This window comes from Pezoporus flaviventris, unplaced genomic scaffold (assembly GCF_033815535.1).
Source record: "Pezoporus flaviventris isolate CSIRO_AGI_PZ_B2104156 unplaced genomic scaffold, CSIRO_AGI_Pfla_v1 ptg000116l, whole genome shotgun sequence".
Lineage (NCBI taxonomy): Eukaryota > Metazoa > Chordata > Aves > Psittaciformes > Psittacidae > Pezoporus > Pezoporus flaviventris.
In genome coordinates this window covers 1140727-1202764 of record NW_026892664.1, presented here as the reverse complement: position 1 = coordinate 1202764, position 62038 = coordinate 1140727, and the positions used below count along the sequence as shown (strand labels likewise).

The following is a 62038-nucleotide window of genomic DNA, read 5'->3' as shown; positions in this document are numbered from 1 at the left end:
ATTCACTGTCCCCTTCAGCAGTTTCTGCCCCTTGTTGCTGGGGACTCCATACAGCTGCCTTCCATCTCTGATGCTTCCAAAACACTGGAGGGGCCTAGTTTACTAGATACTTGCCCATACTGTCCCACACATCCTGCCACTCATGACTGTACAGCCTTGAGGAAAATCTCTTGGTCCTCCAATATCAACCATAGACAAGACCCAAACTCGACTCTGCTTAACTTTTGAGATCACACAAAATGGTGGTGGGTAAAACACAGTCTGTGTGTCTGCCAGCATGCTGATCCCCACCACAATCAGCAGGAAGGTCCCAAGGGTACCCAAAGGCCATTCAAAACCTTCAGACCTCTCAAACGATGCTGCTGTACTTGTCACTGGGGCTGGGGTAGCTGCTGTGCTTGCTGGCACTCCCACCACCAGCTTCCCTTTTCCTGAGTCCAGCTCTTCCTCCTCTGCCTTGCTGGGAAATGCTGCGTGGTCTCCTGCATCCTCCTGGGGCTCGCCTGGCGGCTTCCAGGGAATGCTCTCGGCCGTCGTGGGGCTGGGCTCGGTCACGGGTCTCGGCTCCTCCACCGCCTTCTCCCACTGCTCTGCAGCCACCTCCTTCTACCCCTCAACAGCCCTGACATCCCCCACCAGTAGCCGCTGCCTGCCGGCCTCCAGCCCCGCTCCCCCCACCTCTTGGTCCCGGGGCTGCTCTCCCGGGCCAGTTGGGCAGCTGCTGGCTCCCTCGCCCGCTCCCCCTCGGCTCCCCGCAGCCTCTTGAAGATGGAGGTGAGGACTAGGGCCACGACGGGGCAGAGCGGCGTACAGGTACAGGTACAAGTCCACGGCCACGTCCGTCCTGCGCTGCTGCTGGAGCCTCCCCGTATTACAAGTTATTGCACAAGGGGGAATGGCTTTAAGCTGAAAAAAGGGGATATTTAGCTTGACTTTAGGAGGAAGTTGTTCCCTTTAAGGGTGGTGGGACACTGGCACAGGGTGCCCAGAGAAGCTGTGGCTGCCCCATCCCTGGCAATGTTCAAGACTGGATTGGATGGGAGTCACCTTTGCTCTGAAGCAGTGAAGTCCAGCTCTGCTTTGCACAACGCATGTCAGATGAAATCCAACGTGGTTGTAAAGTTTTCTACACGTACTCATGATTTGGATGTGTGTGGGCTGCACAACTGAAGCTCAGCATGGCCTTAGAATCATTTTGTCTGTTATATATTTACTGGCATAACATTGCTGAGGTTGTTTTGGGGGGTATAAAACATTATTTCTTTGAAAGAAAATCAGAAGAGTATTGAAACAGGGAGAAGTTCTCAGCTCTTTGAAGCTTAGTGCAGAGCCAGGGGAGCTGCAGCATCCATCAGTCCTTTCCATTTCCCCTGTGCTCAAACTTGCACTGCCTGTAAGATGCCTTCACACATAAACTGATCTGAAGAACCCCCACAAACATCTGTCGTGTGTGGAGAGCAGGGCAGCACGGTTTCAAAGGGCAGGTCACAAAGCTCTCATGGGCAGAAGCAGAGGACTGCGTGCAGCAGAGCATGGCCAGCAGCCACCTCCAGTGCCAGACCCCAAGAGAGCTGCCTGAATGCGCCCTCCCCTTTAGATCAGCTTGCTGAGGGATGTTCAATGCATCTCTTGAATTGACACTATAGTAGCAGCCTACAACTACTTGAAATGTGGCTTCAGAGATGATGTAGTTTTTCTTGCTAGCAGGAAGAGAAGGAAACCTCTACAAAGTGCAGCTTGGAAGGTTCAGACTCAAAGTTAGGAAAGAGAAATGTCTCTCAAAAGGTGGACTTGTGGTGCAAGAGGTCACCCAGAGGAAGTCTGGCTCAGCCCATGGCTTTGTGTTTCAAGGAACAGACAGCGATGGGTGCAGAGATGGGACTGAAGGTACAGAAATGCCAGGTGAGAGCTAGGTGGGAAAGCAAGATGGGGGTCACCAGATGAAGGGAAAGAAGTGCAGGCATGGGCCAGTGAAGGACAGCCTGAAGCAGAGATGACAGGGTTCTGGCATGGCTGAAAGGCCCGAAAGAACAAATGGCCTCTGTGCCCTGGGCTATGGCAGTTGCCTCTTTCATCAAGGCCTATGAGGAGAACTTCCATTCTCAGTATTTCAGGCTCTGCTTCTCCATGGCCTGTGGTCAGGGCTTGGCTTTTCTGCATCATCAAACAAACCAAGGGTTTTCTCACCATCAGACACCTGCACTTTGCCTTTGTCTCCCTGTAATCACAGCCTGCAGTTACTTGCTTTAACGAGTCCCTGGGGAGGCTTTGTCAGCAGCAGCCCTCAGTGGGGCCCATTAATGCTGAAGGCACTTGGGGCTTTGTTTCTGACTTGGACTTCTTGAGAGGTTTCCTCAGTCTCCTCTCAGCCCCTGAGGTTCACGGACTCACCCCAAATACACCGTGGGGCTCATTAAACCCTGATGAGCCATGTCTCACTGTGTAGTTTTTGTCAAGTCTTCCAGATTGTCTTCCAGGGAACTGGGGAGGTTTCCAAGTGCAGGAAGATTACAAAGGGCATCTGATAGAAGTTATTTGAAAGGGTTATTTGAAACGAAAATCTATGAAAGATGAGAGGAATGAAGGACGTGGTGTAACAGGCAGGACAGTGGCAGTGCAGTTGCAGGGGAAGATCGGCATTCCTTTGGGATCCCCCTTGTGAAAGGTCATTGGATTGGCAGAGGTCTCTTGGGAGAGAGGACAAGGCCATGTTGCAGTTACCTTTGATAAAGGTGCCAAGGGCAACCCAGGGGAGCCCAGGCTGTACAAGCTGCCTTTGGTGAGGCGTGTGCCAGCATCAGAGTCCTCTTGGGGGACATCTCTGGGCACCTAAAAGCCATCCGAAGGGTAACTGCTGCCTGGCCAAGCTGAGAGCCTGCAGTTGTGTGTGAGGAGGCAAAGAGTGGATGTGGTTTCCCTCAGCTTCAGCACAGCTCTTGGCACCATCTCCCTCAACGCTGCTGTACCCAAGGGAAGCCATTGCAGCCTGGGTGGGTGGACAAAGAGGAGGGTGAATCACTTGTGTCAGCAGAGCCAGCTCCAACAGTTGAGGAGCCACCAGGGACATCCCAGGAACCAGGAGATGCAGGTGCCTGCTCCCAGGCTGTCACTTCCACAGCCACCACGACTCCACAAGGAGCAGCATCAGCCAGGGCCCTTCTTCTGCCCCAGTACCCGCAGAGCCAGCAGTGCCGCCATGAGTCAGGAATGTTGGGCACTGGGTCCCCAGGTGAGGGCAGACCAGGTCGACAACACCGCAGCGGCAGCAGGAGGCCAGAGAGACGCTGCTGCTGCACTGCACGGCTCTGCGTGTGCAAGGTGATCTCAGAGAAAACTCCAGGAACAAACTCACCACCAAAGTTTTCAAGCTGACAAGCAGGTATTCTTTATTGCGGCGCCGGCAGACACGGGGGATAGCTCCTCCTAATGTGTGTCCCCCAGTTGCCACACAAGCCGTCCTTTCATAGTCCCTGGGCATGCATACATATTCATGAGGCTACGTATGGATTACATCATTTTCCAGAAAGTTCCCCGCATGCGTACAGAATTGTGGGGGTGGTCTCTGAGGGTTGTTTACTTCCTCCAACGATCTTCATCACTTCTGGCAGCTTTGAAGCACACACAGTAGATGCTCATACCAACTTCTTTGGTTTGTTTACACCACAGACATAACAATCCTCCTGTCCTTCTACTTATCAATTAGTTTAACTGCAGCCCATCCTGGACACCTGCCATTCCCAGATACCCCTTATCCCTGTCTCCTGTTCTTCTAGCCTGTTTTTCTTACACTCATTTTGTACTAAGGTCATAAGGGCCTAAAACTACGTCAGCTATAATGGTTTATCTTACATGAGAAAGAATTCTCAGCCTGTTCTCTAGCCGCGGTCTGGTTTTTTTTATGTGTATCATGCACCTCAGTAATTTTCCATTGCTACTGTTACAAAGCCATCAAACAACATTACTTAAAACTGATTCTAAAGGTATATATATTTCATTTTGTAATGTTTTGCCTCCCCCCTTGTCTCAAATTCCCCCTTTTTCTGTCCTTTTGCAAATTCTTTTGCAACATTTTTTATATTACCATTACCATCTAAAGACTTTTTGAAATAATTTCCCATTTCTACTTGGTGCTTAATTTCGTTCCTTTGCCAATCGTCATAACTGATCATAGACCATTTACAACAGCAGAGGGAACATTGGATCATACCACAAGTAATCAATATTAAAACAAATAACATCAATATTCCTCAACCAGGAGAGGTTCAGGTAACCATGAAGTTATTTTTTTCCATATTTCTTCAAAACCCCAGGAGGTGTCATCCATGGCCATTTCATGAAATATCTTAGTTTGTTTCCAAATTTCCTCCAGATCTGTTTCGATTCTGCCACTTCAGTCTGTATAGGAACAACAACTTTCATTGATTATGGAAGAAAACCCTCCTTGTCATGCCAATAACATGTCTAGAGCTATTCAGTTTTGTAATACCACTTTAGACGGGCTGGTTATCTCTTGTTGTTCTGCCTGAATTATATCAATGGTTTTACTTTCCATTTCCTCTATGTTTGCTGAGATATTTACAATTGCCTTCTCTAATTCACTTACTCCCAAAGATGGAATTAGCTCTCTTACAAAACTATGAAATGCAGTGTGCCATTCAATAATAGGGTTAAACCCTCTCTTAATCCGTTTAGCAAAACTTCTAATCCAGGTCCCAGAAGGATACCTGTTGATAATAGTAAAATTGGGTATTACAGCACCTAAGGTGCATGCCTCCTTCCAGCTGGGGGGCAGAGTCCTATAAGCATTTTCTCCACATAACCAGTACCTTTAGGAACAGGCCATCACTGAACTACAATACCATCTATATTAATAAGCACGATCGCAATTTGAATGGTGACCTACATCTGTGGCATTGAAACAAGCATGATCTCCTACCCTGGTTCCTGGTGTAATACATCTTTGTGCACAGGTGTAATGTTTATTACCTGGATTAGGATTAACTATTCCAAAGTTTAACCTTTCCTTCGAATACAGATTGCTAGTGTTCACCCACAAATTTGTCCATGAGGCAGTGTTTGGAATTGGAACTCCAATTAATGGGAGATCCAGGCTTTCTCCTGATTTAGGCAACTGTGCACACACCCAATAGTCAGTACGATTAAAAACATTAGTAATATTCTGCACTAACTTCAGGTGTAAGTTCTGGTCCCAAGCTTGTGCTCCAGTTATCATATGAGTCCAAATTATGACCGACGCAATTTCATACGTAAGGGTCCTGAAGGTTCGATCCGCCATGTCTTCTCTGGCTCTGGTGCTTTCTTAATTCTTGAATGATGTATCCAAGCAGGTTGTTCCTTTATCTTCACTGCTGTAAAGGTGGTCAGTAATATTGTAGGGGAGTCGTAGAAGAGTCATAGTGTGGTAGAGGAGGCATAGAGGAGTCAGATGGCTAACAGACGGCTCATAGAGCAATCTTAGGAGTCATAGTAGAGTCACAATGGGGGTCATAGAGGGGTCATAGAGGCATCATAGTGGCATCATAGAGGAGTCATAGAGGTGTCTTAGGGGAGTCATAGAGGAGTCATAGAGGTGTCATAGAGGAGTCCTAGAGAAGTCATACAGGAGTCCTGGATGAGTCATAGAGAGGTCATAGAGCAGTCGTAGAGGAGTCATGGAGGGGTCATAGAGGACTCATAGATGGGTCATTGAGTGGTCATAGAGGAGTCACAGAGGGGTCATGGAGAAGTCATAGAGGAGTCATAGAGGTGTCATGGAGGATTCATGGAGGAGTCATAGAGGAGTCATGAAGGAGTCATACAGCAGTCTGAGAGGAGTCTTGATGTCAAAAGTCACAGAGGTGTCATCGAGAAGTCATAGAGCAGTCATACAGCAGTAACAATGTAGTCATAGAGGAGTCATGGACGAGTCATAGAGGAGTCATAGTGACATAGAGGAGTCACAGAGGTGTCATAGAGGTGTCCTAGAAAAGTCAGAGAGGAGTCACAGAGGAATCAGAGAGTCATAGGGCAGTCATAGAGAAGTCATAGAGTCATAGAAGAGTCACAGAGGCTTCATAGAGGTTTCATAGAGGAGTCATAGAGGAGTCATAGACGGGTCATAGAGGCGTCACAGAGGCATCATAGAGGTGTCATAGAAAAGTCATCCTGTCCAAGACTCATAGAGGATTCGGAGAGGAGTCATAGAGTCATAGAGTCATGGAGGTGTCATAGAGGACTCATAGAGGAGTCGTAGAGGAATCATAGAGGAGTCATAGTGTTATAGAGGAGTCATAGAGGAGTCATAGAAGAGTCAGGGGCTCATTGACGACTCAGAGGAGTCATAATAGTCATAGTGGAGTCAGAGGGGTCATAGATGCGTCATAGAAGCATCATAGATGTGTCATAGAGGAGTCATAAAGGTTTCATAGAGTTATAGAGGAGACATTCAGGAATCATAGGGGAGTCATAAAAGAGTCATAGAAGAGTCATAGAGGAGTCATAGAGGAGTCAGAGGAGTCAGAGGAGTCATAGAGGACTCATAGAGGGGTCATAGAGAAGTCATAGAGGAGTCATAGAGGAGTCATAGAGGAGTCATAGAGGAGTCATAGAGGAGTCATACTGTCCTAGAGTCAAAGAGGGGTCATAGAAGTGTCATAGTGTCATAGAGTCATAGGGGTGTCATAGAGGAGTCATAGAGCAGTCAAATATCAGTCATAGAGGAGTCATAAAGGAGTCATAGAGGAGTCATAGAGCAGTCAAATATCAGTCATAGAGGAGTCATAAAGGAGTCATAGAGGAGTCATACAGCATTCACAGGGGAGTCATAGAGAGTCATAGAGAAGTCATAGAAGAGTCATGGAGGAATCATGGAGGTGTCATAGAGGAGTTATAGAGGAGCCATTGTGTCATAAGGGCATAGCGGAGTCATAGACAGGTCGTAGAGAAGTCATAGAAGTTTCATTTAGTGGTCCTAGAGGAGTCATAGAGGGGTCATGGAGGAGTCATAGAGAAGTCATAAATTCATACATGTGTCATAGAGGAATCAGAGAGGAGTCACAGGAGTCATAGAGTAGTCGGAGAAGTCATAGTGGAGACATAGAGGAGTCATAGAGTAGTCATAGAGGTGTCATAGAGGAGTCATATAAGAGTCATGGAAGAGTCATAGAGGAGTCATAGAGGAGTTATATTGGAGTCATAATGGAGTCATAGAGAAGTCATGGAATAGTCATGGAGGAGTCATGGAAGAGTCATAGAGAAGTCATAGCGGAGTCATAGGCGTGTCATAGGGGACTCATAGAGGAGTCATAGGGGAGTCATGGAGGAGTTGTAGATGAGTCATAGAGGAGTCATACTGGAGTCATAGAAGAGTCCTAGGGGACTCATAGAGGAGTCCTAGAGGAGTCAAAGAAGATTCTTAGAGGCATCTTAGAGGAGTCATATAGGATTATTAGAGGGTTCATTGAATAGTCACAGATGAGTCATAGAGGATTTATAGTGGAGTTATAGTGGAGTCATAGTGGAGTCATAGAGGAGTCATAGAATGGTCAAAGTGGAGTCATAGAGGAATCATAGAGGATTCAGAGAGGAGTCAGAGAGGAGTCAGAGAGTCATAGAGGTGTCACAGAGTCACAGATGTGTCATAGAGGCGTTATGGAGGAGTTAAGGAGGATTCATAGATGAGTCGTGGTGGAGTCATAATGAAATCATAGAGGAGTCATATTGGATTCATACAGGAGTCATAGAATAGTCAAAGAGGAATCATAGAGGAGTCATAGAGGAGTAAGAGAGGAGTCAGAAAAGAGTCAGAGATTCACAGAGGAGTCATAGAGTCATAGATGTGTCATAGAGGAGCCTTGGAGGAATCAGGAAGGAGTCATAGTGGAGTAATAGAGGAGTCGTATAGCTTTCATGGAGGAGTCATAGAGGGGTCATGGAGGAGTCATAGAGGGGTCATGGAGGAGTCATAGAGGAGTCATGGAGGAATCATAGAGGAGTCATAGAGGAGTTGGAGGCATCATAGATTCATAGATGTGTCATAGAGGAGTCATTGTGTCATAAAGTCATAGAGGTTTTATGCAGGAGTCATTGAGGGGTCGTAGCAGAGTCATAGAATGGTCATTCTGTGGTCATAGAGGAGTCATAGATAGGTCGTAGAGAAGTCATAGGGGTGCCTTAGAGGAGTCATAGAGGATTCTTAGAGGAGTCTTAGAGGAGTCATATTGGAGTCAGAGAGGAGTCATAGAGGAGTCGTAGAGGAGTCGCAGATTACTCACAGAGAAGTAGAGGAGTGGAAGAGGAATTGTAGATTAGTCATAGAGGTGTCAGAGGATTCATAGAGAAGTCATAAGGGAGTCATAGATTCATAGATGTGTTGTAGAGCATTCATCGAAGTGTCATAGAGGAGTCATTGCCTAAAGTCATAGAGGATTCATACAGGAGTGATAGAGGAGTCATAGAGGAGTCATAGAGAAGTCATAGAGGAATCATAGAGAAGTCATAGAGGAGTCAGAGAGTCAATAAGGTGTCAGAGCAGTCAATAAGGAGTCCTACAGGAGTCATAGAGGAGTTGTGGAGGAGTCATAGAGGAGTCATAGAGGAGTCATAGAGGAGTTGGAGAGTAGACATAGTATCACAGAGTTATAGGGGTGTCATAGAGGAGACAGAGGACTCAAAGAGGATTCATAGAGGAGTCATAGTGTCTTAGAGGAGTCAGAGAGGAGTCAGAGAGGCATCAGAGAGGTGTCCTAGAGGAGTGCTAGAGGAATCCTAGAAAAGTCCTAGTGGAGTCTTAGAGGAGTCCTAGAGGAGTCATGGAGGGGTTATTGGGTGTTCATAGAGGAGTCTTAGATGAGTCATGGAGGATTCATAGAGGAGTCTTAGAGGGGTCATGAGGAGTCATAGGGGCATCTTAGGATGGTCATAGAGCAATCATAGTGGAGTCATAGAGGAGTAATAGAGTCAAAGAGGAGTCATAGGGGGGTCATAGAGGAGTCATAGAGGAGTCATAGAGTAGTCATAGAGGATTCATAGAGGAGTCATAGTGTCATAGTCATAGAGGAATCGTAGAGAACTCGTAGAAGAGTCATAGAGGAGTCATAGGGGAGTCATGGATTCATAGATGTGTCATAGAGCATTCATAGATGTGTCATAGAGGAGTCATAGGGGAGTCATAGATTCATAGATGTGTCACAGAGCATTCATAGCGATGTCATAGAGGAGTCATAGAGTAGTCATTGTTCCATGAAGTCATAGAGGATTCATACAGGAGTCATAGAGGAGTCATAGAGGAGTCACAGAGGAGTCAATAAGGTGTCAGAGCAGTCAATAAGGAGTCCTACAGGAGTCATAGGGGAGTCATGGAGGAGTCATGGAGGAGTCATAGAGGAGTCATAGAGGAGTAATGGAGGTGTCATAGGGGAGTCAGAGAGTAGTCATAGTATCATAGAGTCATAGGGGTATCATAGAGGAGACAGAGGACTCAAAGAGGATTCATAGAGGAGTCATAGTGTCGTATAGGAGTCACAGAGGAGTCATTGAGTAGTCACAGAGGAGTCATAGGGGAGTCATAGCAAAGTCATAGCCGAATCATAGAGGAGTCATAGTGGAGTCATAGAGATGTCGTAGAGGAGTCCTAGCGGAGTCATAGAGGAGTCCTAGAGGAGTCATAGAAGAGTCTAAGGGCAGTCATATAGGTGCCACAGAGGAATCATAGAGTAGTCATAGTGGAGTCAGACTGGAGTCATAGTGGAGTCCTAGAAGTGTCATAGAGGAGTCATAGCGGAGTCCTAGAGGAGTCATAGAAGAGTCATAGTGGAGTTTTAGTGGAGTCATAGAGGTGTCATAGGGGAGTCCTAGAGGAATCCTAGAATAGTCCTAACGGAATCATAGATGACTCATAGAGGAGTGTTAGAGGAGTTCTAGGGGAGTCATAGACGAGTCACAGAGGAGTCATAGAGTCAAAGATGAGTCATAGTGGAATCACAGAGGAGTCATTAAGGAGTCAGAGAAGTGTAACAGAGGAGTCACAGAGGAGTCACGGAGGAGTCCTTGAGGAGTCATAGTGTCATAGAGAAGTCATAGAGGAGTGAAAGAGGAGTCAATGAGGGATCAGAGAGGAGTCAGAGAAGAGTCATAGAGGATTCATAGAGTTGTCATACAGGGGTCACAGTGGAGTCACAGTGCAATCACATTATAGTTATAGAGGTGTCATAGAGGCGTCCAAGAGTAGTCACAGAGATGTCATGGAGGAGTCACAGTGTCATGGATATGTCATACAGATGTCCTAGAGGAATCCAAGAGGAGTCCTAGAGGAGTCCTAGTGGAGTCATATTGGAGTCAAAGTGTAGTCATAGTGGAGTCAAACAAGAATCACAGTTCAGTCATAGAGGAGTCATAGAGGTGTCACAGAGGAATCATAGAGTTACAGAACAGTCTTAGAAGGAGTCATAGAGGAGTCTTAGAGGAGTCAAAGAGGAGTCATAGTGGAGTCAAACAGGAGTCACAGAGGAGTCCCAGAGGAGTCACAGGGGAGTCATAGAGTTATAGAGAAGTCCTACAGGAGTCCTAGAGGAGTCAAAGAAGAGTCATAGTGGAGTCAAAGAGGAGACATTGTATAATCATAGAGGAATCAAAGAGGAGTCACAGAGGGGTCATAGAGTCATAGAGGAGTCATAGAGGAGTCATAGGAGAGACATGAATGAATCATAGTGAAGTCATAGAGTCATCAAAGAGGCGTAATATAGGCGTCAGAGAGGAGTCAGAGAGGAGTAGATGAGTCATTGAGGAGTCATATTGTTATAGAGGAGTCATAGAGGAGTCATAAAGGAATCATAGTGGAGTCATAGGGGCGTCACAGAGGCGTCATAGAGACGCCTTAGAGGAATAATAGATCAGACATAGAGGCGTCAATGAGCGGTCATAGAGGAGTCATAGAGGTGTCATAGAGGAGTCGGAGTCGAGTTAGAGAGGAGTCAGAGAGTCATAGAGTAGTCATAGTGTCATAGAGGAGTCATAGAGGAGTCAGAGAGAAGTCATAGAGGAATCATAGAGGAGTCAGAGGAGTCATACAGGGCTCACAGTGGAGTCCCGGTGGAGTCAAGGTGGAGTCATAGAAGAGTCATAGACGAATCATAGAGGTGTCTTAGAGTCATAGAGGAGTCGTAGCATCATAGAGGAATCATACTGTCATAGAGGAGTCATAGAGGAGTAATCCAGGCGTCATAGAGGCATCATAGAGGCATCCAAGAGGAGTCATAGATGCGTCATAAAGGAGTCATAGAGGAGTCATAGAGGAGTCATAGAGCAGTCCTAGAGGAGTCCTAGAGAAGTCATAGTGGACTCAAAGAGGAGTCATAGTGGAATCATAGAGAAGTCACAGAGGAGTCACAGAGAAGTCATAGAGGAGTCATAGTGTCATAGAATAGTCAGAGAGGTCAATGAGGGGTCAGAGAGGAGTCATAGAGGCTTCATAGATGCATCAGAGGCATCCAAAAGGAATCATAGACGAGTCATTCACGAGTCATAGAGGAGTCATAGAATCATGGATGTATTATAGAGAAGTCCTAGAGGAGTCCTAGAGGAGTCCTAGATGAGTCTTAGAAGAGTCATAATGGAGTCATAGGGGAGTCTTAGATGGGTCATAGAGGAGTCAAAGAGGAGTTAGAGAGGAGTCACAGAGGAGTCACAGAGGAGTCATAGAGTTACAGAGGAGTCATAAAGGAGTACTGGGGAGTCATACAAGAATCATAGTGGAGTCATAGAGGCGTCATAGTGATGTCATAGAGGCATCTTTGAGGCGACATTGAGGCGTCATAGATTAGTCATAGATGTGTCATAGAGGGGTCACAGAGAGCTAAACGAGGGGTCAGAGAGGAGTCAGAGAGGAGTCCTAGAGGAGTCTTAGAAGAGTCATAGAGGAGTCATAGAGGAGTCATGGTGGAATCATTGAGGTGTTGTTCAAGTGTCAGGGAGGATTCATGGAGAAATCACAGCGGCGTCACAGATGAGTCATAGAAGAGTCATAGAGGAGTCATAGAGGAGTCATAGAGGAGTCATAGAGAAGTCATAGTGTCATAGAGAAGTCATAGAGGAGTCAAAGAGGGGTCAATGAGGAATTGTGAGAGATGAGTCATAGAATAGTCTTAGAAGAGTCATAGAGGAGTCATAGAGGAGTCATGCAGGGGTCACAGTGGAGACACAGAGGAGTCACAGTGGAGTCATAGAGGCTTCACAGAGGCATTATAGCAGCGTCATAGAGACGTCCAAGAGGAGTCATAGAAGAGTCGTAGAGGTGTCATAAAGGAGTCATAGTGTCATACAGAGTCATAGAGGAGCCATAGAGGAGTCATACAAGGGTCATAGAGGAGTCATAGTGGAGTCATAGAGAGGTCATAGAGGAGACATAGAGGAGTCAGAGAGGAGTCATAGATTTATAGAGGATTCATAGAAGAGTCATAGGGGAGTCATATAAGAGTCATTGAGGAGTCATAGAGGAGTCCCAGTGGAGTCTCAGTGGAGTCACAATACAGACACAGTGGAGCCATAGAGGCGTCATAAAGGTGTCATAGAGGCATCATAGAGGCGTTCAAGAGGAGTCATAGAGGAGTCATAGAGCAGTCATAGAGGAGTCAAAGAAGAGTCATAGAGTAGTCATAGAGGAGTCATAGAGGATTCATAGATTTGTAATGGAGGAGTCATGTAGGAGTCATAGAGAAGTCATAGAGGAGTCACAGAGGAGTCATAGAGGAGTCATACAATGGTCACAATCTAGTCACAGTGGAGTCACAGAGGAGTCATACGACGGTCACAATCTAGTCACAGTGGAGTCACAGAGGAGTCATAAAAGCTTCATAGAGGCATCATACAGGCGTCATAGAAGCGTCACAGAGTTGTCATAGAGGTGTCCAAGAGGAGTTATAGAAGAGTCATAGACAAGTCATAGAGGAGTCATAGAGCATTCAAATATCTTTCATAGAGGAATCAGTCATAGAGTTATAGAGGAGTTATAGACGAGTCATAGAGGAGTCAGAACATTCAAATATCTGTCATAGACAAATCATAGTCATAGAGTTATAGAGGAGTTATAGACGAGTCATAGACGAGTCATAGACAAGTCATAGAGGAGTCATAGAGCATTCAAATATCTGTCATAGACAAATCATAGTCATAGAGATATAGAGGAGTGGTAGAGGAGTCATAGAGTAGTCATAGAGTTATAGCAAAGTCATAGAGGAGTCATAGTGTTATAGAGGATTCATAGAGGAGTCATAGTGTTATAGAGGATTCATAGAGGAGTCACAGGGTAGTCATAGTAGAGTCATAGTGGAGTCATAGAGGAGTCATAGAGGAGTAATAAAGGAGTCATAGAGGAGTCATAGAGGAGTCAGTGGAGTCACAGTGGAGTCATAGAGGCATCGTAGGGGTGTCGTAGGTTGGTTCAAGAGGAGTCATAGAAGAGTCATAGAGGAGTCATAGAGGAGTCAAAGAAGAGTATTAGAACAGTAATAGAGGAGTCATAGAGGAGTTGTAGAGTGTTCATAGATGAGTAATAGCAGAGTCATAGAGGAGTCAGAGGAGTCATGAAGGAGTCATAGAGGAGTCATAGAGGAGGAATATAGGACTCATACAGGAGTCATAGAGATGTCATAGTATCATAGAGTCATAGAGAAGTCTTAGAGGAGTCATAGTGTCATAGAGTCATAGAGGAGTCTTAGAGAAGGCATAGAGCAGTTGTAGAGAAGTCAATAAGATGTCAGAGCAGTCAATAAAGAAGCATAGAGGAGTCATAGAGGTTTTATAGAGGAGTCATAGAGGAGTCATAGAATCATAGAATCATAGAATAGTTCGAGTTGGAAAGGACCTTAAGATCATCAAGTTCCAACCCCCCCTGCAATGGTGTCGTGGTTTAAACCCAGTCAGGTAACTTGTTCACTCACTCCCAGTGAGTGGTGCCGAGCTGACAACAATCGAGGTCCGTGTCCCCCCCCACCGGGGTTCTCCCCCACTCCCGGAGGAACGGGGAGGAGGATCGAAAAAATGCAACTCCCACGGGTTGAGACAAGAACAGCCCAGCATCCAATGTACACAAATCACCACCGCTACTATCAACTACAACAATGATAAGGGAAAATAACAAGGGAAGAGAATACAATACCACCAGCCAAGAAAACGAGTTCCACCCGGAAGCCCGTGTCCTCCTGGGTAACTCCCAGTCACCCCCCACCCCGGCCATGACGTGCTGTGGTATGGAATACCTCCCTGGCTAGCCCGGGTCAGGCGCCCCGTCTCTGCTTCCTCACAGCTTCCCCTCCTCCCTGGCAGAGCATGAGCCTCACAAAGTCCTTGGTCAGGGTAAACATCACTTAGCAACAACTGAAAACATCGACTTCACCAACACTGTTCTCAGGCTGGACCTCAAAACACAGCACTGCACCAGCTACCACAAAGGAGAAAAAAACAAACATGACTGCTACTGCTGAACCCAGGACATTATCCACCCCTTATTCCATACCATTCATGTCGTGCTCAGATCCCACATTTTCAATACACCATCGCTCTCCCATATATATACATCCATATACATACAGACCAAGAGGAAAAGATCATTTTCTTAGTGCATGGACCAATCCCTATATTCGGTCCATGATGTTCCAAGTTCATTCTCTGTTGGGATGATGGCTGGAGGGAAGTCAGGGCCAGTCGCTGGTGACCTGGAGACATCTAGTTGATGGGCTATAAAAGCATTACACAGCAGGCAACAGCATACAATTGAGTTCACTGGCTGTTTTCCCCTAAAATCAAATCCCCTTGAGGTATTCATCTGACTTCCCCATCTTCCCGCATTACCCACCAAGTATATCCAGGTCCCTGAGCAAAAGCAATCCCACGAGTGGGTTTGCCTTTACCTGAAGCAGGAATTACCCAGACTGTCTTCCCCAGCAAATTCTTCATATGCACCACGGGACCTTTGTCCCCCTCTACAAGATGTAAAAGTTCTGACTGGGCTGGGCCAGCCCTGTTGGCAGATCCTCTGGTGTTGACCAACCAGGTGGCCTTTGGTAAGTGTGTATCCCAATGCTTGAAAGTTCCCCCACCCATTGCTGTCAGTGTAGTTTTTAACAGCCCATTGTACCGTTCGATTTTCCCAGAGGCTGGTGCATGGTAGGGGATGTGATATACCCACTCAATGCCATGCTCTTTGGCCCAAATATCTATAAGGTTATTCCGGAAATGAGTCCCATTGTCTGACTCAATTCTCTCCGGGGAGCCGTGTCGCCACAAAATCTGTTTCTCAAGGCCCACGATAGTGTTCCAGGCAGTGGCATGGGGCACAGCGTATGTTTCCAGCCACCCGGTGGTTGCTTCCACCATGGTAAGCACATGGCGCTTGCCTTGGCGGGTTGTCGGCAGTGTGATATAGTCAATCTGCCAGGCCTCCCCATATTTATACTTCAACCATCGTCCTCCATACCAAAGAGGCTTTAACCGCTTGGCTTGTTTAATTGCAGCACATGTTTCACACTCATGAATAACCTGGGCAATAGTGTCCATTGTTAAGTCCACCCCTCGGTCACGGGCCCATCTATATGTTGCATCTCTGCCCTGATGGCCTGAAGTGTCATGGGCCCATCGGGCCAAAAATAATTCACCTTTATGTTGCCAATCTAAGTCCATCTGAGCCACTTCAATCTTAGCCGCTTTATCCACTTGTTGGTTGTTCTGGTGTTCCTCAGTGGCCCGACTCTTGGGTACATGGACATCTACATGACGTACCTTCACCACCAGGTTCTGCACCCGGGCAGCAATATCTTTCCACAGTGCAGCAGCCCAGATGGGTTTACCTTTGCGTTGCCAGTTGCTCTGCTTCCATTGCTTCAACCACCCCCACAGGGCATTTGCCACCATCCATGAGTCAGTATAGAGATAAAGTACTGGCCACTTTTCTCGTTCAGCAATGTCCAGGGCCAGCTGGATGGCTTTCACCTCGGCAAATTGACTCGATTCACCCTCTCCGTCAGCAGTTTCTGCAACTTGTCGTCCAGGACTCCATACAGCTGCCTGCCATCTCCGATGCTTTCCCACAATACGGCAAGAGCCATCAGTAAACAAGGCATACTGCTTTTCACTTTCTGACAGTTCATTATCTGGTGGGGCCTCTTCAGCACGCACCGCCTCCTCCTCTGGTGACATTCCAAAATCTTTGCCCTCTGGCCAGTCCAGGATGACTTCTAGAATGCCTGGACGACTGAGATTTCCTATTTGAGTTCGTTGTGTAATTAGTGCAGCCCATTTACTCCATGTAGCATCAGTTGCATGATGTGTAGAGGAGACCCTGCCTTTGAACATCCAGCCCAGCACGGGCAACCGGGGTGCCAGAAGGAGCTGTGCTTCAGTGCCAATCACTTCCGAAGCAGCTCGAACCCCTTCATAGGCTGCCAGTATCTCTTTCTCAGTTGGGGTATAGCTGGCCTCAGATCCTTTATATCCCCGACTCCAAAAGCCGAGGGGTCGACCTCGAGTCTCCCCTGGAGCTTTCTGCCGGAGGCTCCAGGTAGGACCGTTCTCCCCAGTTGCAGTGTACAGTACATTTTTTACATCTGGTCCGGTCCGGACTGGTCCAAGGGCTACTGCATGAACTATCTCGCGTTTAATTTGCTCAAAGGCTTGTTGCTGCTCAGGGCCCCATTTAAAATCATTCTTCTTCCGGGTCACATGATAGAGAGGGCTTACAATCGAACTCTAATTTGGGATGTGCGTTCTCCGGAACCCCACTGCACCCAAGAAAGCTTGCGTTTCTTTCTTATTAGTTGGTGGAGACATTGCTGTTATCTTGTTGATCACATCTGTGGGGATCTGTCTACGTCCATCTTGCCATTTTATTCCCAAAAATTGAATCTCCTGTGCAGGTCCCTTGACCTTACTCCGTTTTATGGCAAAACCGGCTTTCAGCAGAATTTGGATTATTTTCCTCCCTTTCTCAAAGACTTCTTCCGCTGTATCGCCCCACACAATAATGTCATCAATGTATTGCAGGTGTTCTGGAGCTTGCCCCTGTTCCAGTGCAGTCTGGATCAGTCCATGGCAAATGGTAGGGCTGCGTTTCCACCCCTGGGGCAGTCGGTTCCAAGTGAACTGGACACCCCTCCAAGTAAAAGCAAACTGTGGCCTGCACTCTGCTGCCAAAGGAATTGAGAAAAATGCATTGGCAATATCAATCGTGGCATACCACTTGGCTGCCTTTGACTCTAGTTCATACTGAAGTTCTAGCATGTCCGGTACGGCAGCACTCAATGGTGGTGTGACTTCATTCAGGCCACGATAGTCTACTGTTAGTCTCCATTCTCCATTAGACTTTTGCACTGGCCATATGGGGCTATTGAAGGGCGAGCGGGTCCTGATGATCACCCCCTGCCTCTCCAGTCTACGGATCAGCTGATGGATGGGAATCAGGGAGTCTCGGTTGGTGCGATATTGCCGCCGGTGCACTGTTGTGGTCGCAATTGGCACTTGTTGCTCTTCAACTTTCAGCAACCCCACAGCAGAGGGATCTTCTGAGAGACCAGGCAAGGTGGACAGCTGCTCAATTTCCTCAGTCTCCAAAGCAGCAATACCAAAAGCCCACCGGTACCCTTTTGGGTCTTTGAAGTACCCTCTCTTGAGGTAGTCTATGCCGAGGATGCATGGAGCCTCTGGACCAGTCACAATAGGGTGCTTTTGCCACTCCCTCCCAGTCAGGCTGATTTCACCCTCCAGCACAGTCAACTCTTGGGATCCTCCTGTGACTCCAGAAATATAGATGGATTCCACCCCTTGACAGCTTGATGGCATCAGGGTACACTGTGTACCGGTATCTACTAGAGCCTTATACTTGTGTGGGACTGATGTGCCAGGCCATCTGATCCACACAGTCCAGTAAATCCGATTGTCCCCTACCTCCACCTGGCTGGAGGCAGGGCCCCTCTAATGGTCGTCACAGCGTTGGACACTTAAGTCGTGCTGAGTGGGATTATTCTTCGTTATCACAGGAGCTGGAGTAAAATCAGCTCTTCCATTCCATCTGGGAAACTGCTCACCAGAGACTGAAGCCGTAGCTCTCATGGGACGATCAGTCTTGGCCCTTGCTCCCCTCTTCAGTTCACTCACCCGTTCCTCCAAAGCTGAAGTAGGTTTTCCATCCCACTTTGTCATGTCTTCTCCGTGATCCAGCAGGTAAAACCATAGGGTACCCCGTGGCGTATACCTCCCGGGGTTCTATTGTATATGAACAATAGAACGCCTTTTGTTAATAGTTGAGACGTGTGCTGGTACACGTGAGGAGCTGGATAAATCAGATAGATCGTCCCTCAATTGTTAGAGGTCCTGGGACAGTTTTTCCACAGCTGAGATGATGGAAGGGGTGAGATTGTCTTCGAACTCTCGGAGTTTATGAACCATTTCATCCACTGTTAGTGGTACTATGTCATTCCAGGTTACTGTTGCCAATGAATGGGCATATGATGACGGTGCATTCTGTGTAAGTTTTCGCCACATGGGTCGTGTACATTCAACTTCATCTGGATCTATAGGTGTATCCCCGTTATTCGGCTTGATGTGATAGAGCATCTCTACGATGGCCGATTCCCTCAGAGACTGGATGCCTTTGTCTATAGTAGTCCACTTGGCCGAATGGCTCATAACATCGTCCTTGTACGGAAACCTTTCTTTCACAGCTGCCAAGAGCCGCCTCCAAAGGCTGAGGGACTTTTTCTCTCTTGCAATTGCTTTGTCAATTCCCCCTTCTCTAGCAAGTGATCCCAGCTGCTTGGCTTCTGTATCTTCTAGTTCGTGACCATCAGCCCCATTGTCCCAGCATCGGAGTAACCAGGTGATGATGTGCTCCCCTGGTTGACGGGTAAAATCTTTTCGCATATTCCGCAGCTCGGTTGAGGTCCGAGGTCGAGAAGTTACCTCTTCTTCTTCTTCTTCGTCATGTGATGATGACTCCTGATCAGATTCTGGACCGGGTGGTGAATTCATTGGTTCTTCATCTCGCTTCACCCTTTTTGCCTCCTTTTTGCTTGTTCTCTTGCGTACAGGGGCAACCGATATTGGTACGAATTGGTCCTCTGGTTTGGCTGCAGTGATTATCACTGTGGTTTGAGTAGCGACTGTACTTGTTGCTGGGGGTGGTGTAGCTACTGTGCTTGGAGCTGGGGTAACCGCGCTGTCTGTTGCAGTTGAAGTTTGAGCAGCTGCTGTACTTGTCACTGGGGTAGCTGCGCAGTTCATTGCAGCCAAAGTTTGAGTAGCGACTGTCGCTTTGCCCTCAGATCCGCCGACATTCTTTTCCTTTTGAAGGTGCTGGATAGTGTTGAACAAGGCCCTGTAAGCATAGGCCAAGCCCCAGCACGTTGCCGTGATTTGTCCATCTCTGGTATGGCCAGAATGACCACACACCTCATTTAAGTGTTTTACTAATTCTTCTGGATTTTGCAGTTGTTCGGTAGTGAAATTCCAAAGTACTGGAGGGGCCCACTGACCTAGATACTTGCCCATACTATCCCACAAACCCTGCCACTCATGGCTGTCCAGCCTCTGGGAAAATCTCTCGGTCCTCCTACATCGTCGTTTGACCCCAGACAAGACCCAAACCTGACTCTACTTAACTCTTGAAATCAGTAGTGGGCAAAACACACTCTGTATGCGTGTGAGCATGGTGATTCCCATCACCATCAGCAAACAAGTCTCAACAGCATTAAAATGCCATTCAAAAAATTCAAAACTCTCAAATGTAAATGGTCTGGGGGGACGACTGGGAGGGTAAAAGAATGTCTCCTTCACAGGTTGAGCACCTGAGAAGGAGAAAAAAGATGTGTAATTGCTAAGCACCTCCATCATATACCTCCCAAAGTATAAAGGTGGTGACCACACTGGGAACATAAACCAGATCAGTTTCATGATCAATGATTCTATTGTATTACAAGTCATTACCATAAAGTACAATGGGACAAAAACCATAGCCCAAGCCCCACACTTAAAAAACACTAATACAGCAAATACCGGATGGACGTAAGATATGATATACTGAAACTGTGAGATCAAGAGGAACAACCTTGAGAGCCAATAAATCAGCATTGTGACGAGTGACTATCAATCCAGACAGATCTGTTCTTATCTCAAGCCCTCGTGCCCCACGTTGGGTGCCAAAAAAGAACTGTCGTGGTTTAAACCCAGTCAGGTAACTTGTTCACTCCCTCCCAGTGAGTGGTGCCGAGCTGACAACAATCGAGGTCCGTGTCCCCCCCCCCCCACCGGGGTTCTCCCCCACTCCCGGAGGAACGGGGAGGAGGATCGAAAGAGTGCAACTCCCACGGGTTGAGACAAGAACAGTCCAGCAACCAAAGTACACAAATCACCACCGCTACTATCAACTACCACAATGATAAGGGAAAATAACAAGGGAAGAGAATACGATACCACCGGCCAAGAAGACGAGTTCCACCCGGAAGCCTGTGTCCTTCCGGGTAACTCCCAGTCACCCCCCACCCCGGGCATGACGTGCTGTGGTATGGAATACCTCCCTGGCTAGCCCGAGTCAGGCGCCCCATCTCTGCTTCCTCCCGGCTTCCCCTCCTCCCTGGCAGAGCATGAGCCTCACAAAGTCCTTGGTCAGGGTAAACATCACTTAGCAACAACTGAAAACATCGACTTCACCAACACTGTTCTCAGGCTGGACCTCAAAACACAGCACTGCACCAGCTAGCACAAAGGAAAAAAAAAAAAAAAAACAAAAAAAAAACATGACTGCTACTGCTGAACCCAGGACAACAAGCCAGTCATAGGAAGAAAGACAGACTTGGAAATGGTTCCAAACCAGATCTTTAAGGTGAAGGAATAGGGTGGGGAAACAAAAGTCCTTGGTGTCAACTGAAGCTCTGGAGACCTTTGTCACAAAACCAGCAGCTAAACATCCTGCCAAAGCTACTTCCAGCTGACAAAGTCCCTCAGGGCGTTCTTCACCTCCCTGTTCCTGAGGCTGTAGATCAGGGGGTTCAGCATGGGCACCACCAGCGAGTAGAACACAGCAAAGACCTTATCCGTGCTCAGGCTGCTGCCAGACCCTGGTCGGAAGTTCAGGGCGAGGATGGACCCGTGGAAGATGGTGACTCCAGCCAGGTGAGAGGTGCACGTGGAGAAGGCTTTGTACTGGCCCCGAGCAGAGCTGATCCTCGAGACAGCAGCGAGGATGAAGGCATAGGAGACCAGGACGGCCAAGATGGTCACCATCTCCACCAGCCCACCAAGGACAAATATAAGACACCTATTGACACGTGTGTCAGAGCAGGAGAGGGCCAGAACAGGCGTGATTTCACAGTAGAAGTGGTTGACCTTGGCTGGCTGGCATAAAGGTAGGCTGAAGGCAAACTCTGTGTGCACCCAGGAGTTCAGCAGGCCAAGCACATAGGAACTGGCCACCAGCAGCATGCAGAGCTGGTGGGACATGATGGCCGAGTACAACAAAGGCTTGCAGATGGCCATGTAGCGGTCGTACGCCATCGCAGCCAGGAGGAAGCACTCGGTGGTGCCAAAGGCTATGAAGAAGTAAAGCTGGGTTGCGCAGCCAATGACAGAGATTGTTTGCTTCTCCATCAGAAGGTTCATTAACATCCTCGGTGCCACCACCGATGAGTAGCAAGCATCGAGGAGAGATAAGTTGCTAAGGAAAAAGTACATGGGGGTCTGCAGCTGAGCGCTGCTCCTGATGAGCACAACCATGCCCAGGTTCCCCACCAGCGTGATGAAGTAAATGAGGAGGAACAGGATGAACAAAGGCGCTTGCAGTTGCGGGTTGTCCATCAGTCCGACAAGAGTCAGCTCTGTCACTTGCTTGCTTTGGTTTTCCTTAGCCATCTTCTCCTAAAGCACTGTAAGCTGTATTCATAGAGCCATAATAAACAGTTAATGGAGACACTCAGCACCTAAAAAGCCCATCAATCCCCAGGGTTTGGATGGCAAACCCTCTCCTTATCAGAGATCTGCTTCATTTGCATCAACATTCATCAAAAAACAGTTTAGCAAAGCAATGAATGTTTTATTCTGGTAGCAGTCACTCTGCCAAGTGTTTCCTATTCCATTCATTCTAAAACACATCTCCCTGATGTATACTCATGGTATATATCACACTCCAGGGTAACCCTCCCAAGTTCTAACAAAGAAAGTGTAAAAGAAGGGGTTCAGTGCTTCCTGTAAAGAATTACTGACATCAATAATGAAAATCTCACACTAGACCATGTCTTTTTAGAGGTGACATGGTCTAGTGTGAGATGTCCCTGCCCAAGCCTGAGAGGTTGGAACTAGCTGAACTTCAGGTGCTTTCCAACCCAAACCAGTCTGTGATTCTGTAATTCTAGGACTTAGAATCATAGAATCAACTGAGTTGGAAAAGACCTTTCAGATCATCAAATCCAACCTTTGAAGAAGAATAGAACGTTTGGCATCTTAGGAAGCCTTCCCCATAGAGGTTTTCCTTAAAGGTGATTTTGCTTGCACACTGTAGATGAAACAGGAAAACCCCATTTATTCTTCAGTAACTTTTCATCTGTTTTGCTATTTCAGGGTTATTCTTCTATTTGGTATATAGAAATGGTGAAGTGCCATCATGAGGGAGAAAAGAAACCAGTAAAACCAAAAAATGGCACAACAAATCTTTTCCTTTTTATCAACTTTTCCTACACCTCCTCTTTCTAAAATCCATATTTAAGAGTTCTATGAAAATACACCATGGCATCCTGCCTTTTAATCACAGAATCAGGGAGGGATATGGAGCAGCCTCCACAGGGGTCCACAAGGAACCACTGTAACATAAACACTTGGAAGAGACCAAGAAAAAAGACAGGAAAACTGTTGGGAATAGCAGATCAATATTAGCCTAAGATCATGGAAAGCACTGTGCTGCTCATGGGGTGTGCGTCACTGTCAGCAAATCTCTGCAGTGCAATGAGCACAGCTTTCCCATCAGCAGTCACTGTAAAACTGGTATCAAAGAGCCTGGCTTATATTCAGAAAGGAAAATCAGATAAACCATTTATCCCTATGGAAGAAGCACATGGGGTTTAGCTCTATGTACAACCTGCAGCATGACAGAATTAATCAGGGTGGGATCACCGGCATTGCAGTGATAAAGGATTTATTATAACTGGTATTTTAGCTGCTATCTACTGCTATTAAAAAATAACCAAACCATTATAACTGGTTCAACACCCTTCACAAAATCCACGTGCCCTGTGATCTTCCTTCTTCTGGTGTTCTCTTGCTCTGCCATGAAATAAACAGTTCCTCATGGTCTGTCTAATAAAGATACAAACCAGAACAATCAAATTCCTCTCCCTCATCTCTAAAGGATGAAACCATTCTCCTGCTATCCTGCTTCCTGCAAGGAATTATGCATTGTATTGCACAAGGAGACACTGGCACAGGGTGCCCAGAGAAGCTGTGGCTGCCCCATCCCTGGCAGTGTTCAGGGCCAGGTTGGACACAGGGGCTTGGAGCAAGCTGCTCCAGTGGAAGGGGTCCCTGCTCTTGGCAGGGGTTAGAACTGGATGAGCTTTAAGCACCCTTCCAACACAAACAATTCCGGGATTCTATGATACTATATAGCCCCTTAAAATTATAAACTACCTCCTAGCTCCAGCAATAAAACAAATCTGGATGTCCCCTTGTCCTTACCAGTGACAGCTTGGTTCTTCTTCCTTGCTTCACATTAAGTTACGACAGATGACGAGGACACTTATATGCTCTCTCTGTCCCCCCTGATGGTGTAATTGCTTTATAACCCTTCTCTCTAATCCACTGAGACCTCCGAGGTGCTTTGGCTGAGAAGTGTTTTGCAGAACTTCCTTTGGGAGAAGTGCAATTATTATTATATTACTCTGTCATACACATATGTGTGTGCATGGGGGGGGTGCATAGATGGATGACAGAGGAATATGAAAATAAAATATAAAATAAATTAAAAAATGGAATAAAAAAATAAAATGATTAAGAATTAAAAATAATACAAATAAAATATAACTTTAAAATTAAACATAAAAAGCAAACAAAAATGTATATTAAAATAAATTAACTTAGCTAAAATAAAGAATAGACTAGAATAATAAATTGAAATAAAATAATATGAAATATTAAAATAAATAAAAACTAAACTGAAAACTAAACTAAACCAAACCAAATTGAAATAAAGCTGGTCTTCCTGCATGGATCCTTCTCCTTGGAGAGGGGCTTTGGACCAAGGCCTGTAGGGACAGGCCAAGGGGACAGGCTTTAACCTGCCCGAGGGGAGACTGAGATGAGCTCTGAGGCAGAAGCTCTTCCCTGTGAGGGTGCTGAGGCACTGGCACAGAGTGCCCAGAGAAGCTGTGGCTGCCCCATCCCTGGCAGTGTTCAAGGCCAGGCTGGACACAGGGGCTTGGAGCAAGCTGCTCCAGTGGAAGGGGTCCCTGCCCGTGGCAGGGGTTGGAGCTCGATGAGCTTTAAGGTCCCTTCCAGCCCAAACCACTCTGGAATTCCAGGATTCATCTCGTGATCCTAGATATCCATATAAATACACACATGCACACAGATTTCCATTGCTGGGACACAAACAGGCATTTCTGGGCTGTGATTCATGTGATTTGCTTTAGAGACTGGAGTTACAACAGAGTGAATTACACATAAAGGTGCCTGTTTCTTATGGGTGGGGAGAAATACCCACTCGTTGAAAGATTTACTTGAGCAAGAACATAGTTTATCCCAACTTTAAAGTTGTTTACTTGTATTTTTTATCTGGGTTTGCTTCTTTAAGAGGGAGCCCTTCAGGATATCCACATCAGTCTCCATTCTTTAACTTACTGGTGAATTATGTAAAAGGCCTACTTCTGAATCAGCTTCAAGAGCTGGGAAATCCAACACTGATGATTCAATCACTGCTGAAACAATGGATATTGACCCAACCTGTGATTAAGTTCTTTACATTTGCACACCGTCTGCAAAAGAACAGCAAAGACAAGGCTCAAATTGCCCAAAGTCTTCCAGGTAAATTAGCACCAACACTGTGAGATTTCAAAGGACCAAACAGCTTCAGCTTGACCTGAAATTTCACTTGTAGGAACCAAGTTTTGGGTGGGAAAGCTTTATTTAAGAGTGCCACAAGCCTTATCATGAGAAAGTACAGTGGAGACTTGTGTGATTGAGTTATTAACTGATTCTATGATGTCCTGTGGTCCTTTGGGTCTATTCCGTTCTCACCCAGGCTGGTAGGCACTGGGTTTCAGAGACACTCCAGAAGAAGAGAGTTTCTGGCTCTTCTTTTGAGTTCACCTCTGAACCTTGGCAACCTGGAAACCCATGCCCAGGGTAGTCCATGCTGTCTCTGTAGTGACTGAAGAGAGCAATGTGATGAACAGGATGAATCAAGGTGTCCGGAGGAGCTGTTTGTGCACATTGACCATTGGTGATGAATGAGGTTGGGCTTCATCTCACCCACCTTCATCTAGGCAGGTGTTACATGCCAAATCAGTGTCAGATACCTTATAAATGAGAGAGAAATTACAGAGTAATCACCTCAATACACCTTCACAGAGACCTCCGTGCTGCAATGAGTCCTGCTCAATAACAGCAACAAGGAAACACCCTCCTGGTCACCAGCTTCCTCCATTCACTGCCTTCTCCCAACTGCTCTCAGGAGGGCAGCCTTCACCTCCCTGTTCCTTAGGCTGTAGATCAAGGGGTTCAACGTGGGGGTCATGATGGTGTAGAACACCGTGGCCATTTTGTTCTCATCCAAGGCAAAGGTGGAGCTGGGGCGCAGGTACATGAGCAAGATTGCCCCATAGAACGTGGTGACGACCATCAGGTGGGATGTGCAAGTGGAGAAGGCTTTTCTCCTGCTCTCCTTTGAGTGGATCCTCAGGACAGAGGGGAGGATGTAAGCATAGGAGATAAAGATGATGGTCATGGTGCTGAGACAGTTCATGCTGACGAGAGCAAGGATGACCCCCTCGTAGGAGTGGGTGTTGGAGCAGGAGAGAGGTAAGAGTGGGGCAATGTCACAGAAGTAGTGGTTGATAACATTGGAGTGGCAGAAGGACAAGGTAAAGATGAAAGTGGTGTGGGTCACCGCATGGAAGACACCAACAGCATAGGAACCAGCCACAAGCCACCAGCACATCCATCCACACATGATGGTGGGGTACATGAGGGGTTTGTAGATTGCCACATACCTGCCATAGGCCATCACAGCCAGCAGGAGGCACTCAATGACCCCAAAAATGACAAAGGCCAGGTTGGACGAGGCCTTGGGTGATATGATTTAGCCTAAGGTGTCCCTGCCCACGGCAGGGGGGTTGGAACTAGATGATCTTAAGGTCCTTTCCAACCCTAACGATTCTATGATTCTATGAAAGATGCAGAGCTGGGCTGCACATCCCAAGAAGCTGATGGTTTTCTCCAGTGTCAAAGTCTGCACCAGCATTTTGGGGATGATGACGGAGGAGTAGCAGATGCTGACAAAAGCCAAATGGCTGAGGAAATAGTACATGGGGGTGTGAAGGTGAAGATCAGTCCTGAACAATACAATGATCCCAAAGTTCCCCAAAAGGGTCAGCATGGACATGGCCAGGAAAGCCATGAAAAGGGGGACCTGGAGGTCTGGGTGGGTGGTCAGCCCCAAAAGAATGAACTCATGCACATCAGTGTGATTGACGGGTGTCATCCTCTGTAATGCATCAACCTGCAGGAGATAGGCAAAACAGACAATGATGCGGGCAGCTCAAGAGGACCCTCAGCTTCCTCGGTGTCAACAAAGGGAAGCAGAACCCATCCTGCTAGAGGGTCAGTTGGACTCTGGATAGCTCTTGGAAGAGATTTGAGCTCTTGGACGAGCCAAGCCTCCATCTAGTGGCTACAAGAGGGTCTTAAAACCAAACCCTCAAGCTCAACAGTGAGAGCACCCACCTGGGTTTAGCTCAGCATTTCATCTCTCCTCTTTCTGCCTTCCTTGGGACATTTAATACAGGAGGAAGGTCAATAACTGGGCAATTCTTGGAAGCTGGGTTGGAACTGGATGATCTTAAGGTCCTTTCCAACCCTAACTATTCTATGGTCGAGGTTTAGCCACAGATGGCAACTAAGCCCCACACAGTTCAGCAATAACTAAAACACCCGGGACTTATTAACACCATTTCAGCACCAATCCAAACCATAGCCCCATAGTAACTACTATGAAGACAATATGCTCTATCCCAGGCCAAACCAGCACAGACATTGACTGCATTTTGGGTTTTCCTTAGGAAATGACAGGTACATTTGGAAAATAATTGCTGTTTTCTAAAATGAACCAACATGGAACAATTCCACTTGAAGAAATCCTTTTCCTGTTGACTTTCACTTCCTTTTGCAAAGCAAAGCAGAGCAGAAGTGTGGGCATTTTAAAGCTGAGAAGAACACAAAGTTTTCAGCAGACACAGTCCATAAGAAAGGAAATTTAAGGTGGCACAGTGATGATGGAGAAACCTGGAGGGTCCATGCAGCTCCTTCAGCAACTGGGATGAGTTTGGCTGCTCCTCCAGATGATGACTGAGGCCACGTTCATCTCCAAGCAGATCTTGAGAGTGGGTTTTAGCAGCCTTTCCTTAGAAGCTGCACTGAGGGTGATTTGCTGTTGCATCTTGCAAAGGCAGACAAGTGCCCTCTGTAGTTTCTATTGTTCAAGATGTATTTATACTCATTTCTGAGACCTTGGAAGTGTTCCAGTCCATGAAGGTTGACAACAAGCGAAATCCACCCAGAGCATCAATCTCTTCATCTCCAGGTGCACTAATAAAGCTCAGGAACAATATGCTGTAAATATGTGGATTTAAGGAGATGTCTTCCTCCTACTCCCACATTGAGGAGAGGGAGTGAGTGAATCATGTCTACATGCTTCACCCCTGATTATTCTCATGACTTTATCAACTGGCTTTCCTAATGCTACTTAAAGAGAATTTCAGCAACACAAAGAGAGTTCCTGCAACCATTCATACTCTTACAGTTGCCCCTTGTTATCATCTTCCTGTGAAACCCATTCCAAATGTTGATTTTTGCCTTTGCTGACTTGACTAAGACAGTAATTGTCCCCACACCAAGTTTTTACCATTTCCTTGGGGTTTTTGTTTCATTTTCCTATGAGCAGTGGTGAGAAGAGAAAGGAAACAGCAACCACCTGAATTCAAATCAACAGGAGAACTGCAGTAGTACCTAAACAAAATTCTTTTGACTGATATCTGTCCAGTAGGTCCAAGTGTTGTGACACGTATTACCCACCATACTGTGGTCTTGGTGTATGGATTCATGGAACACTTCCCTGTCTAATTTCTTCAAGAGATTTTAGTTTATGGAGCTGGAGATGTCGCTGTATTAGTTTGTTTCATAGAATCCCAGACTGGTTTGGGTCAGAAAGAACCTTAAAGCTCATCCAGCTCAAACCCCTGCCACGGGCAGGGACCCCTTCCACTGGAGCAGCTTGCTCCAAGCCCCTGTGCCCAACCTGCCCTTGAACACTGCCAGGGATGGGGCAGCCACAGCTTCTCTGGGCACCCTGTGCCAGCGCCTCAGCACCTTCACAGGGAAGAGCTTCTGCCTAAGAGCTCATCTCAGTCTCCCCTCTGGCAGACATTGCTCCCTCTTATTATAAAAAGAACCCACATTGATAAGGCTGTTTTCTGACACAGCTTTCCCAAAGAGGACCTGAGGACATGAAGAAGAAATGCCACTGCTTCAATGAAGGTGAGGCTCTGCTTTGTGTTGATGTTACCTCCTGTGACTTCCTTCTGCCACCGAGTGATGGGAGAATTCCAGCCTGCTTTGGGTTGGAAGGGAGTTTAAAGCTCATCCAGCTCCTACCCCTGCCACGGGCAGGGACACCTTCCACTAGAGCAGCTTCCTCCAATTCCCTGTGTCCAACCTGGCCTTGAACACTGCTAGGGATGGGGCAGCCACAGCTTCTCTGGGCACCCTTCAGGTTCAAGCCATTCTCCTTGGCCTGTCCCTACAGGCCCCTGTCCAAAGCCCTTCTCCATCTTTCTTGTAGCCCATTTAGCCACGGTGCTTATCATGGTGCTTATGGTATGTTTAAGGAACCTTGCAAAATAAGAGACGAGAAAACTCACAAGGACAGATGAACCTAACCACTGGCCCTGAAATAGTGATATTCATTTTAAAATGTAAAGAATATTTCTACAAAGAAATATTCTGTTGACGGAGAATGGATCTTCGCTGAGTCTTCCGGTCCCGACACTCATCTGGTGGGGTAAGATTTTAATTCTCATCTTTAATCCTGTAAAGATTTAGTTGTTTTATTCTGAACCTTCATGTTATCAGGGACAGAAACCTGTAATTCACACTTTTTTTTTCATGAGGGTGAGCAGCTTAACTTAGTGCCTAACTTAGACAACCGGAGTTGAGTGAGTTTGGCTTAGCAGAGCTCAATGGTCTCATCATGGTGTTGATTCCTCCTAATCGTATATTCTCTTAATAGTACTAAGGGAATAACATCTTCAGACCCAAATTTTGCTCATGGTCTCCTGGCATCACCTCCCCAAGGTTTCCAAGACTGTAATATTAAACTCTTCATGTCCTGAATGAGTTTTAGGGTCATGCAGCACCCCTTCCCTTCTCCTTCCTTAATTCCCAGCAAATTAAAGGCTTTTTTTCCTTCATCTCAATGACTTTTCCAAAATCACCAAAGGAAAGCTACAGTACTTTTAGTCTTATATGAGTTATAGCCAGAAGCTGCTTCCAAAATCAGTGCTGTCTTCAGAGAAACTTGATCACAGGGGATCAAGGGCAGAGCTGATGGCTTGGTTTGTGTCACATCAATCCCTCTCTGCTGCTGTAGCCATTGGTCTCATCAAACTGTAGGTACCACAATGGGATTGAGTGATATAAATGGATCTGCTCAGAGGTGTTTGGGGAAGCTGGGATGCTCTCACTTCAGAAGGGGCCTCCTCTTTCCTTGGGCTGTGTAAGAGGGCAAGCTTAGAGGAGATGGCCACAGAGCAGTCCATTCCACTGTAGCTCCCTGGAAATGAATAGTGGGGATGCCCTTGATGCACAGGGTGCTAATTGTCAAGTTATCCCATTCCAGTTCAAATAAAGGCATGGTTTCCACTGTCCTGTATTTTCCAGGGTTTTTTCCTTCCTTGCCAGATACAAAAGCCCTGAATGGCAGAGCAGAATCACACCTCAGTAGCAGAGTTCATCCTCAAGGGTCTCAGTGACCAAGTGGAGATGAAGGCAGCCTTTTTTGTGCTGCTGCTGCTCATGTACACCATCACCCTTCTGGGCAACGCAGGGATAACTGTAGCCATCCGAGGTCACCCACAGCTCCACACATCCATGTAGTTCTTCCTGGGCAGCCTCTCCATTGTTCACATCTGCTTCTCCTCTGTGGTAGCCCCCAGGACTTTGGTCAACTTCCTATTGGAGAAAAAGACCATTTCCTTTGCTGGCTGTATGGGTCAAGCATTCTTCTACATCGTCTTTGTGACAACTGAGTTTTTCCTGCTGGCTGTCATGGCCTATGGCCAGTATGTGGCCATCTGTAACCCCCTGCTCTACTCCTCTGTCATGACTCGGAGGTTATGTGTGGGGCTGGTGGTAGGGTGCTATATTGGGGGTGTCCTGAACTCCATCATTCAGATGACCTTCATCATCAGGCTGCCCTTCTGCAGCTCCAATGTCATCAACCACTTCTTCTGTGATGTTCCTCCTCTCCTGGCTCTGTCCTGTGCCAGCACGTACATCAATGAGATGATCCTCTTCTCCTTGGCTGGTGTCATTGAGCTCAGCACCATCTCTGCCATTCTGGTCTCCCACGTCTTCATCTTCTTTGCCATCCTGAGTGTCCGTAATGCTGAGGGCAGGAAAAAAGCCTTTTCCACCTGCATGTCCCACCTGATTGTGGTGACCATGTTGTATGGAACAACCATCTTCATGTATTTACGCCCTAGCTCTAGTTACTTCCTGAACACTGACAAAGTGGTCTCTGTTTTCTACACGGTGGTGATCCCCATGCTCAACCCCCTCATCTACAGCTTGAGGAACAAAGAGATGAAGGATGCTCTGAGGAGAGCTGCAGAAAGAATCATAGTCAGGTTTTGAAAACCCTGATCCAGGGATGTGGGTAACATGAGGCTTTGTTCCAGAGGCTGTGGAGCCTCCACCCATGGCCATGTTCAGAAGCTGCCTGAATGAGGCCAGGAGCAACCTGATGTGACCATGACTAGTCACTGATGTGACTATGACCAGCAGGACATAGTTATGGCTCAGAAAGGACATCTAGGAGATCTCTGTTCCTATGACTGGCAAATTATACACATAAACATATATGTATATGTCTGTATATATATCAAAACACAATATTAAATGCATCCTAACCTCTGTATTTATATATAACACAATATATTCTTGTGTTAAACGTCAACACCAAAACCCACGATACTGATTTTCCTTGCCTCAGTTTAGTTGGGGTCTCAGTAATTTATAGGGTGGGGAGGGCCCAGCTGCTATGGGCTTTTCCCAGGAAGGATGGAAACCCAAGGTCTAAATGGATGAACTGATGTTTTAATGCAGTTATGGAGCAATGGGATATTGTGCATGAGCCAAGTGAGTGAAATGCAAATTCTTCAACAGGTCTGTGTTTGGAACCACCCTGCTGAGTTAAATCACAGTCAAATTGGGCTTTGCCACCTCTTTTCAGGCAGCTGTAGAACTTCACCCTTTCATTTTCCTCCTCAAGTTCTGCCTTTCTCAAAGCCTTTAAGAGAAGCTCTAAGGAGTTTTCTAATTTATACCCACAGTGGTTTGTTAAAAACAAAGGCAAGAATGTTATCAGTAGAGTTTGCCGCAGGAGAGTTGCACTTTGGTTTGAGGCAATGGGGATTAAAGAAACCCAAAGCAAACATGCAAACAAACCAGGACCCTGAAACAGCAGGAAAATCAAAGGTAATGAAAAAACCCAACCAAAAGTCCTTATTTCCTATGCAAGAAGTCATTCCTGGCACAAATTGCAGCTCCCCCATATCTTGGTTGCTATAAAGTCGCAATACCACCAGGGAAAACAGTCACCACAGGGTTTCCCCACACACCCAAAACTTCCCTATTTCTTTAGCAGCTCATCACTCAAAGGTGAGAGATGTCCCTGATCCAGTTGTGTTAACAAGCTCCTCTGGGAATGGATTTGGAGCTGATGGGCTGATAGGAAGGAGAAGGCTTGGCTGAGTCCTGGATGGGGATTTTCCACCTGTGGTCACTTGAGCTGTGGCATCACCAGTGGGAAAAACACTCTTTAATCCACGGGAAAATAACCCAAACAGGGATGTGACCCTGGCCAGCACTAAGAAATAAATATTCTTTTTTTATACTTTATTCTTTATTTATACTTTATTCTTTATCTGTTCTCTTTTATTCTTTATTTATTCTTATTCTTTAGTAAAGTTACCATCCTGAAGCTGACTCTTACTGTTGCCAGCAGGATATGACAGTATCCACATATGCCTGCTCTTTAGATGCCCATTTCCCCTTCAAAGCTACATTTCATCTACTTCTGAAGAAAATTCATTCCTTTTTCTATGCGATTTTTGTTCCTTCTTGGTACCATTGCTCTCTGTGGTCACCTCCAAGAGGTGCAAAATTGTCACAGGAGTCCCTCTAGGTATAAAAGGCAGAAATTTTCAAATAAGTGGCTAGAAACTCATGGATCGGGATTTCTTATACAACACCACCATCTAGTGGAGGTTTCTGCAATAGTCACTCCTTTCATTTAAGATAAAACCACCTTTTTCTTACGTGCTGGGAAGCTTTGGGTAGCCAAGAGACTTGTTCTCAGAAAACTGAGAAATAATAGATAAATAAACTAAGGCCATCATGTTGCCTCTACAGTTGGCTGATCCTATGTAGACAGTTTATTTCCTGACCCTGTTAAGGCAATGTCAGATGGTATAACAGCTTCAAAGTCCTCTCACATTTAGAAATGATGTTTTAAACCCCACTTTTCCTAATGCAGTTCTTGGCTGAGGCTTCAGGTTGTATGAAATGTAGATTATTGTAGAATCATAGAGTGGTTTGGGTTGGAAAGGAGCTTGGTTCCAACCCCCTGCCATGGTCAGGGACACCGCACACTAGACCATGTCATCCAAGCCCCTGTGTCCAACCTGGCCTTGAACATTGCCAGGCATGGGGCAGCCACAGCTTCTCTGGGCACCCTGTGCCAGTGCCTCAGCACCCTCACAGGGAAGAGCTTCTTTGTTATCTGTAACCTGAACTCCCCCTGTTTCACTTTGAACCCATCACTCCTTGTCCTGTCACTCCAGTCCCTGATGAAGAGTCCCTCTCCAGCATCCTTGTAGCCCCCTTCAGACACTGGAAGCTGCTCTGAGGTCTCCACACAGCTTCTTTTCTCCATGCTCAGCAGCCCCAATGTTCTCAGCCTGGCTCCATATAGGAGGTGCTCCAGTCCCTGATCATCCTTGTGTCCTCCTCTGCACTTGATCCATGTCCTTCTGTTGTTGAGGATATCAAATTCACTCTGCCTTTTAAATGTTTTTTTTTCATTAAATAGCCTGTGCTATCCATACACAATCTGAAGTGCTAATTCATAGTGGTTTAAATGATTCCCTTCTCCATCAGTTGTTTCCTCTAGATCCACAGATCCCTCTCAGAAAGTGTCCCCATTGCACATCTTTACTCCTGACAAAGCCATCCCATATTTTATAATGAAAGCAAATCTCAAAACAGGTAAAATCTCAGCCTTTATCCCATGTAGGTGAAGGATTTAATTCCTTGTTGTTGATGGATGTAAATCACAGCCCTTTGGGCTGACCCTTGCCTGGTCTGACAGCTCCCTGGTGGTTAATGTGTAATCCCCTGACTTGTTTCACCCCTGGCTCTGTGAATACCACAAAGGACAAGGCTCTGGACGGGTAGATGCTGCATGGGGGAAGACAGAGCAGCATTACCCTTCTAGCTGGAGCCTGGAGAAGCTGGGAGTATTAAAACCCATTTCAAGTGGATCTGAGAGCAAAGAGGAAGAAATCCCTGATATGAAAACACTGCTTTGTCCTGTGGCATCCACAGGATCCAGAGGCCTTGTAGCAAACCTTACCTCCTCTGCTTTATTTCAGGGCAGCAGAAACCATCCCCTTCAGGAATCAGAGGGATGCTGGTGCTGTGAGCATGGGGCTCTTTTGCTTCATATTTTAAATGATCTTTTTCTTCACTCATTAGACAGTTTGTGCTGTAGGACTCTTGAAAGAGCAGCTAGCCAAACAGTGTGTAATAGCTCTATAGAGTTGGCACCTTCCCCTTGTTCCTGTACTGGGATCTTGAGGATAACGTCCCTTCTGGACTGCCAGAGGGAGATTGAGATGAGCTCTTAGGCAGAAGCTCTTCCCTGTGAGGGTGCTGAGGTGCTGGCAAAGGGTGCCCAGAGAAGCTGTGTGTCCTGGGTTCAGCAGTAGCAGTCATGTTTTTTCCTTTGTGTTAGCTGGTGCAGTGCTGTGTTTTGACTTCTAGTTTTGAGAACAGCGTTGGTGAAGCCGATGTTTTCGGTTGTTGCTAAGTGATGTTTACCCTGACCAAGGACTCTGTGAGGCTCATGCTCTGCCAGGGAGGAGGGGAAGCTGTGAGGAAGCAGAGACGGGGCGCCTGACCCGGGCTAGCCGGGGAGGTATTCCATACCACAGCACGTCATGCCCGGGGTGGGGGGTAACTGGGAGTTACCCGGAAGGACAGGAGCTTCCGGGTGGAACTCGTTTTCTTGGCCGGTGGTATCGTATTCTCTTCCCTTGTTATTTTCCCTTATCATTGTTTTAGCTGATAGTAGCGGTGGTGATTTGTTGCTGGACTGTTCTTGTCTCAACCCGTAGGAGTTGCACTCTCTCGATCCTCCTCCCCGTTCCTCTGGGAGCGGGGAAGGGGAGAGCCCCGGTGCAGGGAGGGGGGGGGAGACGAACACGGACCTTGATTGTTGTCAGCTTGGCACCACTCACTGGGAGTGAGTGAACAAGTTACCTGACTGGGTTTAAACCACGACACTGTGGCTGCCCCATCCCTGGCAGTGTTCAAGGCCAGGTTGGACACAGGGGCTTGGAGCAAGCTGCTCTAGTGGAAGGGGTCCCTGCTCGTGGCAGGGGTTGGATCTGGAGGAGCTTTAAGGTCTCTTCCAACACAAACTGGGCTTCTATGGTTCTATGAGAGCAAGCTAACTGCTACCTAACCAGGAGGTTGTGATGCAAGGTTTTGCTTGGCTGTAGAGTCTCAACAGCATCTGGATGTTCTCCTATCCATAATGTCAAGAGTTACATCTTGGATAATACTAGCAACAGTCTGCTTGGTGAGTCCTAGGGCAGCTTGTTGAAAGCTTGGCCAAAAAGCAAGATCTTACCAAATCGGAGTAGGAAAGCCACAAATGGAGGTCCTTTCCCCAGGAATACAGGGATAAATATTCAGTTAACTCTTCAGCAGAGTGTGGACCCACAACCTGCATGGATAATATCTAAACAAAGTGAGCAAGGTATGGGTTTTAGTTTAATTTTTCTCCATTCCAGTGAGCGTGCTCAAGCTGCAGGGAGATGTGATTGCTGGGGGGAAGTTGTCATGTATAGCACAAGCTGCAGCCTTAGACACATCCCAGGTTTCATATCTGCACCTTGGATCACGTCAGAACAAGCACTTGGTTTGTCAAGCAAGAAAAAGCGAGGGTGAGCCTTTGTTAATTGAGATGTGTGTGTCTGGGCAGGTGGATGCTGCCTCAGGGGGAGGATTGAGCCCCAGACCCAAACAGTTGGATTTTCATTACTTGGCTCACATCTTCCAGCTCCGTGGTGATGGCTCAGGAGCTGCTTTGCCTCCAGCATCTCTATGTGAGCAGTGAAAAGCAGCTCTAAATCCCAATTAATAACACCAGGAGACCACCCGCGTTGCTCACAGGACATCTGAAATGAGGAGTCTGGCTCTGGAGGGGGAGCTCACCCCTTCAGCAAAAGGTCATCAAATAATGATGACTTAAGCATGTCTCTGCTTGTCAGATACCAGCCACGCGCACTCCTGCTTTGCTCTCTGGTGTAACTCTGTCAAGTGATGATTAATGTTAGGCAGGAAAAATCAATGAGGATTTATTCTACCTGTTGTAAGCTGTGATATTAGGAGCTGCTGATTTCTCCCAGGGAGAACTTATCTTTGGTCAAGCCTGAATGTATCTTTTGTCTCCAAGTCAGGCATCGTGTCTAAAGCAAAGTGGGGTGGAGAAATCCTTGTTCTGCACCATCCTACCCTAAGGAAAGCCACATTTGCTCTCAAAGAGCTCCTCCTGGGTCACAGAGAACAGCTATTTTTTCCTCATGTACTCACCCTGGACTGGCAGCACCCAAAAGATGAGAAATAATTCCCTTTTCCCAGCAGTTACTGGGGAATTCAAGGACTTCCATGTGTCAATGGCTTGAGAGGAACTAGGAGGAACCCTGCAGTTTATTCATTCTGGTGTTGCCCTCCCTCCTTTGCCGTAAAATACACACTTGCTTCCAAGTATGTTGGTGGTGGTTGTGGTGTTCAGCCAAGACTGGCCTTGGGAACTTGGTGTTTTCCTCTCTCAAAGAGAATTTACCTTATATTGACTTGTATGTATGTAAGTGGTGTAACTGATTGATAGACAAAACCTGACATTCTTAACATTATTGAGGGATTTGGGCCTATTCAGCATTTCAATTTGAAGACATAAATCAGGCAAACTGCTTATAGGTTCACTATGGTTGAAGATAATTATACGTCCCCCTCTGAGCTTATTCTCCTGGGCTTCACAAACAGGGAAGACCTGTGGGTGATGTGCTTTGTCTTATTCCTTGCCATCTCTGTGGTTACCTTCATAGGAAACCTGCAATTAATTGCATTAATCAGAATGGATTCCTGCCTACACACCCCCATATACTTCTTCCTAAGCCACTTGTCTCTCCTGGATGTCTGCTAGTCCTCTGCCGTCATCCCTCAAGCCTTGCTCCAAGTTCTAGTGGAGAAGAAGGTGATTTCCTTCATTAGGTGTTCCACTCAGCTCTTCTGCTTTGCAACCTGTGCCACCACCGAGTGCTACGTGCTGGCTGCTATAGCTTACAATCGCTATATGGGCATTTGTAACCCATTGTACCATTCTCGTACTCCATGGTCATGTCCCAAAGGCTTTGCATTGGGATGTTGGCTGGTGCCTACTTAGCTGGCGTGATCAGCTCTACCATACACACGGTTTCCATATCTCGTCTCCCGTTCTGTTGGTCCAAGACGATCAATCACTTCTTCTGTGATGGACCACCACTGCTAGCCCTCTCCTCCTCTGACACCCCTGCCATCGAGGTGATGGCTGCTGCCGTGGTGGGGTTCAAGGTACTGAGCACCACGGTCTTCATCCTCATCTCCTACTTGTCGGTCCTTTCCACTGTCATGCGGATGCGGTCTGTGGTTGGTCAACGCAAAGCTTTCTCCACCTGTGCCTCTCACTTCATCTCCATTGCTTTGTACTACGGCAGCTCCCTCTTCATGTACCTGTGCCCCAGCTCCAGCCAGTCCTCAAAGCATGACGAGGTGGTCTCCATGACGCACTCTGTGGCTGTCCCCATACTGAATCCACTCATCGACAGCCTAAGAAATGCAGATATGAAGAATGCCATGAGGAAAGCAAAAAGTAAAGTCCTCTGCTCTTTGTCCATTCATGGTTCCTAGTCAGCTGAAAGGAGAGGGCTACCCTGCCCTAGTGAGGAGAACAAGCAGGCTGGGTATTGCACCTTCAGGGATGGCTGGATATTACACGTTGAAGAGGCTGGTTGGATATAGCACCTTCAAGGACGGGTGGATATAGCACCTTCACAAAGAAGGGACTAAACATACTTGGAAGCATGACAGCCGGAAAACACGCTTCTCCTTAAACCAAGGCTACATTCTGTGCTGGCATGGACAGGACTTTCTCTGGCTGCAGCCTGAGACCTGACAGTGACTGTGTAATGGAAAGAAAGTTGTTGTCCAAAGTGATTGTTACTTAAATATTACTTGAAATTAATATATTTTATTATTTAAATGTTATTAAAATTAGCAATAAACTTTATTTCAGGCTTCAGAGTGCAAAAGGGAGAAGGTAGGTGGTGGCTTTGCCCTGCTGGCATCAAATCAGCGGGTATCTAAGCTTATGTCTTATATTAGCAAATGATTTCTGGTGTTATTTCTGGTTTTAAGGAAATATTAACTGATATTTCCAGGTATTTCAACTCCAGCCCACAAGGTTTGGTCACATGAAATGACAGAGGGGATATTGAGGTGAGCTCTTAGGCAGAAGCTCTTCCCTGGGAGGATGCTGAGGCACTGGCACTGGGTGCCCAGAGAAGCTGTGGCTGCCCCATCGCTGGCAGTGTTCAAGGCCAGGTTGGACACAGGGGCTTGGAGCAAGCTTCCCTAGTACAAGGTGTCCCTGCCCGTGGCAGGGGTTGGAACTGGAGGGGCTTTAAGTTCCCTTCCAACACAAACCAGGCTGCAATTCTAAGAAATAAAGCTGTCAGTCTCTTGAAGTCAAAGCCCTTGTGGGAAATGGGGACAAGTCATATCTGAGCCTCTGCTCTGCTGTGATTTTAAGTAGGGTTGTAAAAAACCTGAGTGCTGTTAGGAGGGAGGATTTGGGGTCCTCCTCCCCCCTGAAAAGCCAAGGTTCTGCTGGGCTGGGTCCCCTGACAAAGCTGATGGAGCAAGTGCAGTACCCAGCTGTCTGCATCTGGACTTCAAGCTGCATTATTCACCCTGCACAAGTGCACCCAGGCATTCTTAGTGGCCTTTTTTGCCTTCATGTAGTTCCTTTAAATAATCTTTGAATTATATATTTTTCTTCTTTCCAGAATTTGATTGAGAGTTAGTTCTCTCTCTGTTATACTGATTTTCCCACTTCACAAGCCTTTGCTTTAGCCCAGTACCCAATGGGGAAGAAAGACATTCAAAACCACTCAGAAATCCTTTTCTACCCTCCTCCAGTCCATCTCCTGGATTGTCAGTCTGTTGCTTTCTAGCAGAAAACAAGGTTTGCATTGAAAACGTTTAAAGCCACCTGTGTACTTCTCCTTCTTCCTTCCCCACACTTTCATAGCTCGATTTTCTCCCCTGTTTGCCCCATCCTTTGTGTTTTCTAAATGTCTGGGACAAGGTTATCTGTTAATTTTTCTACCAAGGGTTTTATAATATCTCTTCATCTAGGAGAAGCATTCAGGACACACCGGCACTCAGGATTCTTCAGATGAAGTCTGGGAAATACGACTTCACCCTGATATATCCTCAAAGCAGCCACGTTTTGAGCCAGTGCTTTTGACCTAAGTGCTGTACAATCACTAGTGAAGTATATGGAAATAAAGCTGCCTTTTGGAAACTAATCCCCATGAGCACCTCAAACCATCCACACAGAGGATGCTTTGTTGTGCTTGTTTTCAGCTCCCTTCAATGCAATATTAGATGATCTCTGTGGATGTAAAGGGCTTCCTCAGGGAAACACTGAAAGGAAGAGGTATGTGATAGATGGGGAAATACAAAGCAAACTGTCCTGGGCCTGTCTTCCTGGGTAGGTCTCTGCAGAAGAACTGGTCTTGGAGGTGTTGATGCAGCCAGAAGGAGTTTGGGGAGAGAGGAATTGAGAGGTTGTTTTGCTGATCAAGTCAAACTAATTATCCGATGGAGGAGGGTCCTTTGGGAGAACAGTTTGCACAACACAAGCCTCTGAGGTAATGCCTCCTGTGAGATAAAACCCCTCCAGCAGCCAGCCTGGAGCATCCTGCTCCCAGGCGTCTCTCCTTCAACCCATCGCATGGTCTCCAGGAGGAGCTGCAGGCACTGCATCCACCACCACCTTCCTCTTTAACCAAGTAGGTACAAAAGGGTTTGATGGGTGGTGGGTCCAGTTTGACCCTGGTCATGCTGCCTCTCCCATGCTTGATGGAATGTTGAATTTCACTCTTCTTCAGGGACTGTATTGATAGGGCAAGGGGTGATGGGTTTAAACTGAAACAGGGAAATTCAGGTTGGAGATAAGGAAGAAATACCTCCCTGTGAGGGTGCTGAGGCGCTAGCACAGGGTGCCCAGAGAAGCTGTGGCTGCCCCATCCCTGGAAGTGTTCAAGGGCAGGTTGGACACAGGGGCTTGGAGCAAGCTGCTCTAGTGGAAGGTGTCCCTCCCCATGGCAGGGTTTGGAGCTGTGTGAGCTTTAATTTCCTTTCAACCCAAACCATTCTATGATAACCCATGGTGTGAATAAAAGTGTCCTAGTATGGGGTAGGTTTGCTTCAAAAACACCAGCATTCCTGACCCCATCTACAACTGATTTAGCAATATTTTAGCATGAGAATATCCAAGCTAAAGCCTTAAAATTTTGGTTTATATAGGGCATATTTTGTGTTTTAAACCCTTAGGTGGATATTTGGGCTGGTCATAGGTAGCTCACTGCAACCACAGCAAAGCTCTGCTGGAGCCAAGTCCACTGCTTTCCCTTAACATTATGCAGGGTGGGGGTTCTTCAAAAGCAGATAAACTTAGAACGTAAAACAAATTTCAAGTACATGGCTTTGTGTGGTGTTGAAAAGGATGCAGCACAAGTAATGAAGCTACAGAAGAGCACTGATCCACTCTGAAAAATACAAAAAAAAAAAAGGGAGAAAAATAATCTTTAAAATTCCCAGAAATCAGTGAAGAAAATACAACATCTTTTCTGTTTTCCACATTTTGTGAGGTACTTATTTGGTTTTATTGTATTACGTTTGGATAGACATGATGTTTCTCACTCTTTCATTAGTGATGTGTATATCAATCATTGTAGAATTATTCTCTTTTAATTTCCAGTCGTGTAATGAGCTCCTTCACCTCTTTGACTTCAGATCTTGAGTTACAGACAGAAATACACCATGACAAATACACCATTTTCTATTGCATTTACTTTGTGGATTAAACTCCAACTAAACTTCCACATTATTTCTCTTGTAGGGATGTATTTCAGTGATTCCTTTCATTTCAATCCAAATCCATCAACTTGTTGAAATGACAGATACAGGAAACCTCACGGTTCCCTCCGGCTTCATCCTCTTGGGTTTCTCTGATGCCCCAGAGCTACGAACCACCATCTTCACAGTCTTCTTATCCCTCTATGTTTTAACGGTGCTGGGAAACCTGATGATGATCCTGCTGATCAACACTGACCCCCACCTCCACATCCCCATGTACTTCTTCCTGAGCCACTTATCTTGCATGGATGTTTGCCTTTCCTCCGCTATCATCCCAAAAGCTCTGGAGACCTTCCTGCTGGGGAGAAGCCACATCTCCTTTTGGGGTTGCTTTGCCTAGATGTATATTTTCTTGGCTCTGGCTGTCTGTGAGTGCTTCCTCCTTGGGGTAATGGCTTACGACCGATACACAGCTGTGTGCAAGCCCCTGCTCTACACCACTACCATGACCAGGGTGCGTTGCTATGGCATGATGGTGCTGGTGTACACCATCGGGTTCCTCACCTCCCTGGTGCACATCACACTGGCAGGGAGGTTGTCCTTCTGTCAGGCCAGGAGCATCAACCACTTCTTCTGTGAGCTGCCCACCCTCCTGCAGCTCTCCTGCTCAGACACAAGCACAAATGAGGTCTTGCAGGTTTACAACACTGTGTTTAATGCCATGGTCTCTCTCCTGATGATCCTGGTGTCCTACACCTACATCCTCCACACTGTCCTGCAGATCCCTTTGGCCATGAGGAGACTGAAGGTCTTCTCTACCTGCGCCTCCCACTTGGCTGCCATCACCATCTTCTACGCACCCGCGATCCTCACCTACATCCAGCCTCATGAGGCTTCAGGTGATTTTAAGTGTGGACTGAGTCTTCAATCATTCATCCAAATAAGTATCAGTTATTTAATAGCAGGACTGAGACAGCACCATGGTGTTTTGTTTTTAAATTGTGCTAAATGAAAGTAGTTCCCACAAAAGGAGGCTCAGGTTTGAGGTAAGGCAGTGACAACTTTCTCCATTGCCTGGCTGATAACTGTTCATCCCAAGCGAGCTTGAAGATCTGAGCGAAGGACCAAGGTTCAATACAGCCCTGGTATCCCCAGCAGTTCTGATACAGTTTTTGTGTCTATAGAATACTAGAATCATAGAATAGTTAGGGTTGGAAAGGACCTTAAGATCACCTAGTTTCAACCCCCCTGCCATGCGTAGAGACACCTCACACTAAACCATCTCACCCAAGGCTCTGTCGAACCTGGTCTTGAACACTGCCAGGGATAGAACATGCACAACCTCCCTGGGCAACCCATTCCAGTGACTCACCACCCTAACAGGAAAGAATTTCTTCCTTATATCTAACCTAAACTTCCCCTCTTTAAGTTTTAACCCTTTATCCTTTGTCCTATCGTTATAGTCCCTAATGACGAGTCCCTCCCCAGCGTCCCTATAGGCCCCCTTCAGATACTGGAAGCTGCTCTGAGGGCTCCACGCAGCCTTCTCTTCTCCAGGCTGAACAGCCCCAACTTTCGTAGCCTGTCTTCATACAGGAGGTGCTCCAGTCCCTGATCATCCTCGTGGCCATTCTCTGGACTTGTTCCAACAGTTCCATGTCCTTTTTATGCTGAGGACACCAGAACTGCACACAATGCTCCAGGTGAAGTGTCACAGGAGCAGAGTAAATGGGCAGGATCACCTCCTTCAATCTGCTGGTCACGCTCCATTGGATGCAGCCCAGGATACAGTTGGTTTCTGGGCTGCAAGCACACACTGCTGGCTCATGGTCCTTTTCTCATCGACCAGCACCCCCAAGTCCTTCTCTGCAGGGAACATAAGAAGGCCATGGAGCTGCTGGAGGAAGTCCAGAGGAGGCCACGAGGATGCTCAGGGGCTGGAGCAGCTCCCGTATGGCGCCAGGCCAGGCTGAGAACACTGGGGCTGTTGAGCCTGGAGAAGAGAAGCTGCTTGGAGACCTCAGAGCAGCTTCCAGTGTCTGAAGGGGGCTACAAGGATGCAGGAGAGGGACTCTTCATCAGGGACTGTAGGGATAGGACAAGGGGTGGTGAGTTCAGACTGAAACAGGGGGATCCAGATTGGATGTGAGGAAGGAATTCTTCACTATGAGGGTGCCGAGGTGCCACCACAGGGTGCCCAGAGAAGCTGTGGCTGTCCCATCCCTGGCAGTGTTCAAGGGCAGGTTGGACACAGGGGCTTGGAGCAAGCTGCTCTACTGGAAGGTGTCCCTGCCCATGGCAGGGGTTGGAAGTTGAGAGCTTTTAGGTCCCTTCCAACATAAACCAGTCTGGGACTCTGTGATACCTGATATGAGCATCCAATACATTTATCCCTTCTAAGTGAGCTGGAGCAGTGCTAAGGACCTCTGATAGGCACACATAGGTTAGCATGTGGCCAGAAGTGTGTCCCAACTAAAATCTTCCTGGGATGTGTGGTCTTTACATCTTTTCCTTTTTGGATGCTCAGTACCAGGTCTGTGCTTTGTGGATTTGACCATGTCACTTCCCCTTCTGTATGTCATCACGTTATTGAGGGGGAAGATGCTCTAAATAAAACAGTAGATGGAGGGTTTTTAACATTTAATCCAAACACACCATTTCTGTTTAATGAACTGTACAATTACTGGAAGAACATGTACTTGTATAATGACAAACTGAATAAATTTGTGGTTTAAAATAAGCACCTTTGGAAATCGTGGTCTTCTGCAAAGAACTGTGATGAATAATGAATGAATGCAATGGCAACCAGTCAAAATCTAATTTAAGTTGGTGTGAAGTGAAATGCTCACTTTATAAGCTTTTAATCAAAGTTTCTGATGGAGTTTTCATGAAAAATAAGACATTTGGACAATTCCCTCAAGAAAAGAGAACACAACATGTGAAGCAACTTATTCAGATAGAATAAGAGAGGGACTCTTCATCAGGGCCTGTAGGGACAGGCCAAGGGGAATGGCTTTAACCTGCCAGAGGGGAGATTGAGATGAGCTCTTAGGCAAAAGCTCTTCCCTGTGAGGGTGCTGAGGCGCTGGCACAGGGTGCCCAAAGAAGCTGTGGCTGCCCCATCCCTGACAGTGTTCAAGGCCAGGTTGGACACCGGGGCTTGGAGCAAGCTGCTCTAGTGGAAGGTGTTGGGGTCGGAGCTGGAGGAGCTTTAAGCTCCTTTTCAACCCAAACCATTCCATGATTCCATGATTTTGCATAACTGAGGAGGGGTGATTCTCATTAACACAATAAAGGAGCTCTTTGTTCCTTTCTGCTCCATTTTTCATCCTTTGCGCACAGGAATACATCAGAGGAGGGTGAATGCAGAGCTGCCGCTGTGTTTAGGACATTGGGTGGTGGAAAACCCAGTTCCCCTCTCCTTGAGACATCAGGGAGTGCAGCCACAGTAATCCCCATGGCCAACGTCACTTGGGTCCTTCTCACACACCCTCTGCCATAGGCTCAGGCTCTATTTAAGCTCAGTCCTGGCACTGGGCCCACTTCCAGGGCTGTGCTGTAACTGGGTTTGCTCCTGGTCTGTAACAACCATGAACCTGATTCTTAGTTTCCCCTGGGCTATCAGTGGAAGCTGCTGCTGTGCTCAGGCACAAGGGGACTGTGCTCTGCTTTGTGGCCACTTTCAGCTCTCAGCTCACCTTCCCATTGGGAATAACTGGTCCTGGCTGCTCCCTTGAGGCAACTTGCATCATGCAAACAGCACAAACAACTCTTATTGAGAGGCAAGACCCTCTGGTGTCCAAGCTAGGGACAAGGCAAGCTCTAACGGAAAGTGTGTGTTATACACATTTCCTCCTCCTTGTCTGTGTCTGTCTCTTAGGGAAAATGACCCCTGTTCAACTGGGTGTTCCAGATAGATTTTGTTTCACTCTACATCAGGCATCCAAATGCAAACTCCTACATCTGAGGGGGAAAAAAGAAGTTATAATTCTCGGTATAGCATACAGTGGGTATGCTTAGTCATGTTTTCCATGTCCAACTAACAGAAATGATGCTGGGAGTCTCTCTTTTATTTTTAGCTATGAAAAACACAACGTCAGGACTAACTTGGGTGCAGCCATGTGCAAAGTACCATGAAGTAACAGATGATTCCCCCCTCTCCTGCAATGCATCCAGGTCTCTATTTGCTACAGAAAGAGCTTATTGCTAAAGGTCTCTAACAGGTTGCAGTTGGTTATTTCTGCTTTGCAGAGCATGAAGTTCTGCAGCATTCCTCAGTGGTACCTTCTCAGTTAACAGGTTGTGTTGGGGAAGAGTTGGGTGGGAGGAAATATCACTTACAGCAGGCCACAAGAAGAAAATAGGAAATAAAACATACTTCTCCCTAAAGTCATTACATTCAATCACACTAAAACCCTTGGCAATAGGGGAAAATCCTACTCTCAGCTGCTACTTCTCTTAAACCAGATGTGAGATGAAGCCCACAGCAAGGAGGTTAGAAATAGGTGGCCTTTAAGCTCCCTCCAACCCACACAGTGCTGTGAAACCTCTTTGGCTGAGCTGGATGTTTGCAGTGGTAGGAAGGAAGGTGCAGGATGACAGACACAGCTCTGCTGCCTCCATGCTGGGATGTGCTGGTCACACAGAGATTTAGCATCTTCCCAATGCTCAACCACAGCACGTACCGTGCAGCTTTGGAGCAAGGACAGAGGAGTATCAAAGATCGACAATAGAGAGATTGCAGAGAAAGAAGTACATGGGGGTGTGCAGCCGGGGGCTTGTCTTGATCACTGCCATCAGCCCAAGGTTGCCCGTGAGAGTGATGAGATAAATCATGAAGAAGATTACAAAGAGAGGAGTCTGGAGCTTAAGCTCGCTTGTCAGGCCAAGGAGGATGAAGTGGGTCACTGCGGTGTGGTTGCCTTCAGCCCTGTTACTGTATTGCATGGCAGCATCCCTGTGGGAAGGAGGAAAGATGGAGTGAAATAGGGAAGAGCAATGCCATGTGGCTTGCATGTACTCTGTTAGGTTGGACATTAGAACAATAAAGATTTGATAGTTGAAGCAACATCTAACTGTGGTTCTTGGTGAATCTTCACAGGCAGAGAAACACATCCAAAAGGCCTTCAGAAATCTCTTAATCATGAGGCTAAATCAGACCTTTTCTTTTAAAATCCCAAACCCAATCTTGAACCATTTGAAAACTGGAGAAGAGGTGAAGAACTTGCAAACTGGTCATCACATTTCATTAAGGAGGCAGAAAAAGGGACTGCTCCATGAGAAAGACTAAACACATCTGAGTGTGATGCCCCAGGAGCCCTGAATCCATCACCCCAGCTCTGATACAGCATTGCTGGATCCCCAGCTGCCCACAACAATTGTTCAGTGAGATACCCGAGACTCAGGAGCTTTCCCTGGCAGCGTGGGGCAGAGAGTCCTGTCCTAGAGAGCAAAAATAGGCTGAGCTGGCACACTGCTGTCAGTAGAATCATAGAATAGTTAGGGTTGGAAAGGACCTTAAGGTCATCCAGTTCCAACCCCCCTGCCATGGGCAGGGACACCTCACATTAAATCATGTCACCGAAGGCTCTGTCCAACCTGGCCTTGAACACTGCCAGGGATGGAGCATGCACAACTTCCCTGGGCAACCCATTCCAGTGCCTCACCATCCTCACAGTAAAGAACTTCTTCCTTATACCCAACCTAAACTTCCCCTGTTTAAGTTTTAACCCATTACCCTTTGTCCTATCACTACTACTACTACTAGTCAGGTTCCAGCACAGAGAGAAATATTCCCCTCAGTGTGGCAGATGAGTCTAACAGAGAGTCAGTGCACTTAACTTCTGTTATCTGCTCCAGCTCAGGTATTATTTCCGTGGTTTTCCCCACTCAAGGTCAGGAAGGCATGGCAGGCTGCTCCTCACAACTCTGAGACTAAGAAATGAACTGGACATCATGTTCTGTAGGTAGTAGAATGCTGTTAGCAGTATTTGAGGGGATTCATAGAATCCCAGACTGGTTTGGGTTGGAAGGGAGCTTAAAGCTCCTCCAGCTCCAACCCCAACACCTTCCACTGGAGCAGCTTGCTCCAAGCCCCTGTGTCCAACCTGGCCTTGAACACTGCCAGGGATGGGGCAGCCACAGCTTCTCTGGGCACCCTGTGCCAGCATCTCAACACCCTCTCAGGGAAGAGCTTCTGCCTAAGAGCTCATCTCAGTCTCCCCTCGGGCAGGTTAAAGCCATTCCCCTTGGCCTGTCCCTACAGGCCCTTGTCCCAAGCCCCTCTCCAGCTTTCCTGGAGCCCCTTCAGGCACTGGAGCTGCTCTCAGGTCTCCCCTTCAGGAGCCTTCTCTTGTCCAGGCTGACCCAGCCCAGCTCTCTCAGCCTGGCTCCAGAGCAGAGCTGCTCCAGCCCTCGCAGCATCTCCATGGCCTCCTCTGGCCTCTCTCCATCAACTCCACGTCCTTCTTGTGCTGTTGCCCCAGAGCTGGATCAGGACTGCAGGGGGCAGGGGGGTCTCCCCAGAGCAAGGTAGAGGGAGGAAAAGAGGTGGGGAGGCAAATGCCCAAATAAATGATCTCTGGATGGTCCCAGCACTTCAGGTTTGGGTTTAGTGCTTCCCACTGGGGTGGCTGCTCTCCACTTGCCTGGTGCAACCCCACATTGTTACTTATATCTCTGTGAGATTTTGCACTTTTTACATATTTATGAGCTTCCAACATACCAGAAATAGCCAGAAATGTTGTATATAGATTTCTAGGTTCTATTTCTAGCTGCTTTTACCTTCCCTTAAATGAACATCTTCTGAGAACACTCCAACATCCTTATCCCCAGAAATCCAGAACAGACCACCCAACCCTATGGCTGGGACAAAGCACCAACCTTCTGCCATTGAGGAATAACCTTTCAGAAGGTTGCTTGAGGTTTTGCAGTGCGTTTTTAGTCTTCTTAGAGGAAAAACCTGGAAGGATTCCTCATGGAATGTGCCCTGTGTGTCATTCCCAGGTATTTCTGTGCCACTGCATGCTGTGGTGCAGCTCTTGTCCTCTTCAGTTTAGGGCTGGGGCAGAAAAGCAGCACAAGCCAAGTGTACAAACACCAAACCTGGTTTCTGTGGTCACACTCATGATTTTACTTGAGGCTCACTGAGAGTTTTGTGTGCATCAATTGACACAACAGCAGCAAACTTTAATGTTCCTTTAAGTCAATTAAAGGTACATGAAAGGCCAGTTCAACGTTGTTAGAAATGTTTTGTCATTTCTGCCTCATTCCTTGAGCTATTTGTGGCATTGAGACAGTGTGATACATCACAGTGTACTAGTGCTACTACTACAACGATACTCAGGCCAGCAAGAAGTGGGCAGGGTTGAAGACTGTTTGCATCTGCTTTATCCTGCTGCTGACTTATTTTACTTCCTTTCTATAAGCATTTTCCCACCTCTTACTTCCATTTATGATTACTTCTTTAAACATTCATCCCCTCACCAAAACCCCTTTTCACTGTTACCTTTCCACGTGGTCACAACAAAAGTGTTTGGAGATAAACCAGGAATACTGAATTAAAAATCTCCTGTGAGGGCAAAGTATGTATTGAAACATTTAAGGGAATACAGATCAGGAAAAACAACCCCAGTTTTTTGTCTTTAGTGCATTTTGAAATGAAGTCATTTAATTAAGTAATGAAATCTGAGTATATAAAATGACTGAACCACTGTGACTACCAGGTAAGTATCAGTTAAGGATGACAAATCATGGCAACAGCATAGGAAAATGTCTTTCAATCAAGTTTCACTGATAGCTTAATACATGTAAGAAACATGTTTCAAAATACAAGTATCTTCATCATTTGAAACTCAGAGGGACTATTCACTGGGGACTGTAGTGATAGGACAAGGGGTAATGAGTTAAAACTTTAACAGGGGAAGTTTAGATTGGATCTAAGGAAGAAGCTCTTTCCTGTAAGGGTGGTGAGGCACTGGAATGGGCTGCCCAGGGAAATTGTGAATGCTCCATCCTTGGCGGTGTTCAAGACCAGGTTGGACAGAGCCTTGGGTGCCATGGTTTAGTGGGAGGTGTCCCTGCCCAAGACAGGGGGGCTGGAAATGGATGATCTTAAGGGCCTTTCCAACCCTAACTATCCTATGATGTTATGATTCTATGGTATCAAAGGTCTCTGTCCTGCCAAGCTTTTTAGCATCTGATTATATCAGTTCTGCCTCCTTCACTGATCACAGGTTGAAGCCACTTTCCCACAGACAACAGACAACATCTCATCTCTTGCTGCTGTTTGCCAGAGCACACAGAAGAGATTGTTCCCCATCCATGTTCTGTTCACAACATCAGTTAATTCCCACTCACAGCAGGTAAAGGAAAGATATTTTCCCCCGTCGGTGTGTTTTGGCTTCTCTGAGACCCAGACAGCTCTCGGTTAGGATCGATTCTGTGTTCAGGATTGTCTTTCATCTATGGAAATGAGCCACTGTCTTAACTCCTATATGAAATACACTATTTGGTATTTCCTGGGGTGCACTAGCAAGAGTTAAACATGGGCATGGAATGTAGGTGCTTGTCTCGTGCTGGAATTCCATGGATAGCAACATTTAAGTAAACGGCACTTAAGAAGAATGTAAAACACCCCTTAAAATGAATGGGATGACCCCTTAATGTGCCCAAATTGTCCTTCACACTGGGTAGCCTCAGCACCGTTCATTATCCTGTATTATGAATGATATTGTCTACAGTTTCTGCCTTAAAGTGAAATCTATCATGAAGCTGCAGCCTGGGGAGGGATTCCCCATGATATTCAAAGCTGGAGCTTGAGATCTTGATTCCGACCAGCTTCTTCTCTTTGAAAGGCACAAGCGAATGCAATGAATTTTTTGAAACCTTTTCTCTGACTCTTTTTCAGCAAGCAAATGTAAAACTACACTTCATCTTCCCTCCCACCCCAGCAGCTTTAATAAAGAGCTCACAGGTAAGAGTGAGGAATTTTATTGGAGCTGAGGGAAAAGGTCAAGAATCTTGCAAGAAAAATAGATATTTATCAGTGACAAAAGTTATAACTGAATAAAGCTGATTGGTGTTTCCTGTGAGGAAAAGAGGCCTGGGATAATTCAGGGTAATTTCTTCATGCAAGCTAGTGACTGAGAAGTGAATTCAAGTTTGATGTTCCATTACTCTTGGTTTCCTTCAGAGGAAGGATGATGCGATTTGGGGAGTCTATTTCTCATGCAATACTGTCATTGACTTTTGTGCAGTAACTGGAGAAGAACTTGCATCGAATCATGGAAATAATTGGGAAAATGCCATTATTTTAGTGCCCCATAGGCTTTCTCATTTGAGGTGAATTGTTCATGTCCTCGATGACAGAACTCTTCCATGTTGCCAGCCATTTAAGAACCTTCTCCCGCACCTCACCAGAGCCCCCTTCACCTCCCTCTTCCTCAGGCTGTAGATGAATGGGTTGAGCATGAGGTTGACCACGGCGTAGAAGATGGAGGCCACCTTATCCAGGCTCCTGTGACTAGATGGAGGTTGTAGGTACATGAAGAATGCTCTCCTGAAGAGCAAGGCAACAGCCATTAAATGGGAGGCACAAGTGTGGAAGGCTCTGGCCCTGCTCTGTGCTGAGCACATCCTCAGCATAGTGCGGATAATAGAGTTGTAAGAGAGCAAAATGATCACGCTTGCAATCACCGCATTGATGGTGACAAAGGCAAAGATGGCCATCTCACTGCTGTGGGCGTCGGAGCACACGAGCTTTAGCACAGGGACTACATCACAAAAAAAGTGGTCAATGCTGTTGGGACCACAGAAGGAACCTCCAAACGTGCACCATGTGCAGATGATGACACTGAGGAAGGCAAATAGGTAGGACGATGCTACCAGCTGCCTGTAAACGTGGCTGGAGATGATGGTCACAGAAAGCAGGGGCTGGCAGATAGCAACGTGCCGATCATAGGCCATCATGGCCAGGAGGTGACACTCAATAGTAGCAAAAAGCGAAGGTGAGGAACTGCATCATGCAGCCAGTGAAAGAAATGGTTATGTCCTCTGATAACAGGTTTGCCAGCATCCTGGGGGAGATGACTGTGGAACAGCAGATGTCAACAAACGCAAAATGGGTGAGGAAGAAGTACATGGGGTTGTGGAGGCTGGGAGACACCCGAACCAAGATAATTCCAACATTCCCTATGAGTGTCACAATGTAAATCAAAAGAAACAAGGCAAAAAGTGGGGTCTGCGCACATGGGCTGTCTGTAATTCCCAAAAGGATAAATTTAATCTGTGTGAGATTTCCTCCCATGACCAGTTGTTAACTGCTGAGGCAAAATCAAGAGAATATCACATTGATCAAAACCAGAGATTTGCTTTTGGACCATATCTAACTCCAATCAATGACCATTTCAACTGTGTCATTTTAAAATATTCCAATATATTTTCTAACCAAAATGTATCTATTTTACATTTTTCAGATGAGGCATTCAGAAAAGTACTGGGAGTTTCCTGAAGCAGTTAATGGCAATTTTGTTTTTCTATGTTGGGAAAAATTAAACTCTGCATTTAGTCAAGCACGTGTGTTTTCAGGTTTGAGTAAAGAATCAGATCTTTATTCACTTTCAGTTTGAAGGAAATTTGTGTCAGAAGACACCTGAGAGGAACCTCATAGGATCGCACGTAAGCGTGGAGCAAGAGAAAGTCCCAGTCCCAGTGAAATCACAGCTTACAGATGAATGACCTCTGGACATTTGCTCTTGGCTTTTGATTATCATTCACTCACCAAACCACATTTATCAAACTATTTGAGCTTATTCACAATAGATAACACTCACACTGGTAAATTCATGAGACCTACCTTCCTGAGCTACAGCATGCTGAAGCATCCTAAACCCATAGGCATTAGGTTGCTTCCTTTAAAATGGAATTGATATTACAACATGTTGATTCCAAAGGCTGATTTCTTAGTGACTGTATTCTGCTGACAATCTGAAATGTTTCATTTCTTTATAACAGAATGAGATTCATCCTCATTTAAGTCTTGAATAAATCAGTGCATCTTGCTTTAGCTGCCTATATAAAAGAAACACAACCTGCATCAGACATTGCTCCCTCTTCTTATAAAGAAAACCCACGTTGGTAAGGCTGTTTTCTGACCTCATGACCTGAGGACATGCAGAAGTAAGCCCACTGCCTCAATGCAGGCGAGGCTCTGCTTTGTGTTAGTGTTACCTCTTGTGCCTTCCCTGTGCCATCAAGGATGGGAGCCAAGGGTTTATCCTCAACACAGCAGAGAACATCCACGCGCCAGCGTCAGCTCTGATAAGCACCTGATGTGAAGAGAGGGGAGCTCCTGCCAGACTCCAAGAGCCCAGCTTGTGTTGCTGGAGCTGTAAATACAGTTGCATGTGCTCTCCTGGGAGGAAGACTCTAGGGCTGCTCATGCTTTCCCAGAGGAAAACAAAGAGAAGGGAAAGCAAAGGGTGTGAAATCACCTCTGAAAGGCATTGTGGTGCTTGAGCATCTGAAAGACATAGCATGAGTGAGCCATCCCTGAGCACAGCTACAGGGCAGCAGTGATGAGCAGCTTGTATGATGCTTCTGACATATTTGTGGACCATGCAAAGGTTTCACTTTGACATTGGCAACAGAATGAGAATGGGTTTAGAGACATTTCAGATCTTGCAGAGGGTCCTCAAATGGAAACTGATGCACAAATGACCCCATCTCTGGATTTGCTGCTGTCCCTCTCTGTGCACACCTGAGAGCCCAGTTTTTCAGCCCCCGTGGGGTTATATACATGTAGTGCCTAGATGTCCAACAGCTGAGCTGGTGCCTCTGGGCTTCCACTGTATTCAAGGGTGAGAAATGAGCATTTTTAGGCAGGGATGAATTGTCCCAGGGTGAACTAATAGGTCTTTATCCCCCTGAGCAGCCTCAGCTGCGGCTTCATCCCACCCTCTGCCCATTTGTCCCACATCTCTATTTAAGAGATTTAATTCTGTTTTACCAAGTATAATATTGGGCTTCTATGGCAGGACCTCTGTTATTTACCTGATATGAGAATTTTGTGTCTACAGCCAGGGGATTCTGAATTTTGTAGATCCCTTCTCTGCAAAGATTGAAGCAGACTCATGCAACGATGCTTTTGTCATCAAATGTGTTTTCAGAACCCCAAGCCTGTTTCTTGTTGCTGGAATTGACAGCTGTTCTTCCCCTGTACTTTAGACTGAGGTTCCTCTTGGGAGTTCCCTGAGTTGGATCCACCACACACAAGACTATAGCAATCCAGACCTCCCTTAGCAATGTAGCACCAAGTCTAGGTAAACCTTTATGTATTGCAGTTGTCTCTGCTTTGGAATTTTTCTTAAACCAAAGAGGGGATAAGAACATCAGAGTGGGGTAATTCATCAAGCAGCGATGAGCCTTACACGTGACACTTCTCATCTAGGCTCCCTTTCCCATTAAAGCTTGGACCAGATGATCTCTTGAGGTGAAACTTGGGTTTTCTGTGGCTCTATGATTCTATTTGTATATATTCTACATGTCTCAGCTACAATATGCAAGAAAGAAGCAAAAAACCAAGGTGTGGTGAAGGTTTTCAAGAAGCTCTCTGATATCAAAGTCTCTGTGCTGCCAAGCTCATCAGCAAGTAATTACATCAATTCTGGCTTCCTCACTGACCACAGATAGAAGTCACTTTTCCACAGACCTCTCACTACTGTTTTCCAGAGCACACAAAAGACACTGTTCATGACCCATGTACTTCCCAAATAGAAGTTAATTCTCCCTCACAAGAGGTAAAGGAAAAACATTTTCCCACACCAGTATTTTTTTGCTTCTTTCTGACCCAGGCAGCTCTCGGTTACCATTGATTCTGGGTTCAGGATTGTCTTTCACCAACGGAAACTTGCCTCATGCTGTATTTATAAGTGCAACCCACCACTTGGTGTTTCCTGGTGTGCTTTAGTGTGAGCTGGGCATGGACATGGGATGTGGGTGCTTATCTCCAGCTGGAATTCCATTTCTCTCACCATTTAAGTAAAGGGCACTTAAAAAGAGTGTAAAACACCACTTAAAATGAATAGGAGGACCACTTGATATGCCCAGTTTGTCCTTAACACTGGGTAGTCTCAGCACAGTTCATCAATCTGCATTAGGTATTATATTTTCTACACTTCCTTACATGAAGTGAAATCTCCTGTGAAGCTGCAGCCTGGGGAGGGATTCCCCTTGACATTTTAAGGTGCAGCTTGAGACCTTGATTCCCACCAACTTCTTCTCTTTGAAAGGCACAAATGAATGCAATGAATCTTTTGAAACCTTTTCTCTGACTCTTTTTCAGCAAGCAAATGTAAAACTACACTTCCTCTTCCCTCCCACCCCAGCAGCTTTAATAAAGAGCTCACAGGTAAGAGTGAGGAATTTTATTGGAGCTGAGGGACAAGGTCAAGAATCTTGCAAGAGAAACAGATATTTATCAGTGACCAAGGCTATAACTCAATAAAGCTGATTGGTGTTTTACGTGAGGAAAAGAAGCCTGGGATAACTGTGGCTAATTTCTTCCTCAAAGCTGGTAACTGTGAATTGAAATGAAGTTTGATGTTCCTTCTCCTCTTGGTTTCATTACAAGGAAGGAAGATGTGATGTCACACATCCGATTGAAGGGACATAGGGGTTGCTGTGACTCCCTCTCCTGGTCAAAGCCCCTCTGGGTACCACCAGCTCAGCCATATTAAAAAGCACAGCAGCATCCACAGTGTTGTGGCTGCTCGTGCAGAGCCTCTGCAGCTCTGGAATAGGGAAGAGAGATGTGCAATGTGGTCCCCTGTCCCCTTGCACCCATTCCAAATGCTGGTCCTGTCTCTGTGCTGCCACCCGGAACCTCACCATCTTGTCCCACACCTCCCATCTCCATGCTCAATCCCAGCCTGACAGCAGGAGATGGATGGGGAGAAGCTGTCACCTTGGGGACCAGGAATGTGTGCAGGGAGGTCACTGACAGAGGGATAAAGTCTGGAGGGGGCAGAGAGCAAAGGGGCTGCTCCATAGTCCCCTTCAAACTGCAAACTCCAGCACCTCACTGCACACCATGGGGCAGGATGAAGGATGCTGGGGCTCTGCAGGAAACAATGGACATTCTCATATGGATGCTGATGGTTTCTGCCCCTGGTGGTACCCTGGTGATGGAGGCACTGGGCAAGGGCTGAAATCCCTCCCTGCTCTGCATGCAGCTGGATCCAAACTGGGACTCAGCTTTGACTTCTTTGCAATCAGTGCTTAAATCCTTCCTATGGCCATCATAAGGGAGAGGAGGGCCTCTGCCCTCCATGTCCTGCCGGGTGCCCACGAGGGCTATGTGAGCAGTGAGAGCATTTGGGACCAGGACTGATGCAAAGCAAGGAGGGACCATGTCCGTGCACATCCCCTTATGTCCATCACATCCATACACATATCCCATGCCCTGCAGAGCAGGCTCTGCCCCATCCATCTCCTGCTCTGGCTGCAGGGCTGGTATTGAGCAGGGAGATGAGGAGGTGAGAGAGGCAGAGTTGACAATAAGAGGAGGGTGGAGGGGGCTCATCCACAGCATTGCACCGCATCCTGCAGCTCCTATGAATGGTTTTACTGCTGGAGAGAGAAGGAAAGGGGAGGATGTGGCTCTGGAAGGGGTTGGAACCCCAAAGGATGCCCAGATTGTGGGGGTTTGCTCCCAGTGTGCACTGCCAGGGGATCTGGCTGATCTCTGGTGGGAATCTGTGTTACATACACTTTCCTTTCATGTTTGGCTGTAGAAGGAGGTTCCCCATAACCACCATGAAGGCTTTAACCTGTCAGAGGGGAGACTGAGATGAGCTCTTAGGCAGAAGCTCTTCCCTGGGAGGGTGCTGAGGCGTTGGCACAGGGTGCCCAGAGAAGCTGTGGCTGCCCCATCCCTGGCAGTGTTCAAGGGCAGGTTGGACACAGGGGCTTGGAGCAAGCTGCTTTAGCAAAGGGGGTCCCTGCCTGTGGCAGAGGTTGGAGCTGGAAGAGCTTTAAGGTCCCTTCCAACACAAACCTCTCTGGGGTTCTGTGATGGGCTTGGGAGCATCCATCAGAGCCACCAGCGACAGGGGCAACCCTAAAGCACCCTTCAGAAGGGCCTTTTTCCCCTGGTGCTGCCCATTTCAGTCCTTTACCACACTCCTCACTGTTCCTCCCCATCTCCTTCCTTTCTCTTTTGGGCACCACTCCCTCAGGCTCTCCTTTGTCTCTTTTGCTTCCAGCACGATGGGTGGAAGAAGGTGAATGTCATCATCAAGGAGAGCACAAGGACTGGGGGTGCCTGTGTCCCCCATGGGATTAAGAACCAAGTTCCCCAGGAAGCCCTGTCCAGGCAGAGGAAGGACAGGAGGGTGACCATGAGCAGCCAGCACAGAGGGACCAAGGCCAAGTCATTCCTGACCAACCTGAGTGCCTTGGGTGATGTGAGCATTGATGTTTGCATGGACAAGAAGTAGAGGACAGCATTTACCTCGTCGTTAGCAAGGTCACCACGATCTTCTGTTGGCTCATTTGCAGCCAAACTTGTGAGCTATGGTTTGAGTACAAGGAATTGAAAATGGGTGGAAAGCTGGTTCATTGCCTGTGGCGCCTGACATTGCTTATGGACCCTGGTACCAGCTCCCATTAGCGAGATCCCCCTCATCTCCCTGCCATGATAATGTCAACCATGGCCCTTGTGAACCTGTAACTGCCTCAGAAATGCTCCAAAAGTGGATTTGAAAGGTTGGGTTGTTCTGTGGTTTGCTCTAAGGGAGCCCAAAGCCCTGTTGCTTGCTCAAGCTGAGGTCATCTCCTCTGGGTATATTTCTTCTCCAAACTAATCAACACAGAGAAGAGATAATGACCTGCTTTGGGCTTTGTCACCTCCTGGGGCACAAAGAGATTCACAGTCCCCACATCCCCACATCACTTGAAATAGGAAGGGGGTTTGCTGATGCTGGTTCATTCCCAGGCTCCCTGCACAGCTCCAGGCACGTTCATCTTCACATCCATCTCCGAGAGCATCAGGAGGGCAGCAGAAACAGAGCTGAGATGTAAGTGAGGGGCAGCATCTTTCAGCCCATCATTCTCCTGTGGTTCTCTCTTGCCAACAAGCAGCAGCTCCTGTCTTCATCTCCTGCCCTACTGCAGGGTCCTGGGCTTCTTGATGATGCTCTGGGCTTCCCAGGGAGCTGCTTGTGCTGTGTGATCCCCATGCTGCTGCTGAGAAGGCAGGTTTGGAGATCACCCTGGTGGAGAACACACTCAGGAGACTTCCTCTCCTCTGACCACAGATGTTTCCTGGATGAGTACCAGAAGCTTTCCTGTACAGGACATTCGGGGTGCTCCCCATTGCTGAGATGAGGCAGCTCCAAAAGATGACTTTTTTCCCCAAAAACGTGTTTGAGAAGAGATTGCTGAGCTCTGGGGTTTGTCCACTTCTATTGGAGACTCAAGGAACAAGTTAAAGAACCAATAAAAGGTTTTAGATCTGACAAAGTGTGTCAGGAGGGAGGGGAAACTGATATTAACCACTGTGTAAGGTTACATAGAATCATAGTATGGTTTGTGTTGGAAGAGACCTTAAATCTCACCCAGTTCCAAGCCCCTGTGATGGCCGGGGACACCTTCCACTAGAGCAGGTTGCCCTGTCCAACCTGTACTTTCCATAGGTCACGAATTCGTTCTAGTTAGGAAGAAACCGAAGCAGAGAGGGAAGAAGCGGGTGGTTGGCAAATGCCCATGACAGGATGAAGGATCAACTCTGCACTGTGAAAACATAACGTTTCTCTGTGTTCCAGGTTGATCCGGATGGTCTCCAAGCCCCAGGCTCAGCATTAACGCAGGCAATGAAGTGCAGCACTAAGGTAAAGCTATATGGGTGTGCAACCTTCCCACTGCTTTCCACAGGGGTCATTGATCAACATCTCAAGGTCAGCCAGAGGAGCAGGCACCGTGTTGTGACATGGTATTTAACTGCTTGAGCACCCCTTTGTTCTACCTGTGCTGGCACAGGAATTTCACCAAGCTCTTCCTCATTGAGCTGTGCCTGAACTCTCCCTTTCCATCCTGCAGGACTGTCTCTGAGCAGCTCCCACCACATAGAGGCTTTTCCACCCTGCCTCTTGGAGAAGAAACCTCCAGCCAGGAGCTCACACACAAAGCACCATCCAACCCATGGCACAAAGCAATTGCACCCAAGTGACCGAGTTCAGCCTGGTGGGGTTCACAGAGGACTCGGTGTCTCAGGTCTACTTGTTCCTGCTCTTCCTGCTCACCTACCTTGTCACCATTGTGGGCAACCTGGGCATCATCATCTTAATCAGGGCCAGCCACCTCCTCCACTCCCCCATGTATTATTTCCTGGGCAATCTGGCCTTTGTAGACCTTTGTTCTTCCACTGTCATCACCCCCAAGATGTTGGTTGACTTGATGTCAGAGAAGAAGAGCATTGCTTATGCTGGGTGTGTGGCTCAGGTCTTCCTCTTTCAGTTTTTTGGGATAACTGAATGCTTCCTGCTGGCTGCAATGGCCTATGACCGTTATGTGGCCATTTGCCATCCCCCGCTGTACCCCCTTGTCATGTCCCCAAAGTGCTGTTTCCAGCTGGTGACTGCCTCGTACCTCGTGGGGCTGACCAATGGTGTGGGACAGACCATCAGCATGTCCACCCTGTCCTTCTGCAGCTCCAGCGCCATCGACCTCTTCTTTTGTGACATTTCCCCCCTCATCTCACTCTCCACCTCTGACACCACCCTCAGCCACACCATCCTGATCACTGCAGCATCTCTCTTTGGTGTGTCCAGCATCCTGATTATCCTGCTCTCCTACGTGGCCATCATCGCCACCATTCTGAGCATCAATTCAGCCGAGGGCAAGCGCAAAGCCTTCTCCACCTGCACCTCCCACCTCACCACTGTCAGCGTCTTCTATGGGGCATGCTTTTTTATGTATTTATTCCCCAGCTCAGACAGCTCAAGGGCAGCAGATAAATGGGCTGTGGTGCTCTACACCGTGGTGACTCCCATGCTGAACCCCTTGATCTACAGCCTGAGGAATAAGGAGGTGAAGGAGGCTTTGAGGAGGCTCACAAAAATAAGATGATCTTGAATGGTGCAAGCTTAAGGCCAGACAGAATGGAGATGTGGGGTAGATGCTCAGGTATTGCTTAAGTATGGACAACATGTTGGGGGTCTTCTGCACGCAGAATGCACTGGTTGATATGATTGAGAATACAAATAATTTCACTCTCTAAATTTATATTTAGTAGTGAATTTCACCTAATTAGTTAATTTGTACTGTATTTCACCTAATGAAGACACAGGTAGACAACTACAAGCATGCTCTCCTCTTCATCTCAGGAAAAGGGGGGACCTGATCGCTGCCTACACCTGCCTGAAAGGAGGATGGATCCAGGAGGGGGCTAGGCTCTGCTCCCAGGGAACAAGGGATGGGACAAGAGGAAACGGCTTCAAGCTGCACCAGGTCATGTTTAGATGGAGCTGAGGAATAATTCCTGCCCCAGAGGGTGCTCAGGCATTGGAACAGGCTGCCCAGGGCAGGGCTGCAGTCACCAGCCCTGCAAGTGTTCACAAACCCTATAGACAAGGCCCTCAGTGCCATGGGTTAGGGGTGGCCTTGACAGGGCAAGGGAACACTTGGAGTGCATGAACTTAAAGCTCTTTTCTTTTTGCTCTCCCTTTTGCTTGGCAAATGAGAATAAACTGTGAATTCTACCGTTCCACTGGATCAAACTTCATTTCATAACGGTGTTGTTAAATCATTAAGGGCCTTAAGAAAAGGATAAAAACACCTTTAGCAAGAAAAACAGAAATGATAGCAAATAAGTGTGATGCCATGCAGTCAGTATTATTAGGTTTTGATGGACAAAATGATTTCCAGCACCATTGACCTCATTTCATTTTAGACAGCAAAGAATTTAAGTGAAATAAGGTACTTGTGTGACCTCTGTTATGACCGAATGCGTTTTGAAAGCGTTTTAAGAAGTGATAGTGATGAATCCACACCAAAGGGCAGAAACTTTCAAGGAATCCCCATCCACTGCTCCACACCTTTACTTTCCATTCCCCTGTTGGCAGCAATAGAAGCTGTTGCAGAATGGTTCCGAGAGCAAGGCCATGAATCCTTGGAGGCCTTGTGCGAGCAAAGCAAAGTGTAGGCCTCACATGTACGTGACTTAAGCTGAAGGACACACTGTCCTTGAGCTCTGGGGAAAGTACCGAGAACTGAATTGCAGCTGATGTAATGAGGAAGATCCTTGAAAACAGAAACCGGATGTGGGAGGAGAATGTAAATGAAACCGTTTAGAACTAACCAATGCTGCTGTGACTAGTAGGCATAATTAACACTATGAGGATATAAGCGATGTGCGACACGAATAAAATAGAAGCTTGCTTATCACTCATATTGGGTTGTCGCGTCTTGCTTCTCCTCGCCGTCAGCAGAAGCCATGGTCTCCATGGCAGCCTGATCACAACAGAGCACAGGAGCTGTGGTGCTGTCCAGCAGCCTTCAGACCAGATACGTGGCAGCCACATTAAGGTCTCTGTGGTGCCTTCTACAACAATGTTCAATGACTTTATGTCCAGCTGCTCTCTCCTTCACCATCACCAAGTGTTTAAACACGAACATGAGCTCTTAGTGTCTTAAAACACAAGTCTGTGGCTACAACCCTATTGCTCTGCTCATTGTGGCTTCACATTGGAGCTGGTGCTCTCAAACCCAAAGGCTTTTTGCTCCTTGTTGTGTTTGTTTAAGCAAATCAGTAGTTTGCTGTGTCTAAGGGCTGCCACTGCCTTCAATGGGGTAATCATCTGACCAGGAGAGCAGAAGAAACACCACATGAGGTTCTAGGAAGCAGAAGCAGCAGCCAGCATTGCAATGCATCTTCCTGCTGGGTCATGATGAGCAGGCAATGAGGTGCCTGGTTTCTGGCATTCCTGATGATGAGCTCCTAATGGCTTTAGCTCCCCACTCTCAGGTGGAGCTGCTTTCATTGTGGTTAAATCTGGTTTAAAGGCAGCTGAGCAAATGCTGGGTAGGAGCTACATCCTTTTCTTTGGGTACTTAGTGATTGGATTTAGGAATCATCTCCTATATCCTTGGGCAAGCACTTATCTCCTTACGTTTGAATGCACCATGTCAACTCTATGTGTTTACTGTGTCCATCAACTCCCTTTATTGCTGAGGGAGATTTGGTGGGGTTCATGCCTCTCACTGCAAGGCAGACACCAGCATTGCTCCAGCTGAAGAGATCTGAATGAGCTCTGCTGATTGCATTGGCCTGAGTCTCATCTGGTGTAATTGGACTTCGGCTCATAAATAGATAAGGAGAGACTCTCATGTTTGGCTTTTAATGTAAGTCATCAATATTTAGCCACCTGCAGTGTCAGCATGTGTGTGTAAAGCAGAGACCACAGAGAAAAGCATGCTTCTGTGTGTGATAAGATGTGGGTATTTGATGTGGGATGGGTGATGTTTTGCCCTTGTTTAGACAAGCTGTGGTATTGAGAATGGCTGGTTTCAGTGGTGTTAGATGCAAGGTGTGTGTTTGAGATGTCTACTCTTTATGTATCTGCAACTTACTTATGTAAGTACTACACAAGGGGAAGGAGGAGAATGAGGATGAGGAGATGGCCATTGAGTGTGTGAGCCATTAGCAATGGGAAACAGCAACTATCTTCATCCTCCTGCCTGAGGTGGGTGTAGACAACTTCAGCTGGATCTTCTGAACCCATTTAAAGGTGTTAAAGCCCTGTCTGCTGTCAGCTGCTTTTTTCTACAAGGAACAAGTCCCACTCTTGGTTTCGTTTCCTCCTTTTGCAAGCAGTAAAAAGCCACCCTGAGGTTATTTAAATTTGGAGGCATATAATGCAAAATGTTGTTTCAAAGGCCAGTTTTGGGTCCAAAATGGGCAGGTGGAATCAGACAGACTTCAAAAAGAGAAAATGCTGAGTCCTGCCTATGAGGAGGACTTGCTCTAAGCACTAAGACAGGCTGGGGG

General features: G+C 46.9%; 3 protein-coding genes and 2 pseudogenes across 3 annotated transcripts; 3 read left to right on the top strand and 2 right to left on the bottom strand.

Annotated features, from left to right (window-relative positions):
* Positions 1–20958: 20958 nt before the first annotated feature.
* Positions 20959–21888, bottom strand: LOC133282250 (olfactory receptor 5AR1-like). Its single transcript, XM_061478297.1, has one exon. The coding sequence runs from the start codon at positions 21886–21888 to the stop codon at positions 20959–20961; it is 930 nt and encodes a 309-aa protein (XP_061334281.1).
* A 3781-nt stretch (positions 21889–25669) lies between these two features.
* LOC133282249 (olfactory receptor 8U9-like) lies at positions 25670–26551 on the bottom strand. The gene is made up of 2 exons (XM_061478295.1): positions 26480–26551; positions 25670–26308 (listed from the first exon to the last, which is right to left on the bottom strand). The coding sequence occupies exons 1-2, from the start codon at positions 26549–26551 to the stop codon at positions 25670–25672; spliced, it is 711 nt and encodes a 236-aa protein (XP_061334279.1).
* A 3662-nt stretch (positions 26552–30213) lies between these two features.
* LOC133282248 (olfactory receptor 5J3-like) lies at positions 30214–31152 on the top strand (annotated as a pseudogene).
* A 5641-nt stretch (positions 31153–36793) lies between these two features.
* LOC133282157 (olfactory receptor 8U3-like) lies at positions 36794–37755 on the top strand (annotated as a pseudogene).
* Positions 37756–58191: 20436 nt separating this feature from the next.
* Positions 58192–59118, top strand: LOC133282350 (olfactory receptor 5G25-like). The gene has a single exon (XM_061478371.1). It carries the CDS (start codon positions 58192–58194, stop codon positions 59116–59118), a length of 927 nt encoding a protein of 308 aa, XP_061334355.1.
* The last annotated feature ends 2920 nt before the right edge of the window (positions 59119–62038 follow it).

What these genes read in the sequence shown, in the direction of transcription:
- LOC133282250 (XM_061478297.1), bottom strand. Translation starts at nt 21,888, where the DNA reads ATGGCTAAGGAAAACCAAAGCAAGCAAGTGACAGAGCTGACTCTTGTC.
- LOC133282249 (XM_061478295.1), bottom strand. Translation starts at nt 26,551, where the DNA reads ATGTACTATTTCCTCAGCCATTTGGCTTTTGTCAGCATCTGCTACTCC. An exon ending in TCATCATCCCCAAAATGCTG is followed by an intron (nt 26,309 to 26,479) that starts GTGCAGACTTTG and finishes ATATCACCCAAG; the next exon opens with GCCTCGTCCAACCTGGCCTT.
- LOC133282350 (XM_061478371.1), top strand. Translation starts at nt 58,192, where the DNA reads ATGGCACAAAGCAATTGCACCCAAGTGACCGAGTTCAGCCTGGTGGGG.